At 42.8% G+C, this 72,089-nt stretch overlaps 1 protein-coding gene across 1 annotated transcript; it reads left to right on the forward strand.

The window, feature by feature from the left end:
• Positions 1-24,325: 24,325 nt before the first annotated feature.
• On the forward strand, positions 24,326-28,866 carry LOC123430806 (germin-like protein 4-1). Its single transcript, XM_045114645.1, has 2 exons — positions 24,326-24,544; positions 27,917-28,866. Exons 1-2 carry the CDS (start codon positions 24,412-24,414, stop codon positions 28,591-28,593), a joined length of 810 nt encoding a protein of 269 aa, XP_044970580.1. The 5' UTR covers positions 24,326-24,411; the 3' UTR covers positions 28,594-28,866.
• The last annotated feature ends 43,223 nt before the right edge of the window (positions 28,867-72,089 follow it).

Here is a 72,089-nt window from a genome sequence, read left to right on the forward strand (position 1 = left end):
TAGAGTTTAACTTAATCAAATTACTCGCTAAACTCCCACTCAAAAAGTACATCTCTCTAGTCATTTGAGTGGTTCATGATCCACTTACACTAGCTCAAGTCCGATCATCACGTGAGTTGAGTATAGTTTCAGTGGTAAGCATCCCTATGCTAATCATATCATCTATATGATTCATGATCGACCTTTCGGTCTCATGTGTTCCGAGGCCATGTCTGCACATGCTAGGCTCGTCAAGCTTAACCCGAGTGTTCCGCGTGCGCAACTGTTTTGCACCCGTTGTATGTGAACGTTGAGTCTATCACACCCGATCATCACGTGGTGTCTCGAAACGACGAACTGTAGCAGCGGTGCACAGTCGGGGAGAACACAATTTCGTCTTGAAATTTTAGTGAGAGATCACCTCATAATGCTACCGTCGTTCTAAGCAAAATAAGGTGCATAAAAGGATTAACATCACATGGAATTCATAAGTGACATGATATGGCCATCATCACGTGCTCCTTGATCTCCATCACCAAAGCACCGACACGATCTTCTTGTCACCGGCGCCACACCATGATCTCCATCAACGTGTATCCATCGGGGTTGTCGTGCTACTCATGCTATTACTACTAAAGCTACATCCTAGCAAAATAGTTAACGCATCTGCAAGCACAAACATTAGTATAAAGACAACCCTATGGCTCCTGCCGGTTGCCGTACCATCGACGTGCAATTCGATATTATCTATTACAACATGATCATCTCATACATCCAATATATCACATCACACCGTTGGCCATATCACATCACAAGCATACCCTGCAAAAACAAGTTAGACGTCCTCTAATTTTGTTGTTGCATGTTTTACGTGGTGACCATGGGTATCTAGTAGGATCGCATCTTACTTACGCAAACACCACAACGGAGATATATGAGTTGCTATTTAACCTCATCCAAGGACCACCTCGGTCAAATCCGATTCAACGATAGTTGGAGAAACGGACACCCGCGAGTCATCTTTGAGCAACGGAGTTACTCGTAGCGATGAAACCAGTCTCTCGTAAGCGTACGAGTAATGTCGGTCCGAGCCGCTTCGATCCAACAATACCGCGGAATCAAGAAAAGACTAAGGAGGGCAGCAAAACGCACATCACCGCCCACAAAAACTTTTGTGTTCTACTCGAGAAGACATCTACGCATGAACCTGGCTCATGATGCCACTGTTGGGGAACGTCGCATGGGAAACAAAAATTCCTACGCGCACGAAGACCTATCATGGTGATGTCCATCTATGAGAGGGGATGTGTGATCTACGTAGCCTTGTAGACCGTACAGCAGAAGCGTTAGTGAACGCGGTTGATGTAGTGGAACGTCCTCACGTCCCTCGATCCGCCCCGCGAACCGTCCCGCGATCAGTCCCACGATCTAGTGCCGAACGGACGGCACCTCCGCGTTCAGCACACGTACAACTCGACGATGATCTCGGCCTTCTTGATCCAGCAAGAGAGACGGATAGGTAGAAGATTTCTCCGGCAGCGTGACGGCGCTCCGGAGGTTGGTGGTGATCTTATCTCAGCAGGGCTCCGCCCGAGCTCCGCAGAAACGCGATCTAGAGGAAAAACCGTGGAGGTATGTGGTCGGGCTGCCGTGGAAAAGTCGTCTCAAATCAGCCCTAAAACCTCCGTATATATAGGGGGAAGAGGGGGAGCCTTGCCTTGGGGGTCCAAGGACCCTCAAGGGCTTCGGCCGAGCCAAGGGGGGCAACCCTCCCCTTCCAAACCGAGTCCAACTAGGTTTGGAAGGAGGAGTCCTTCCCCCTTTTCCCACCTCCTCTTTTTTTCTTTTTTCTTTGATTTTCTTCCTATGGCGCATAGGGCCTTCTTGGGCTGTCCCACCAGCCCACTAAGGGCAGGTGCGCCACCCCAAGGCCTATGGGCTTCCCCGGGGTGGGTTGCCCCCCCCGGTGAATTCCCGGAACCCATTCGTCATTCCCGGTACATTCTCGGTAACTCCGAAAACCTTCCGGTAATCAAATGAGGTCATCCTATATATCAATCTTCGTTTCCGGACCATTCCAGAAACCCTCGTGACGTCCGTGATCTCATCCGGGACTCCGAACAACATTCGGTAACCAACCATATAACTCAAATACGCATAAAACAACGTCGAACCTTAAGTGTGCAGACCCTGCGGGTTCGAGAACTATGTAGACATGACCCGAGAGACTCCTCGGTCAATATCCAATAGCGGGACCTAGATGCCCATATTGGATCCTACATATTCTACGAAGATCTTATCGTTTGAACCTCAGTGCCAAGGATTCATATAATCCCGTATGTCATTCCCTTTGTCCTTCGGTATGTTACTTGCCCGAGATTCGATCGTCAGTATCCGCATACCTATTTCAATCTCGTTTACCGACAAGTCTCTTTACTCGTTCCGTAATACAAGATCCCGCAACTTACACTAAGTCACATTGCTTGCAAGGCTTGTGTGTGATGTTGTATTACCGAGTGGGCCCCGAGATACCTCTCCGTCACACGGAGTGACAAATCCCAGTCTCGATCCATACTAACTCAACGAACACCTTCGGAGATACCTGTAGAGCATCTTTGTAGTCACCCAGTTACGTTGCGACGTTTGATACACACAAAGTATTCCTCCGGTGTCAGTGAGTTATATGATCTCATGGTCATAGGAACAAATACTTGACACGCAGAAAACAGTAGCAAGAAAATGACACGATCAACATGCTACGTCTATTAGTTTGGGTCTAGTCCATCACGTGATTCTCTTAATGACGTGATCCAGTTATCAAGCAACAACACCTTGTTTATAATCAGAAGACACTGACTATCTTTGATCAACTGGCTAGCCAAATAGAGGCTTGCTAGGGACAGTGTTTTGTCTATGTATCCACACATGTATATAAGTCTTCATTCAATACAATTATAGCATGGATAATAAACGATTATCTTGATACAGGAATTATAATAATAACTATATTTATTATTGCCTCTAGGGCATAATTCCAACAGGCAACCATCAATGGTTGCATATAGTATGTTACTCTAACCTTTTTTTAATTGTCTGTCACATTAACATATTTGTTAGTTCCAAATACATGATACTCCCTCCTTTTCGGTTTATAGGGCTCACATCTGAAATCTCATCAACCAAGGTGAATTGTGAGTGGATGACACTAGTTTAAACTAGCCAATGAAATATTTCTCACATATGCAATTTCCAAGGCAATAAATGTAGCATCCTTCCTTTCATTGGACTTGCATGATGGATGTAGAAAACGATGCATGCATAGTCACTCATCTCCTTTCTCTAAACTCTGTGAATTAAATATGACGTGAGACTCAAAGCACTTTAACTTACTTAGACTCAAAATGAGCCTAATATAATGGAAATCTAAAAATTTGGAGATGAGCCCTATAAACCGGAAAGGAGGGAGTACTACCTAAGTTAGTCCTACTATGGCCAGCCTAACGAGGCCTAGATCCACCAAATGGCAAGCTGCCCAGTAGCCCGATGCGCCACAAGACCACCTGTTGGAGCCGCCACCCCAATTCTGGGCCCAACAACGAGTGCCCGCCGCCGTCAATGCAAACACAACAGACCGCTGTTGCGATCGATAAATTTGGGCGTCGGTGTCCAAGTTCCTCGCGCTAGGGGCCGCTCCATGACCCGCCGCACCCTTCCTCCCCGCTGCACCCATGAGCAAGGCCATCATAGGATCCACCGCCTACGAGTACTGATTTCGAAATAGTTATTCACAGTCACACCCACAAATCTCACCAAACCCCTCGTCTCAGAAATAGGAAAAGAATGAATATGCAACCATTAACATACCAACCTACGTTTTCCCGTAAGCTGCATATTCAATGGTTGCCTTGTTGTCGTCTCAACATAACTCCTCTCTTGTTGTGATACCCGACAAAATCCCTTGTTCATGTATTCTCTACTCTTATCAATGAAATTGAAAACGGTGTTGTTCTCTTTCGTCAACCTATCATTATTGAGAACAGATCGACTTGACAATTACAAAACGGTAGAAAGTTTTGATTTTCTGTAGCTATGAATAGTTGACAGAAAAATAGTCACATATTTTCTTGAAAAGGACATTTTTATGTGAAGCTAGCGTTTGTGTGTTCTATAGCTTCCACTATTTTTTACACTTGCTTTGAGAAAAATTAGGGGATTGTGATTAACCTCACCTACCATGGTAGTCTTTGGACGAAGTGTCGTTTGGCATGGTAATTGGTTCGAACGAGTCCATCCTATTCACACAATCGCAGTCATCAACATATCCAAAACATATACGCCCTTTGACCACAACCTACTTGTGTGGTGATAGCACTAGGATGAAAAATTCCCGGATTGGTTTGTGTGGAGACAACTTTGATGATCAACTACGACATGCACTTACAATGCATCTTAGCGACCACTAAACTTACTCCAAGAAGTCATAAATCACGTCGGAACACTATCAACCTGACCATGAAGGTCTAATCACAGCATGAAATTGCGATCAAGCAAAAAATATGAAAATCAAGATGTGTATGATACCAACAAAGATGAAGTAATAAGGAAAAGCTGGGTTCCGAAAACTGTAGTAGCCTGGTCGTTCGATACAAAAAAAAGTACATGGGTTCTAGCTATGAAGAGTAAAGTCAGGTCTAATTAATGTTTGAGGTGTTATATTTAAGGAGGAAAGGATATTTTATCCAGGCAAGGGAGGGGTGATCAAATTTATCTCCCAGTCAGTTTCTCCTCTAAATATGGACTAAAAAATTTATCTAGTTATTTTAGCCCGATATTACATGTCCTATGGGTTTACCGTATAATAAGGTTCAGTGGCACCTATACATAACATCTACATAAAGATATGGAGCCACCTACAATTTGGTCCATATCTTGATGCATCACTACATTTGCTTCAAAGTCTTGAAATCTCCGGTTGAGGATACGTCTTCATTCCTTGTGTGCTTGCTTCCATCTTTATGTTTGAGCATGTTCCATTTCTTGTATCTCTTGTCCGTGCTAGATACAAGTATATCTAATTTAGATAACACCATATTCTCACAAGCATTAGAAATAGTATCTACAAATACGAAAATCCAAGTATGCTCCCACGCTCATCTGTTCTCGCTGACAAAAATAAAATAAAAACAAATACTAAAAAATTCAAAAAACTCCATTTTTTGTGTGGTAGATATTTAATATTGTCTAATACTCCATGCATTCCATAATGTTGTGTGTTCACGTTTTTTGAGATTTAAGCTTGACCATAGATTAAACCAATGTGGGCGACGATGGTGGGAGCAAAAATTATATCATTGAAAACTTTTTCGAATATCAATTCAATGCTATAAGTTTTGGTCCCCTTACAGTCAGCCGCGTTGGTTTAATTTTTGGTCAAAGTTTAATCTTGAAAAGCACGGGCGCACTATATTATGAAACGGAGGGAGTATAATTGAGTTGACATGTACAAGTTCTACTGGCTAGTCTCTATGCTTCTGAAACTTGAACATATTATCTAGAAGAGGAACATTAGGAGTTTTAATGGGGATTCGTCCACAATAGCTGTAAAGCATTATAACACGCAAAAGGTGTATTTACGTCTGAATAAACAGTAACACAAAATATAATAGTAAATGCTTTAAGAAAAAATTGACTTTTTTTTGGATGTTCGTGTTACCGTCGCAAGCATGCTTAAATTTTTTCATATGAATTAGAGCAGTGGTGTTTCGTCGATGAAAAAAAAAAATTAGATGTGACATTTTGGGGTAACAATTGATGTTCAATTTTTATTTATTTTTTGCACAGGCTAAAATGCTTAACCTTTTTGCCTAAAAAATTTCAGGTAACATTTGAATGTGACAAGGTAAAGTTCCTTTGTAGCTCGTGTGACAAGAACACATAAATTTTTTGTTAGGATCTTTTTCACATTTCAAAAGTCATTTTTGGTGGGCAGGAGCAGGTGCTCCCAAGAGCCGAATTGCATTTCCCTGTTAACACACATTAATTTTTATCGCCCTGCTGGCTTCTGCATCCAGGACACACGGACAATCTATATGATTATATTACTACATTGATTGATGAAGGAAATCAAAAGGACCATGACAACATGGTCGTCTAGTAGTTCAGACCAAAGAAACCAAAAAGGACGATCAAAGTAGAATCAACATCACTGCATCACGTAGGTAGTCATCTGCAAGTCTGGTGGGCTACTTTTTTTTTTAACCGGGCGAACCCCTTTTCATTATCAAGCATAACGTAAATACAAAGTTCGGACCAACAAAGGAAAACTAGAAAGGAGAGCGAGTTCAAAGCATTTCTGGGAAACCTACCATTGGCATTCGTCATCGAGCAGCCTACCGCAGGGCGAAAACCCAGAAACACCATAAAACGCATCAACCAACCTAACAGATAAGGAAAAGCAAGATACAAGTCTAAATCATCCCAGGATACAATCAGATTCACCAAAGAATCGACCAGTCACCCACGCAGGGGCCTAAACCATTGAAGAGCAAAGACATAACTTGCATCATTCCGTCATCAGTTGCTAGCCCTGGGGGCAGCGCAGATCCGTATCATGCTAGATGCATTGCTCTTCAACATCTTTGCTCCACGCTCCATCGCCTCCCGATCAGCCCCAACCAACAAACCTGCCCAATAAGTAAGATAACCACAAGTACTGTAAACCACATCAAAGGGGGATCTCAGCTTCTTATTTTTGAAAGTAGCACGATTACGGCAATTTCAGATTGCCCAGCAAACTGCAGCCATGCCAAAGGTGTAGAACCTGACCCCATCAGGAAGAAACATAAAACACCACGAAAAATATTGTCAGATATTATTTGGACCGAGGCTAGTGCCAAACATACATCCAATCGTTCTCCACACCACCATGGCAACAGGTCATGTAAAACATAAGTGTTGCGAAGCCTCCAGCAATTTACAGAACGAGCATTGAGGATTTCCAGTCCATTTTTTCTTTTTCATCACATCACACGTAAGAATGGAATCGTGAAAAAGTTGCGAGAGGAAGATCTGAATTCTAAGAGGACTTTTAGACTTCCAGATCCATCTATAATCACATCCTACTATATTTTTTCTAGATATTCGTAAACTGATTTAGTAGAGAATATTTTCCTATTTCCCAGGGTCCAAATAATATGATCCGAGACATCATAGGTAGTCCATCCCACCACAATTTTTTTAAACTCCCCCCTATCGACATAAAAGGGAATGGTGTAACTATCTGCTGAAGAAATCAGCATCCACCCCAGCTCTGAACCGAGGCACTGTGATATTTTCGTGGTTACAGATGTTAAAAAGTTCTGCATACATGTCTTTCAGCGGCGGATTACCGCGAATGGGATCAAGCCAAAGTCTCGCTATGTTGCCAGAGTTTAGTAAGACTCCTCTATCAGCGATATGTTGGGGAACGTTGCATGGGAAACAAAAAAATTCCTACGCACACGAAGACCTATCATGGTGATGTCCATCTACGAGAGGAGATTAGATCTACGTACCCTTGTAGATCGCTAAGCGGGAAGCGTTAAGAAACGCGGTTGATGTAGTGGTACAGCTTCGTGATTCAAATCACCATCGTCCCACGATCCGTTCCGATCTAGCGCCGAACGAACGGCACCTCCGCGTTCAGCACGCGTACAGCTCGATGACGATCCTGGCCTTCTTGATCCAGCAAGAGAGACGGACAAGTAGATGAGTTCTCCGGTAGCGTGACGGCGCTCCGCTCGTGGTGATGATCTACTCCTGCAGGGCTCCGCCCGAGCTCCGCAGAAATCCGATCTAGAGGTAAAACTATGTGGAATAGGTTTGAGTTGCATGTGGCAAAGTTGTGTCTCAAAAACCGTAAAACCACCAGTATATATAGGAGAAGGGGAGAGGATAGCCTTGGGGCACAAGGGCCCCAAGGGTGCGCCGGACGAAGGGAGAGGAGGACTCCTTCTCCAATTCGGTTTGGGGAAGGGGGAGTCCTCCTCTTCCTTCCCACCTCCCTCTTTCTTTTCTTCTTTCCTTTCGTTTTTTCACTTGTGGCGCCATGTCCCTCTTGGGCTGGCTCCACCAGCCCACTAAGGGCTGGTGCGCCACCCTAAAGCTACTGGGCTCACTCCCGGGTGGGTGGGCCCCTCCCGGTGAACACCCGGAACCCATTCGTCACTCCCGGTACACTGCCGAAAATGCCCGAAACTTTCCGGTGACCAAATGAAACCATCCTATATATCAATGTTCGTTTCCGGACCATTCCGGAAACCCTCGTGATGTCTGTGATCTCACCCGGGATTCCGAACAACATTCGGTAACCACACATATAACTAAACTATACTAAAACATCATCGAACCTTAAGTGTGCAGACCCTGCGGGTTTGAGAACTATGTAGACATGACCCGAGACACTCCTCGGTCAATATCCAATAGCGGGACCTGGATGCCCATATTGGATCCTACATATTCTTCGAAGATCTTATCGGTTGAACCTCAGTGTCAAAGATTCATATAATCCCGTATGTCATTCCCTTTGTCCTTCGGTATGTTACTTGCCCGAGATTCGATCGTCGGTATTCGCATCCCTATTTCAATCTCGTTACCGGCAAATCTCTTTACTCGTTACGTAATACAAGATCCCGTGACTTACACTTAGTCACATTGCTTGCAAGGCTTGTGTGTGATGTTGTATTACCGAGTGGGCCCCGAGATACCTCTCCGTCACACGGAGTGACAAATCCCGGTCTTGATCCATACTAACTCAACGGACACCTTCGGAGATACATGTAGAGCACCTTTATTGTCACCCAGTTACGTTGCGACGTTTGATACACACAAGGTATTCCTCTGATGCCAGTGAGTTATATGATCTCAGGGTCATAGGAATAAATACTTGACACGCAGAAAACAATAGCAACAAAATGACACGATCACATGCTACGTTCATAGTTTGGGTCTAGTCCATCACATGATTGTCCTAATGATGTGATCCAGTTATCAAGTGACAACACTTGCATATAGTCAGAAAACCTTGACTACCCTTGATCGACTGGCTAGCCAACTAGAGTCTTGCTAGGGACATTGTTTTGTCTATGTATCCACACATGTATCTATGTTTTCATTCAATACAATTATAGCATGGATAATAAACGATTATCTTGTAACAGGAAATATAATAATAACTATTTTATCATTGCCTCTAGGGCATATTTCCAACAGTCTCCCACTTGCACTAGAGTCAATAATCTAGTCCTCACATCGCCATGCGATTTACATTGTAATAAATCTAACACCCATACAGTTCTGGTGTTGATCATGTTTTGCCCGTGGAAGAGGTTTAGTCAGCGGATCTGCTACATTCAGATCCGTGTGCACTTTGCAAATATTTACGTCCTCTCCTTCGACGTAGTCGCGGATAAGGTTGAAGCGCCGTTTGATGTGTTTGGTCTTCTTGTGAAACCTTGGTTCCTTTGCTAAAGCAATGACAACAGTATTGTCACAGAACAGAGTTATTGGATTTAGTGCGCTCGGCACAACTCCAAGATCCGTCATGAACCGCTTCATCCACATACCCTCCTTAGCTGCCTCCGAGGTAGCCATGTACTCTGCTTCACATGTAGAATCTGCTACGACGCTTTGCTTGGAACTGCACCAGCTTACCGCACCCCAATTTAGAATAAACACGTATCCGGTTTGAGACTTAGAGTCATCCGGATCAGTGTCAAAGCTTGCATCGACGTAACCCTTTACGACGAGCTCTTCGTCACCTCCATAAACGAGAAACATTTCCTTAGTCCTTTTCACCTAATTCAGAATATTCTTGACCGTTGTCCAGTGATCCACTCCTGGGTTACTTTAAAACCTACCTGCCATACTTATGGCCAGGCTGACGTCCGGTCTAGTGCACATCATTGCATACATGATAGAACCTATGGCTGAAGCATAGGGGACGGAACTCATTTGTTCTCTATCTTCCGCAGTTGCTCGGCACTGAGTCTTACTCAATTTTATACCTTGTAACACTGGCAAGAACCCCTTCTTGGACTGTTCCATTTTGAACTTCTTCAAAACTTTATCAAGGTATGTGCTTTGTGGAAGTCCTATCAGGCGTCTCGATCTATCCCTATAGATCTTAATGCCAAGAATATAAGCAGCTTCTCCTAGGTCCTTCATAGAGAAACTTTTATTCAAGTAATCCTTTACGCTCTCAAAAAACTCCACGTTGTTTCCAATCAGCAATATGTCATCCACATATAATATTAGAAACGCCATAGAGCTCCCACTCACTTTCTTGTAAATACAAGATTCTCCAACCACTTGTATAAACCCAAATGCTTTGATCACCTCATCAAAGCGCCTATTCCAACTCCGAGATGATTGCACCAGTCCATAAATGGATCGTTCGAGCTTGCATACTTTGTTAGCATTCTTTGAATCGACAAAACCTTCGGGTTGCATCATATACAACTCTTCCTTAAGAAAACCATTAAGGAACGCTGTTTTGACATCCATCTGCCAGATTTCATAATCGAAAAATGCTGCTATTTCTAACATGATTCAGACGGACTTAAGCATCGCTACCGGTGAGAACGTCTCATCGTAGTCAACTTCTTGAACTTGTGAAAAACCCTTTTCCACAAGTCGAGCTTTATAAACGGTCACATTATCCTCTGCGTCCGTCTTCTCCTTAAAGATCCATTTGTTCTGAATAGCCTTTTGGCCTTCAGGTAATACTTGCAAAGTCCACATTTTGTTTTCATACATAGATCCTATCTCGGACTTCATGGCCTCCAACCATTTGTTGGAATCCGGGCCCACCATTGCTTCTTCATAATTCGCAGGTTCATTGTTGTCTAACAACATGATTGATAAGACAAGATTACTGTACCACTCAGGAGTAGTACGTGATCTTGTGGACCTCTGAGGTCCGAATGGAACTTGATCCAAAGTTTCATGATCATCATCATCAACTTCCTCCTCAACCTGCATCGCTTCGACAGAGGTTTCCCCCTGCCCTGCGCCACCATCTAGAGGGATTAGAGGTTCGACAACCTCATCAAGTTCTATCTTCCTCCCAGTCAATTCTTTCAAGAGAAACTCCTTCACAAGAAAAACTCCGTTCTTAGCAACAAACACTTTGCCCTCGGATTTGAGATAGAAGGTGTACTCAACTATCTCCTTTGGGTAACCTATGAAGACACACTTTTTCGCTTTGGGTTCTAGCTTTTCAGGCTGAAGCTTTTTGACATAAGCATCACATCCCCAAACTTTAAGAAACTACAACTTCGGTCTTTTGCCATACCACAGATCGTATGGTGTCGTCTCAACGGATTTTGATGGTGCCCTATTTAAATTGAATGCAGCTATCTCTAATGCATAACCCCAAAACGATAACGGCAAATCGGTAAGAGAGATCATAGATCACACCATTTCTAACAAAGTACGATTACGACGTTTGGACACACCATTACGCTGTGGTGTTCCAGGCGGTCTCAACTATGAAACAATTCCACATTGTCTTAAGTGAGCACCAAACTCAAAACTCAGATATTCACCCCACGATCAGAACGTAGGAACTTGATCTTCTTGTTACGATGATTTTCAACTTCACTCTGAAATTGCTTGAACTTCTGAAACGTTTCAGACTTGTGATATATCCATACCAACTCAAAACGTCAGTGAAGGTGAGAAAATAACGATATCCGCCGCGCGCCTCCACACTCAATTTACCGCACACATCGGTATGTATGATCTCCAACAAGTCACTTGCACGCTCCATTGTTCCGGAGAACGGAGTCTTAGTCATCTTGCCCATGAGGCATGGTTCGCACGTGTCAAGTGATTCAAAATCAAGTGACTCCAAAAGCCCATCGAAATGGAGTTTCTTCATGCCCTTTACACCAATATGACCTAAGTGGCAGTGCCACAAAACGTGGCGCAATCATTTTTAACTCTACATCTTTTGGTCTCAATATTATGTATATGTGTATCATTGCTATCAAGATTCAATATGAACAATCCTCTCACATTGGGCGCATGACCATATAAGATATTACTCATAGAAATAAAACAACCATTATTCTCTGACTTAAACGAGTAACCTTCTCGCAATAAAAAAGATCCAGATATAATGTTCATGCTTAACACATGCGCTAAATAACAATTATTTAAGTTCATAACTTATCCTGATGGTAACTGAAGTGAGACTGTGCCGACGGCGATTGCATCAACCTTGGAACCATTTCCCACACGCATCGTCACTTCATCCTACGCCAGCCTTCGTTTATTCCGCAGTTCCTGCTTCGAGTTGCAAATATGAGCAACATAACCGGTATCGAATACACATACACTACTGCGAGAGTTGGTTAAGTACACATCAATAACATGTATATCAAATATACCTAATTTTTCCTTGGCTGCCTTCTTATCAGCCAAATACTTGGGGCAGTTGCGCTTCCAGTGACCCAGTCCCTTGCAATAATAACACTCTGTTTCAGGCTTAGGTCCAACCTTTGGTTTCTTCGTCGGATTGGCAACAGGCTTGCCTCTCTTCTTGGAGTTACCCTTCTTGCCTTTGCCATTTCTCTTGAAACCAGTGGTCTTATTGACCATCAACACTTGATGCTCTTTCCGGAGTTCTGACTCTGCGACTTTCAGCATCGCGAATAACTCGCCGAGTGACTTGTTCATCCCTTGCATGTTATAGTTCAACATAAAGCTCTTATAGCTAGGTGGCAGTGATTGAATAATTCTGTTAGTGATAGCCTCTTGCAGAAGTTCAATCCCCAGCTCAGCTAGACGGTTTGAGTACCCAAACATTTTGAGCACATGTTCACTGACAGACGAATTCTCCTTCATCTTGCAAGCATAGAATTTATCGGAGGTCTCATACCTCTCGATCCGGGCGTTATTCTGAAAGATAAACTTCAACTCATGTAACATCTCATATGCTCCATGACGCTCAAAGCGACGTTGAAGTCCCGGCTCTAAGCCATACAAGACTGCATATTGAACTATTGAGTAGTCCTCCTTACATGTTAACCAGGCGTTCAAAACATCTTGGCTAGACGTAGCGGGTGGTTCATCTCCTAGCACAACATTAGGACATAATCCTTCTTCCCAGCTTGCACGAGCAGCTTTAGATTATGAGCCCAGCCACCAAAGTTGCTTCCATCATCTTTCAACTTAGGTTTCTCTAGGAACGTATTAAAATACAGGGTGACTACTCCGTGAGCCATTGATCTACAACACAAGTATTGCAAAGTGGACTTAGACTATGTTTAAGATAATTAGAGTTTAACTAATCAAATTACTAATAAACTCCCACTCAAAACGTACATCTCTCTAGTCATTTGAGTGGTACATGATCCAAATTCACTAACTCAAGTCCGATCATCACGTGAGTTGAGAATAGTTTTAGTGGTAAGCATCTCTATGCTAATCATATCAACTACACGATTCATGCTCGACCTTTCGGTCACATGTGTTCCGAGGCCATGTCTGCACATGCTAGGCTCGTCAAGTTTAACCCGAGTGTTCCGCGTGTGCAATTGTTTTGCACCCGTTGAGTCTATCACACCCGATCATCACGTGGTGTCTCGAAACGACGAACCGTCGATACGGTGGACAGTCGGGGAGAACACAATTTCATCTTGAAATTTTAGTGAGAGATCACCTCATAATGCTACCGTCGTTCTAAGCAAAATAAGGTGCATAAAAGGATTAACATCACATGCAATTCATAAGTGACATGATATGTCCATCATCTTGTGCTTATTGATCTCCATCACCAAAGCACCGGCATGATCTTCTTGTCACCGATGCCACACCATGATCTCCATCATCATGATCTCCATCGTCGTCCCACCATCGAGGTTGGCGTGCTATTTATGCTATTACTACTAAAGCTACGACCTAGCAATATAGTAAACGCATCTGCAAACACAAACGTTAGTTTAAAGACAACCTTATGGCTCATGCCGGTTGCCGTAACATCGACGTTCAAGTTGATATTAACTATTACAACATGATCATCTCATACATCCAATATATCACATCACGTCATTGGCCATATCATATCACAAGCATACCCTGAAAAAATAGGTTAGACGTCCTGTAATTTGTTGTTGCATGTTTTACGTGGCTGCTATGGGTATCTAGTATGATCGCATCTTACTTACGCAAAAACCACAACGGAGATGTGCAAATTTCCATTTAACCTCTCTCCAAGGATCGCCTTGGTCAAAACCAATTCAACTAAAGTTGAAGAAACCGACACCCGCCAGTCATCTTTATGCAACGAGTTGCATGTGAGTCGATGAAATCAGTCTCTCGTAAGCATACGAGTAATGTCGGTCCGGGCCGCTTCAATCCAACAATACTGCCGGATCGAGAAAATACTAAGGATGGCAGAAAATCGAACATCAACGTCCACAAAACCTTTTGTGTTCTACTCGAGATAACATCTACACATGAACCTAGCTCATGATGCCACTGTTGGGGAACGTTGCATGGGAAACAAAAAATTTCCTACGCACACAAAGACCTATCATGGTGATGTCCATCTACGAGAGGATATTAGATCTACGTACCCTTGTAGATCGCTAAGCGGGAAGCATTAAGAAACGTGGTTGATGTAGTGGTACAGCTTCGTGATTCAAATCACCATCGTTCCACGATCCATTCTGATGTAGCGCCGAACGGACGGCACCTCCGCGTTCAGCACACGTACAACTCGATGACGATCTCGACCTTCTTGATCCAGCAAGAGAGACGGAGAAGTAGATGAGTTCTCCGGTAGCGTGACGGTGCTCCGATGGTGGTGATGTTCTACTCCTGCGGGACTCTACTCGAGCTCCGCAGAAATCCGATCTAGAGGCAAAACTATGTGGAATAGGTTTGAGTTGCACGTGGCAAAGTTGTGTCTCAAAACCCCTAAAACTACCAGTATATATAAGAGGAGGGGAGGGGCTAGCTGCTACTGCGACAATAGACCTTTCCTGGCAACGGCGCCAGGAATCCTTCTGCTTCGGGCTACGCCTATAGGGACTTCCTTGGAAAATATGCAAATGATTTCCCGCGGCCTTGGAGACTTGCATTGGTGTTCCCTTGAAGAGGAAAGGGTGGTGTAGCACAGCGGCGGCAAGTATTTCCCTTAGTTTGAGAACCAAGGTATCGATCTAGTGGGAGGATCGCGTCAAGTCACAAGTACCTGCACAAACACAAAGAGCTTGCACCCAACGCTATGAAGGGGTTGTCAATCCCTTATAGATTTTTTGCAATGTGAGAACTGAAAGCAAAAAGTAAACAAAGCAAAGTAAAAGTGAAAGTGGAGACGATAGTTGTGAATAGACCCGGGGGCCGTAGTGTTCACTAGTGGCTTCTCTCATGAAAGCAAGTAGACGGTGGGTGAACGAATTACTGTCGAGCAATTGATAGAACCACGCAAAGTTGTCACGTTATCTATGGCAATGATTATATCTATAGGCATCACGTCCAAAACAAGTAGACCGATACTTTCTGCATCTACAACTATTACTCCACACGTCGACCGCTATCAAGCATGCATCTAGTGTATTAAGTTCAAAAGAATAGAGTAACGCCTTAAGCAAGATGATATCATGTAGATGTACAATATAAAATCTATGATGAAAGCCCATCTTGTTACCCTTGATGGCAACAACACGATGCGTGCCTTGCTGCCCCTTCTCTCACTGGGAAAGGTCACCACACGGTATGAACCCAAAACCAAGCACTTCTCCCATTGCAAGAATCATAGATCTAGTTGGCCAAACCAAAGCCAAGACTCGGAGAGACTTACAAGGATATCAAATCATGCATATAAGAAATCAGCAAAGACTCAAATATAATTCATAGATAATCTCATCACAAATCCACAATTCATCGGATCTCGACAGACACACCGCCAAAGAGGATTACATCGGATAGATCTCCATGAAGATCATGGAGAACTTTGTATTGAAGATCCAAGAGAGAGAAGAAGCCATCTAGCTACTAACTACGAACCCGTAGGTCTGAAGTGAACTACTCACGAGTCATTGGAGAGGCGATGATATTGATGTAGAATCCCTCCAACTCCAAAGTCCCCTCCGGCAGGGCACCGGGAAGGGTCTCCAGATGAGATCTCGCGGAAACGGAAGCTTGCGGCAGCGGAAAAGTGTTTTCGTGGTTGCCCTGATTTTTTCTAGGATTTTAGGGAATATATAGGCGAAAGAGCTAGGGCACGGGAGCTCCAGGGGGGCCACAAGCATGGTAGCCATGGGCTCCCCCCTGGTGGCAGCTACAGGGCTTGTGGGCCCCTTGTGGCTCTCCTGCCTTGGCCCTCAAGTCCCTCGATCTTCTTCTGTTTTGAAAAAAATTATTTCGGGGATTTTATTCCGTTTGGACTCTGTTCCAAAATCAGATCTGAAAAGAGTCAAAAACACAGAAAAACAGGAACTTGCACTTGGCACTGAATTAATAAATTAGTCCCAAAAAAAGTTATAAAAGGTACATAAAACATCCAAAGTTGACAAGATAACAGCGTGAAACCATCAAAATTATAGATACGTTTGAGACGTATCAAGCATCCCCAAGCTTAACTCCTGCCCGTCCTCGAGTAGGGAAGTGATAAAGAATGAATTTTTGATGCTTTCATGCTACCTAGCATAGATGTTCTTTGTAACTCCTCTTATGTGACGTGAATGTTCAGATCCATTAGATTGAAAACAATAGTTTGCTATTGACGTGGAGACAACAATACTTCAAGCAAACTAGCAAGGTAATCATGAACTTTCAAAATAACAAGGCCAAAAGAAAGTTATCCCTACAAAATCATATAGTCTGGCTATGCTCTATCATCCTTGCACAATGAATTTAAATCATGCACAACCTCAGTATTGGCCAAGTAATTGTTTTCACACTTTTACTTTCTCAAACTTTTTCAACTCTCACTTAATACATGAGCGTGAGCCAAGGTTTTAGCACTATAAGTGGAATGGAGTGTGGTGGAGGTTGCAAGGCAAACAAGGAGAAGATGGTCACATTGACTACGCATATCAATGAGCTATGGATATTCTCATCAATAGATATCAACGTGAATGAGTAGGGATTGCCATACAAATGATGCACTAGAGCTAAGAGTATGTGAAAGCTCTTAAAGAAAACTAGTGGGTGTGCATCCAACTTGCTTGCTCACGAAGACCTAAGGCAAATTTGAGGAAGCCTATCATTGGAATATAAAAGCCAAGTTTTATAATGAAAATTTCCCACTAGCTATATGGTGGTGACAAAACGAGAGACTCTCAATCATGAAGATCATGGTGCTTAATAAGCACAAGTGTGGAAGGATAGTAGCATTGTCCCTTCTCTCTTTTTCTCTCATTTTTTTGGTGGGCTCTTTGGCCTCTTTTTTTATTTTTATTTTTATTATTGTTTTTTTTGGTGGGCATCTTTGGCCTCTTTTTGTATATGGGCTTCGCTGGCCTCTTTTATTTCCTCAGATGGGACAATGCTCCATCAATGATGATCATCACACTTACAACTCAAAACTTAGAGCAATGATGACTCTATATGGAATGCCTTCGGTAGGGTACCGTGACAATGATCTAGCATGGCATAGACATTAATGGAAACATCATGCTAGCTATCTTACGATCATGCAATGGCAATGTAGAAGTGGTGGCACATGTCATGGTGGTAGTTGCATGGCAATATATCTTGGAATGGCTTTGAAAAAGCCATAATAGGTAGGTATGGTGGCTGTTTTGAGGGAGGGTAATGGTGGGTTTTGTGCACCAGCGGAAGTTGCACGACACTAAAGAAGATAGTGATGGTGGAAGGTAAAAGTGCATCTAAACCATGGACTCGACATTAGTCATGAAGAACTCATATACTTGTTGCAAATGTTTCAGTAGTAATCGAAACAAATCATTCAACGCATACTCCTAGGGGAAGGGTTGGTAGGTATAAACCATCGCGCGATCCCGACCGCCACACAAAGGATGACAATCAATAGACTAATCATGCTCAGACTTCATCACATAGCGGTTCACCATACGTGCATGCTACGAGAATCACTAACTTCAACACAAGTATTTCTAGATCCACAACACCTTACTAGTATAACTTCAATATTACCACAACCACAACTCAAAACTAATTGAGATGAATCAAACTTCTCTAACTACTCAATGCACATGAAGCTGGAAGTTTTCATATCCCTTTGGATAACTACCCCTTTTGAGACTACTTTCATAGCATAGATCAACTACCAAGCCATGCGCTTCCGTGCTCTAAAAGATATAAGTGAAACACACAGAGCAAAATCAACTAGCTCAAAAGATATAAGTGAAGCACATGTGAGCTAAATTGTCTAACCAAAGGATATAAGTGAAGCTCGAGAAAATCACGGTGAGTGCATGTCTCTCTCTCTAGGTGTGCAACAAGGAAGATTGTGACACAACAAAAATAAAAGACTCCTACGATACAAGACGCTCCAAGCAAAACACATAACATGTGGTGTATAAAAATATAGCCCCAAGTAACGTTACCGATGGATTGAAGACGAAAGAGGGGATGCCTTCCCGGGGCATCCCCAAGCTTAGGCTTTTACAACATCCTTGAATCAACTTGAGGTGCCTTGGGCATCCCCAAGCTTGAGCTCTTGCCACTCTTTATCTTTTTGTCCATAAGAACTTCACCCAAAACTTGAAAACTTCACAACACGAAACTTAAACAGAAACTCGTGATAACATTAGTATAAGAAAGCAAACCACCACTTCATTAGGTACTGTAGCAAACTTAAATTCTGCTTATGTTGATGTTGGGTTACTGTATTTTCAATCTTCCATGGCTAATAACCCCCGATACTATCCATAGTTTCATCAAAATAAGCAAGCAACTCAACAAAAACAGAATCCGTTAACAGCAGACCAGTCTGTAGCAATCTGTATACTTCGTATACTTCTGGTACTTCAAAAATTCTGAAACATTACGACAGTCTGCAGAATTAGCATAGAAATCAGCAGCAAAAAGAATCAACTCAAAAACTCTTACAGAAAAAAAATGAAAATTCTTTTCCTGAGCAGAATGTTTCTGTCTTTTCCAGCATGTCCAAACGATCATCCCCAAGACTAATCATAACGGTTTTACTTGGCAAAAACGCAAAAGAAACACAAAAAACACAATAACAGAATTATGAAAGTGTATAAAACACAAAACAGAAAGAAAAATGATAGATTCGTTGGGTTGCCTCCCAACAAGCGCTATTGTTTAACGCCCTTAGCTAGGCAAAAGGTGATGGAATCACGTAAAGTCATCTTTGGTGCTCAAACCATAAGTAGCGTGATCATTTATCATCTTAAGATCTTCATCTTTATTAGATGACTCACCACTAGCTTTAGGAACAAAAACAGACTTGACGGTCTTTTTGAGAGTGAGATTTGGAGTATTTTGCACAGCGGCAAAAGCGGAACCCAAGTTGGTTATGACATCTTCTAGTTTGCCAATTCTAGAGGAATCATTAACTATAGGTTCCTTCTCCCTTAAATTTTTCAAAACCATTCCCACTTTGGATCCGTACTAAGTAATTTGATTGTTCCAAAGTCAAGGTAGTTCCATTAACCATGAGCGGGGGTGAGCCTACCAAATTCATGATAGCTCTATAGGAGTCAATAGTATGGCTCCCCAAAAAATTCCCGCCTACGATGGTATCAAGAATATACCTATTCCAAGGAGAGATTCCAACATAAAAACTGCGAAGAAGAACGGTAGTGGATTGCTTACGAGTAGATCTACTTTGAGCATTGCAAATCCTGTACCAAGCGTCCTTTAAATTTTCTTCCTCATTCTGCTTGAAATTGAGAACCTCGTTCTCAGGGGTATCGTTTGGAGTGGTGGGTCTAGCCATTAATGGACTATCCCACACACAAACAAGCAGGAAGTAAGCGAGTGAAACGGGCAAAAGAGAGCGACAAAAAGGCAAAAGAAAACGACAAAGGAGAAAGACAAATTAAAACGGCAAATGTGAAGTGGGGGAGAGGAAAACGAGAGGCAACTGGCAAAAAAGGTAAATGCAAGAGATGAGTTTGTGACACCTACTTGGATAGATCTTGACTTGATCTCTCCTCCCCGGCAACGGCGCCATAAATCCTTCTGCTACCGCGACAACAGACCTTCCCTCGCAACGACGCGAGGAATCCTTCTGCCTCGGGCTACGCCTATAGGGACTTCCTTGGCAAATATGCAAGGATTTCCCCGCGGCCTTGGAGCCTTGCGTTGGTGTTCCCTTGAAGAGGAAAGGGTTATGTAGCACAGCGGCGGTAAGTATTTCCCTCAGTTTGAGAACCAAGGTATCGATCCAGTGGGAGGATCGCGTCAAGTCACAAGTACCTGCACAAACACAAAGAGCTTGCACCCAACGCTATGAAGGGGTTTCCCTTATAGATTGTTTGCAAAGTGAGAATTAAAAGCAAAAAGTAAACAAAGCAAAGTAAAAGTGAAAGTGGAGACGATAGTTGTGAATAGACCCGGGGGCCGTAGTGTTCACAAGTGGCTTCTCTCATGAAAGCAAGTAGACAGTGGGTGAACGAATTATTGTCGAGCAATTGATAGAACCGCGCAAAGTCGTGACGTTATCTATGGCAATGATTATATCTATAGGCATCACGTCCAAAACAAGTAGACCGATACTTTCTGCATGTACTACTGTTACTCCACACGTCGACCGCTATCCAGCATGCATCTAGTGTATTAAGTTCAAAAGAACAGAGTAACGCCTTAAGCAAAATGACATGATGTAGACGGACAATCTAAAATCTATGATGAAAGGCCATCTTGTTACCCTTGATGGCAACAACATTATCCGTGCCTTGCTGCCCCTTCTGTCACTGGGAAAGGTCACCACACGGTATGAACCCAAAACCAAGCACTTCTCCCATTGCAAGGATCATAGATCTAGTTGGCCAAACAAAACCCAAGACTCGGAGAGAATTACAAGGATATCAAATCATGAATATAAGAAATCAACAAAGACTCAAATATAATTCATAGATAATCTGATCACAAATCCAGGATTCATCGGATCTCGACAAACACACCGCCATAGAGGATTACATCGGATAGATCTCCATGAAGATCATGAAGAACTTTGTATTGAAGATCCAAGGGAGAGAAGAAGCCATCTAGCTACTAACTACGGACCCGTAGGTCTGAAGTGGACTACTCACGAGTCATTGGAGAGGCCATGATGTTGATGTAGAAGCCCTCAAACTACAAAGTCCCCTCTGGCAGGGCACCGGGAAGGGTCTCCAGATGAGATCTCGCGGAAACAGAAGCTTGCGGCGACGGAAAAGTGTTTTCGTGGATGCCCTGGTTTTTTCTGGGATTTTAGGGAGTATATAGGCGAAAGAGCTAGGGCAGAGGAGCTCCAGGGGGGCCACAAGCTTGGTAGCCGCGTGCTCCCCCCTGGTGGCAGCTACAGGGCTTGTGGGCCCCCTGTGGCTCTCCTATCTTGGCCCTCAAGTCCCCCGATCTTCTTCTCTTCTGGAAAAATTTATTTCGGGGATTTTATTCCGTTTGGACTCCGTTCCAAAATCAGATATGAAAAGAGTCAAAAACACAGAAAAAACAGGAACTCGCACTTGGCACTGAATTAAAAAGTTAGTCACAAAAAAGTTATAAAAGGTACATAAAACATCCAAAGTTGACAAGATAACAGCGTGAAACCATCAAAAATTATAGATATGTTTGAGACGTATCACTAGCCTTGGGGCACAAGGGCTCCAAGGGTGCGTCGACCGAAGGGAGAGGAGGAGTCCTTCTCCAATTCGGTTTGGGGAAGGAGAAGTCCTCCTCTTCCTTCCCACCTCCCTCTTTCCTTTTTTTCCTTTGGTTTTTTCACTTGTGGCACCATAGCCCTCTTGGGCTGGCTCCACCAGACCACTAAGGGCTGGTGCGCCACCCTAAGACTACTGGGCTCACTCCCGGGTGGGTGGGACCCTCCCGGTGAACACCCGGAACCCATTCGTCACTCTCGGTACATTGCCGGAAATGCCCGAAACTTTCCGGTGACCAAATGAAACCATCCTATATATCAATATTTGTTTCCGGACCATTCCGGAAACCCTCGTGACATCCATAATCTCATCCGGGACTCCGAACAACATTTGGTAACCACACATATAACTCAACTATACTAAAACATCATCGAACCTTAAGTGTGCAGACCCTGCGGGTTCGAGAACTATGTAGACATGACCCGAGACACTCCTCGGTCAATATCCAATAGCAGGACCTGGATGCCCATATTGGATCCTACATATTCTCGGAAGATCTTATCGGTTGAACCTCAGTGTCAAAGATTCATATAATCCCGTATGTCATTCCCTCTATCCTTCGGTATGTTACTTGCCCGAGATTCGATCGTCAGTATCCGCATACCTATTTCAGTCTCGTTACCGGAAAGTCTCTTTACTCATTCCGTAATACAAGATCTCGTGACTTACACTTAGTCACATTGTTTGCAAGGCTTGTGTGTGATGTTGTATTACCGAGTGGGCCCCGAGATATATCTCCGTCACACGGAGTGACAAATCTCAGTCTTGATCCATACTAACTCAACGGACACCTTGGGAGATACCTGTAGAGCACCTTTATAGTCACCCAGTTACGTTGCGACGTTTGATACACACAAGGTATTTCTCCAGTGCCAGTGAGTTATATGATCTCATGGTCATAAGAATAAATACTTGACACACAGAAAACAATAGCAACAAAATGACACGATCACATGCTACGTTAATAGTTTGGGTCTAGTCCATCACATGATTCTCCTAATGATGTGATCTAGTTATCAAGTGACAACACTTGCATATAGTAAGAAAACCTTGACTATCCTTGATCAACTGGGTAGCCAACTAGAGGCTTGTTAGGGACATTGGTTTATCTATGTATCCACACATGTATTTATGTTTTCATTCAATACAATTATAGCATGGATAATAAACGATTATCTTGAAACAGAAAATATAATAATAACTATTTTATCATTGCCTATAGGGCATATTTCCAACATGATATAATAAGGTTTCACCTTCATAATGACCTTCCAGATTGACGAATCCATAAATTTGTTCTTCAGCGAAGCCACATCATCTTTTCTAAAGTATTTAGCTTTGATCACCTCTTGCCACAATCCATTCTGGGTTTCAATTTTCCACCACCATTTAGTAAGAAGACTGATGTTCTGCTTGTGGAGGTCTTTCACTCCCAAGCCCCCTTTCTTCTTGGATCTGCAGATACGTTCCCATTTCACCAAATGATATCTCTTGCGCCCCTCATATTCTTGCCAGAAGAACTTTTTCCGGTGTTTATCCAGCTTATAAATCACCATCTTAGGAAGTAAAAAAGATGAACATATAATAGTACACAATACTAATGAGAGAAGATTTCATCAGGATCAGTGAACCCCTCGAGGACGCAGCATTGCCTATCCAGGTCGCACAACATATCAGAAACCTTCCATCCACAAAGGACCAATCCAGGTTTCTAAGATTGGTATAACTGACCGGGACCCCCAAATATTTCAGAGGAAAATGCCCAATCTGGCAATTGAATAAGTCTGCATAAACTTTCAAGGTATCAAGGTGGGCTACTTTTACGATGGCGTCTACCTAGTTGGAGTTTTCGGCCAACACTAATTTCTTCCATCATTGATGGCAGTGTAACATTTGAATAGGACCTGCTAAAGATATCACTCTATTGGCTCATTACGGTTGTATCAACTCGATATAACGAATGAATGAAAATGTCCTTTATCGAGAAAATTACGCTAGTCGACTGCAAGTGCGCCAACAACTAGTAACTGGGAGTTCCATCACCACGACCTCAAGGCGTTCACTCCCCACTATCATACGTACCGTCCTAGAATTCCAGCTTCTGCAAGTTAGCAGTGGATCCATGTTGCAAACCAAAACACACACAAAAAAAAAAAGAACCATCATCTTTGTCAAATTCTTCCACCCAACATGGTGCATGTATTAATTTCCACAATGGATATTTAGTCACGTGGTCACCTGTATAAACAAACAGTTAGTGGGGCTGTGAGGAAAATATCAGCACATCATACGTAAGATAGCAATGTAGAGTAGCTGTATCGTGGATGCCAACTCAAACTACACGGTGATATTAGTGATTGATTATAGTTGTTGCTAGTGTACCATGTTGTTGCTGGAGCATGCAGCTAGCCCACTACTCCCCGTCCCCGGCCACCTTTATGCCTGTATAAATAGGCACCCTGATACGTGCTTCCAGCGTACAATTACCAAGCCCAAAACACTAGCTTAATTACCCTGACAGACATTGTTAGGTCTTGTTAGTGAAGTTAGCTAGGTAAGAAAAACCATGGAGGCTTCCCGTGCCTTGGCTGCACTGCTTGCTGTGGTGGTACTCGTGGTCTGCTCTCCGGCGCCTCGTGTTCTCGCCTCCGACCCAAGCCAGCTCCAGGACTTCTGTGTTGCTGATATAATGAACCCTGGTATATAGATATATTCATCCATCTTCTGATTGACAAACATCATGCTTAATTACTTTGATGCAGCATGTTTGCACTCGTACATATGCATGTGCAAACACGTGGGGCGTATACGTGTTGGTTTTAGTTTAGAGCATATTTATTTCTAAATAGATCGGAAAATTCTTATGTTTAGTCAACAATTACAAGCCTCAATTAATTTCATGATACAAGAGTTTTTAATGGGATTCTTTTGATTTCAGCCACCCGGTATTTTTAAGCCAGCTAGAAATCGTGTAGAAATGTACGTCTCCACTAATTATACATAAAAAATGCTTCTGGAAAAAGTTTTTCAGATAATTGATTTACGACTTTTCAAAATAGTCACGATGTGATGTGCAATACCGAGAAATAGTTTGATGCGTAGGATTTCCAGATCTGTGCTTTTAAGTATATTATTTGTATAGAGTATAGATTTACAATTATATATCCAATGGTCCTAGACAAATGTTATACCCTCCCTTAATTAATGACTCATATACTTATAATACATATTGCCTCTTAAATATTCTTAATGTCATTGCGTACTAATTTTTCATGTGAAATTTTACTAAAGGGCACACAAACAGTTCATGTCATGCCTTTGGAATTGTTGAACATTGTATTAAATTACTACTATGATCTATATATGCACGCATAAAAAGATACAGTGTTTCTTATTATTTGTTTGATTTGACATGTACTACTCAAATACTCCCTCCGTCCGAAAATATTTGTCCGAAAAATGAAAAAAAAATGTATCTAAAACTAAAATACATCTAGATACATTCATTTCTCGGACAAGTATTTCTGGACGGAGGAAGTAGCATGTAAAATTATCAGATCTTTTGTAGCTTTCTTACACATCAACAATATTAAAGATATTACATAAAAAAAAAGAATATTGAGTAGGCTCTTAGAAAATACTACTGTATTAAAGATAAGAGAACTTTTCAAATATAAAAAAGATACGTGCATATCAGGTGAACTGTTTCTTATAATTTTGACATGTTTCCATAAGTTAATTAGGCTAGTTGAAGCACTAGCATCCAATAAAATATACTTCCTCCATTTTAGAATATAAGATGTATTGATTTTTATGCAAGTCAACCATTTGAATGTTTGACCAAGATTATAGAATAGGATGACAATACATGTGCAATACATAATAGATAAAGTATGAAACTACTTTGCATGATAGATCAAATGATATAAATTTCGTATTGTGAATATTGAAATATTTTTCTAAAAACTCTGACAACATGCACTCATTTAACTTTTGAAAAAATAAATACGCCCTATATAAAAGAACAAAATAAAAAAGTAAGCATATCTTAAATAAAAAATTGTACGACCTGGTAAACTTAGTAGTGACACTACAGAAAAATACTTGTAAGCCAAGTATCATAATACTCGATGAAGGCCCTTTTAACCTCGGCTTACACTGTTCGGCTTAGATCATACCGGTAACTAAGTGTAAGCCGAGAGCTTTTCGCGGGCACTCGGCTTAGGGCACGTACAATGATGCTATCTTAGGAGTGCCACATAGGATAAATGATGAGGTGAAGGAGAAAGAAATCGAAAAAAGGCTTTGCCTTCTCTTATTTAAGAGAAGACAAGAGGTGATCTCTTAGCACAATATGTCTCACCATGTTTTTAAAATTAGCTAATTATCTATACCTAATAATAAAGCGGCTATTGCTTCCGTCGGAAAACCCATCGCGATATTTTTGTAAAAAAGCCCCTGTAAATTTTGTTATCCAACCCGCGCTCCATCATTTATCTGCAACGCAAAAGGAAAAAAGGATTCGCTGCAAAAATTATACCTGATCGCATCGCCTCCTCCCGTCGACCCTGGGCCACCCTGGCCTGTGCCCAGGCCGCCGCCACACCACTCGCCGCCGCGGTCGACCCCAACCGCCACCGCTGCCGATCTCAACCCACCCGCCTCCGTGGCCGTACCTCTCCCCGCTCATTGCCCCCGTTGCGGCGCTCGAGCGCATCGCGTCGACCCTGGTCCATCCTGGCATGTGCCCAGGCCGCTGCCACACCACTCGCCGCCGCGACCGACCTCAACCACCACTATTGTCGATCTCAACCCACCCACCTCCGCGGTCGTACCTCTGCCCGCTTGCTGCCCCCGTTTCGGCGCTCGAGCACAACTTCTGGATCAAATCAACGTGACAGCTACAATGACTGGGGATGATGCGTCTGCAAGATGCAGAAAAGTGGCGGCGCGCGGATAAGGCGCGGCGGAGCGAAGTACTTGCAGGTGGAGGCGGGCCTAAATGGCTCACACGGGGAACTTCGAGGTTATGGCGCGGCAACGGCGACTCCTTATGGCCAGATAGAGGCGCCTAACCCTTGCTCCCCTCATCGTATCCCCTCCTTCGGCAGGAACTCATCATCTGGTGAGATCCCCTCCCCATGCCTCCAACCGTGTGGCAAGCAACGACAAGAAATTTTGTTTTGTGGGGATTTGTTTGCTGATGAATGAATGTATTGAATGTAAGATTGTGTTGTTTGTAGAGAGAGAGAATGGAACACCATCTTTAGTTTGTCATCTGATCCCACATTCTCTACCCCATGAGTGAAATAAGATAACAGTCCATTGATCAATTCACGTAGCCTCTTTGTTTTGCTTTGTTTGTCCCGCTCAATTTCTCATCATGGTGGAATTAACAATGAACGGGTTGATTTCTCAACAAAATAGGATAGGACTCGCTACATTAGTTAGTTAGCTTATTATTTTAATAAATCAAAATGATTATAAAAAGATTAAAAGCGTGTGGTATTTTTTTCTCCCGTTGCAACGCACAGGCCCTTTTGCTAGTATAAGATAAGGCTAAGAGACGATCCATTGTATACTCTCTTTTTTGCTATCTCTAAATTATATGCAAGATTTAAGATAAGATTATCTTATCAACCATTATATATATGCCCTTATCAATAAGTTAAGCTCAAAATCACATGACGGCTGCCCGACGAAAACGGAGGTGCCATGTGGCCCTCTGCAAGCCAAGGCCCCCAATCGGCTTCATTTGGTACTAGGCGCAGACCCAGAGGTTTATAAGTTGAGTACCATTGAATTTACGCCTGGGCTTACATCCACATACCGTCAACTTATAATTTTTCTGTAGTGTAATACTCCTTCGTCTCCAAAATTTGTCCTGCATGTATCTAAAAACTAGAACGTAATTAGATACATTCATATCTAAATAAATCTAAGATAAAAATTTCGAAACGGAGGGAATAACTATATTCAACCTTGAGAGTTTTTTTTAACCTTGGGACATGGAAATTGCCTACGCAACATGGTAAGATTTAACTTTGGTGTGCAACTGTGCATACATGCAGTGATTGTGAATGGGTTCGTGTGCAAGAACATGAAGATGGTGACGGCGAACGACTTCTTCTTGCCCGGGCTTAACAAACCGGGGATGCTGAACGCTCAGGGCTCGGCGGTTACGCCGGTGACAGTGCGGCAGCTGCGGGGGCTGAACACGCTGGGCATCTCGATGGCGCGCATCGACTTCGGGCCCAACGGCGGGCAGAACCCGCCGCACACGCACCCCCGCGGCTCCGAGATCCTCACCGTGATCATGGGGCAGCTGCTGGTGGGGTTCGTCACCTCCAACCAGCCGGACGGGAAGAACCTGCTCTTCACCAAGCAGCTGGTGGAGGGCGACGTGTTCGTGTTCCCGCAGGGGCTCATTCATTTCCAGGTGAACAACGGTAAGGTGCCTGCCGTGGCCATCGCCGCGCTCAGCAGCCAGGACGCCGGCGTGATCACCATCGCCAATGCTGTCTTTGGGTCCACGCCACCCATCAGCGACCTCATCCTCGCCAAGGCCTTCATGACCGAGAAGGACACCGTCGACTGGATCCAGGCCAAATTTGCGCCGGCCATGAGCGGCAACAGCAGCATGGGAGGAGGCGGCTACGACATGCCACCCGGCGGCGAGGGTGAAGGCGGCAACAGCACCGGCGGCGGTGGCGGGTACTACCCTGGCATGCGCAAGCGGAAGCCCTAAGCACGGACAAAACGGCCGGCTATCCACGCGCCTATCATAATACGGAGTACTAAGTATAAGTAAACAAAACATGCATCAAGCCAAGTACTTACTACTGGCTTAGTTTACGATGTGTACCACCAGCAAGTGTGTTTGTGGATCGAGGAGGAGTACGTGCGTACGTGCTAGCTCCCGGCCGGTCCTGTAGAATAAACGGTGTGGCCAAAGTGCATATCAATGTACTAGCTAAATGCTGCTAAACTTCAATATGAAATAATAAAATCCTGTTTACTCTAGCCAACTTATGTTTTAATCTTTTATTTTCCGGCTCCTGTCCCACCCCCTTATGCGCACCATGGCGTCGACTACCAGGCAGCCATGATCATCAAACAAAATTAAAGGATATATATATATAGGATGCATATATCTTGGATAAGTTGTGCAATGATAACAGATAACCAATAGTACGGCAGCAAAACAGACCTCGACAACAAAAGGTTTAGTATCAACCAGACATCTAGTGATCTTCTTCCCTCATGGTTTGTGCTGGTGATGGGAGTAGATTTGCTTCGGCGATAGTCGATGATGGACGAGACGTCGTTGAAGATGGGCGGGTGTGGCTGGAGGCCGGCCATCTTCCGACGAAGGTAGTGGACAATGAGCTCCACATCCGTCGGGGCAAAGTGGTAGCCCGGAGGCAGGTTCAGCACCGACCGTTGCTTGTCTTCTATGCTTTGCTTTATTATTACACGGCCGTTTGCACGCACCCGGCCCACCTCCATCGACGGCGAGCCGCGGTTTTAGGTCGAGAGATGCAAAGTCACATCAGAGAGGATTCCGTACCTAGGAAGTAATTGGACAATGCTTTATGTACCGCTCGGCCCGCCTGCAAAGCCCACGCCCGTAGACTCCTCTGTTAGGGATTAGGTCGTGTTTAGAGGCCGAATACGGCCATCAAGATTTGCTGGTGGATCATTGTACGCGTTGTGTAAAATAAATAGTGGCCGAAGTGCATAAGTGTACTAGCTAAATGTTGTTCAATTCCTTCCACATTTTTTATCCATCTATACTATCACTATCATTAGTCTCTACCTAATAATAAAGCAGATGGTGCTTCTAGTCATACGTCATGGTGTTTTTACAAAAACGTTCTGTCTTTTATAGTAATTAACTTGCAGTCCTTCTGTTAGTCAGATCGAAACGTTTTTTTTCGTTTTACGCAAAACCCCGTGTATTTTTTGGTAAACAACCCGCGGTCCAAATCACCCTCGCTGCGCTCCGCCCTGCTCCCCGCGTGCCGCCGGCCACCTGCTGCCTCCCACCTGCTGCCCCGACCACCTCCTGCGTTGCCCCGCGTGTCGCCGGGCACCTCTTGCCCTGACCCGCCCCACGACCTTGCGCTAGCCCGGTATCCGAGAACCTGCCGGATCTCGCTGGATCCGGTTGGAAGTAGTGCTCAGGGGGTGGATCTGGAAGGAAGGCGGCCGGAGCTTGGAGCACGACGGTTCTCGGACGCAACATGGCGACGGGTACCTGTGAGAGAGGAGAGATATATACGAGCAGGAGAGGAAAGGGAGCATGGGAGGAAGGAGATGGGATGTTGGATGGAGAGAGAATGGAGGTGTCCACCATTCTAGCGGACCTCACGTCAATTATGAGGGCCGGTAACCGCCGCTACCGCCGCCGCCAGCAACAGAAGCTGTAGCAGGCGCGACCGAGAAGCGTGGGCATCGCCAACCCGGAGACCCTACTCGCGTTCCCCGAGCATGACGAGGCGCCAGCGGCGGAGGACGAGGCCAGCGTGTAGTACAAGGTGAGCCGTCGGGACGCGATTTCAATTTCTTGCAGCTTGTTGATGTGCTCCTCCCCCATCTGCCTCCACTAAGTGGGCATTGGAGGTCTTCCTCTCCAGCTACCCTCCACCAGCACCATCGTTGCCATGTTCTTCTTTTGTAAGATGAGAGTGTTGTGCCGGAACTGTCCAATGTCGCCTCCAACTACTTCGTCGGAAGACCATCTGCAATCCTACGTTGCTCCACACACCGCCGGAAATCCGGGTGCCGATTCTCCATGAGGTATTGCATATTGAAGCCACAAGGAGAATTGGAATTATGCTATTTGTTTTTCTGGAAACGTGCAATTAATGAAGCAAACACAAACTTAACCTTAATTTGCTACTTCCTGATCTTTAATTAATTTTTCATTGATTGGTTCATTTGTTGTGTTTAGTTAGTCTATCCACAAGCTAGAGAGACTAAGAATAAAAAGAACAATGTCTAAGGTAACGATTCACTTTGTACAGGTTGCCACGATATCATATTTGGTTTGGTTACAACCACAAGTATTTCAAGGGTACAATCAAGTTGATAAGCACCAGCTTAAGTTCAGCAAAACATTTATGGTGTGATCTCAAATCTGCACACGATTTTCTGAAACCACATTACATAATATGAACTATGAAACTACACCCAGCCAATGTAGATTTCTTAATTCAGAGAAAACTAATTTCTCATTGATTGATTCATCATACTTACATGCCCTGTACTAAGAGACTAACATTGTTCTTCGATCTAACTGATTCACTTTAGTTACATTTTCCGGTAGCTTCAGCTTTGTACATCAGCATAAAAAGGTGTTTGCCGTTTAGACGAATTAACTGTTGGATACTCCATAAAAGAGGTACGCCCATAAAAGAGGTACGCCCATCGCATGATTTGAAAGAATAAGGTGTATGCTATACTTGAACAGATTTTCTTTTGGGAGACCATTTAGCATGGTCTGCTCGTTAGCCTTCTCTCTTGAACTATATGCAGAAGTGAGATAGAATTTGCTGCTTTGTGCTCTCACGCACCTGATTTCGTGTCATGAACTCTAAAGTTGCATATATTTAGTACCTCTACACAAGCAGGCACAAACGTCCCTTTTGATTTATTTATTTTGAATTAGGCCGCGTAAGTAGCAGGCAACAGTTACAATCGATGGTGATGCAGATTGAAGTACACACAAGATTGCACCTTTAGTAGCATGAGTATCAACTGTCAAGTATGTTTAATCTCATTTATTCATAAGCTTAATATGGTGTATGGTGATGCAAAGTTGAAGTACACTGGATGTCCACAATCACAAAAGTTTAATATCTTACAAAAACTGCAAATTTTATTTCAGATAATTGTTGGATTGATTTTCACAAAATTTGCCGCACACGCGGCCTAACTTTGATCTCGAGGCACGATTCTGCTGGTTGGACGAGCTACTAACAAAGACACACCTCTATTCTGAATTTTTACTGAATATTAGGTATTGTGCACATAGTCATAATTGTTCTATAACTTATCTATTGCATCCTAATATAAGCTGGCCTTTAATTCCACATTCCAGCACACATCACAATACCAATACCATTTTGCGCATGAAGCTATTTTCACCGCGTTCATGGAGTTCTCCTGTGCTCGCCTTGATTCCTTGGCCATTATTGTCTCCAGTTGCATGTTGATCTTTTCCAAGCAAAGCTATTTCATAATTTCTTTCAGAGGAGAGGCTATACTCATCAACTAGAAAATAAAATCAATATGTACTATAAGAGAAACTAAAATGACATTGGTTGGTCTCTTAAGATGAAAGTATGTATTACAGTCTGATCTATTTATGGAATAGTTATCCGAAGTAACAATTGCTAATTATTTACCTTCTAAACTAAGAGTAGCCAACTCATGACTACAACAAAATGTATTATTAGTTCACAAAATTACGCATTAAAAGAAAACAATGATGCCAGGTTCAAGAGATTTCTTTTCTTTTCTCTCTTTACAACACACGAACAAATTTCCTATAATTATTAAAAGGTGCAGTTTGGGTCTTCAAGTACTAGTAAAAATCTCCATTTTGCTGCGTGTTAGTTGATCTTCGCGGACTGGTAAAAACATACAATCTATGCAGACTGACTTGCCGGGTTGGTGCTACATTTTGTCTAAAGATCGGATTTGACTTTATTTGCGTCCCTCATAAACTACTGATTGGCTACTTGGACGTGGAAAATAAAAGAAACAAACGTCATGATTAGACAATGCACCACTATTCCCTGTGATATCCAAAACATTTTTCAATTGTAATAGAAAGGTTAAAACTTTCAAAATTCTTTAATTATTTTAAAATAAACAATTTTTTTTGTGAAAGATGTTAGGATGGCTTCTGTACCTCCATGTGTCATACATCGAAAAACGATAACATTATAAACTTATTATCGATATCTATCAAGATTGGAATAAGAAACGACGTGTATTGTAACACGGAGCGGGTTTTATGATATTTTTAGTCCGTTGCAACGCATGGGCATTTGTACTAGAAAACTTGGATGGTGCAGCAGACGAAGTTGCACATCTCACTGGTAGAGGGGTACCAGATTGGGGTGGAGGTGCCATCAGTGAAAATTGCACTTCCACGGATAGTAGAGAAGTTACACATTGACTGTCAAATAGTTTCACATCGAATGCTAGGTAGTTGCATCAATGAGGACTAAATTGTATACAGAAAAGTTTATCAAAACATACTCATGCAAGATCTAGTTTGGAAGAGCAAAACGCCATGATTCCAACAATGAAAGCGGATCAACTTTGATGTTCGATTCAAAAGTTATATTTTTTAAATGATACACAAACTAAATTTGTTCATACATGTTCGAATGTGTGACAACCGCTCACAAGTAGGGAAAAATTGCACATAGACAATAAGGTAGTTCCACATCCACTAAGCCAATTGCACCAAACGAGGACTAAATTGCATACATAAAAAATCATCAAATCATACTTATACGGGATCTAGTTTCCAATTGCCATTCACAAAGATTCTAATGGTGAAAATGGATCTTCATGTTGATATTTGATTCATTAGTTATATTTTTTTGAAATTCTAAAATCCAAATTATATGCGTTCACACATGTTCACATTGTTACTTTTGCAATCATTCTTTTTTTTTCATATGACACTTTTTCCTAATATTAGAATTTTCCTAATATGAATCAAGGGGACAAACTATTTAGTCAATTTTGTTCCCATTGTCTATCATCTTAACCTCGTAGGCTACCCTGAGCCATTTTTGCTTACTCTCCGCTTTTGTGTGTTTTGCCCTGTACAACCTATTCTTCTCAATCACTTCTACACGGTAAGCTCCTGCTTCATAAAGGATTTGGTCCAACTATTTGAACATTGCATGAGTATATATCTTGCTAGCATGTTGCTCAATATATGTATTAAGCCTCTGCACGACGCCACCCTGTGGAAATATAAGACCATTTATTTTAAATAGCATCCTTGCAGAAAGGTGTAGTTTCATGTTGAGGGACAACGAATTGAATCCTATATGTTACGAGAAATCTAACTTCTTACAATCATGGTTCGTTTCTCTTGGTAGGTCTCGTCTGCATTCCGGTTAAAATGCAACCACATGTATTGCTTCACAAACATATGCATGGGACATGCATGTGTTATATATGTCTTCGGCATACTCTTGCCAGTCTCCACTTCTTTCTGTCCTTGTCATCTTGGCACAAAACACTCTCTTGATATATGGCTTGGCCCATTTCTTCCTACTTTCGTAAAGTTGTGTCATGTACGGATGTGATCTTAAGTTGTACTCTCTCAAACTCATCTATTGGGAGCATGTAGTTGACAACCTTATGGAACTCTGCCAGGAACTTATTCAATTTTGTGTATTGGTGTGATACGTCTCCAACGTATCTATAATTTTTGATGGTTCCATGCTATTATCTTGTCAACCTTTGGATGTTTTGTATGCCTTATATATCTTTTTTGGGACAAACTTATTAACTCAGTGCCAAGTGCCAGTTCCTGTTTTTCTGTGTTTTTAACCCTTTTCAGAGGAGGATTTTAAATGGTGCCCAAACGGAATAAAACTTCCAAAAAGATTTTTTTCGGAGCAGAAGATACGCACCTGACTTGAGAACCAAGGCACGGGCCAGCAGGGGACCCCACAAGCCCCCTAGGCGCGGCCAGGGGGCGCGCCTAGCAGGCTTGTGGGCCCCATGTGGCACGTCTGCCCTACCTCTTCCGCCTATAAATTCAGAAAAATTCCAAAACTCACGGGGAGATCCACGAAAATACTTTTCCGCCGCCGCAAGCTTCTGTCTCCGCAAGATCCCATCTGGGGCACGTTCTGGTGCCCTGTCGGAGGGGGGATTCAGATACGAAGGGCTTATTCATCACAACCATGACCTCTCCGATGATGCGTGAGTAGTTCACCATAGACTTTCGGGTCAATAGCTAGTAGCTAGATGGCTTCTTCTCTCTCTTGGCTCTTCAATACAAAGTTCTCCATGATCTTCATGGAGATCTATCCGATGTAATCTTCCTTTGCGGTGTGTTTGTCAGGATACGATGAATTGTGGATTTATGATCAGATTATCTATGAATCTTATTTGAGTTTCTTCTGATCTCCCTTATTCATGATTTCATATCCTTGTAATTCTCTTCGAGTTGTGGGTTTTGTTTGGACAACTTGATCTATGATTCTTGCAATGGGAGAAGTGCTTGGTTTTGGGTTCATACCGTGCGGTGACCTCACCCAGTGACAGAAGGGGTAGCGAGGCACGCATCGTGTTGTTGCCATCAAGGGTAAAAAGATGGGGTTTTCATCATTGGTTTGAGTTTACCCCTCTACATCATATCATCTTGCTTAAGGCGTTACTCTGTTCGTCATGAACTCAATGCACTAGATGCATGCTGGATAGCGGTCGATGTGTGGAGTAATAGTAGTAGATGCAGAAAGTATCGGTCTACTTGTCTCGGACGTGATGCCTATATGTATGATCATTGCCTTAGATATCGTCATGACTTTGCGCGGTTCTATCAATTGCTCGACAGTAATTTGTTCATCCACTGTATTATTTGCTATTTTGAGAGAAGCCTCTAGTGAACACTATGGCCCCCGGGTCTTCTTCACACCGTATTTTCAGCCTTACAATTTTACTTCGTTGCACTTTCCGCCTTCAGATCTCACTTTGCAATCAATCTTGAAGGGATTGACAACCCCTTTATAGCGTTGGGTGCAAGCTCTTTTGTGTTTGCACAGGTACTCTGGACTTGGCGCGATTCTCCTACTGGATTGATACCTTGGTTCTCAAACTGAGGGAAATACTTATTGCTCCTGTGCTGCACCACCCTTTCCTCTTCAAGGGAAAAACCGACGCCAGCTCAAGAGGCAACAGAAGGATTTCTGTCGCCGTAGCAGAAGAATTTCTGGCGCCGTTGCCGGGGAGGATCAAGTCAAGAACTCATCCAAGTAGGTGTCGCAAACTCATCTCTTGCATTTACTTTTTTTGCCTCTCGTTTTCTTCTCCCCCACTTCTGAAAAACAAAAATTTACAAAAATATTTGCCTTTTTCGTTTGCGTTTTTCGTTTGCCCTTTTCTCTCACTTGCTTTCTGTTCGCTTGTGTGCTTGCTTGCTTGCTGAAGTCACCATGACTGAAAACACCAAACTTTGTGACTTCTCGAATACTAATAACAATGATTTTATTAGTACTCCGATTGCTCTCGCTACTAGTGCAGAATCATACGAAATCAATGCTGCTTTGCTGAATCTTGTTATGAAAGAGCAATTCTCCGGCCTTCCTAGTGAAGATGCCGCATCCCATCTTATTACCTTCATTGAGCTTTGCGATATGCAAAAGAATAAAGATGTGGATAATGATGTGATTAAATTGAAGCTTTTTTCCTTTCTAGTTGCGAGATCGAGCAAAAACTTGGTTTTCGTCTTTGCCCAAAAATAGTATTGATTCTTGGAATAAGTGCAAAGATGCTTACATATCCAAGTATTTTTCCGCCGGTTAAGTTTATCTCTCTCCGTAATGATATTATGAATTTTAAGCAACTTGATCATGAACATGTTGCACAGTCTTGGGAGAGAATGAAATTGATGATTAGAAATTGTCCCGCTCATGGCTTGAGTCTTTGGATGATTATACAAATCTTCTACGCTGGCTTGAATTTCGCTTCTAGAAATATCTTGGACTCCGCCTCAGGTGGAACGTTCATGGAAATCACGTTAGGAGAAGCCACAAAACTCCTAGACAATATCATGACGAACTACTCACAGTGGCACACCGAAAGGTCACATACTAGTAAGAAAGTACACGGCATAGAAGAAATTAACTCGTTGAGTGCTAAGATGGAGGAGTTAATGAATTTGGTTGCTAGTAGCAGTGCTCCTTTAGATCCTAATGACATGCCCTTGTCTTCCTTGATTGAGAGTAGCAACGCTAGCTTGGACGTTAATTTTGTTGGTAGGAATAGTTCTGGCAACAACAATGCTTTTAGAGGAAACTATGTTCCTATGCCTTTTCCTAGTAACCCCTCTAATAACTTCGGCAACTCCTACAACAATACTCATGTCAATTACAATAGATTACCCTCTGATTTAGAGAGTAATATCAAAGAGTTTATTAACTCGCAAAAGATTTTCAATGCGTCCATAGAGGAAAAACTACTCAAAATTGACGATTTGGCTAGGAGCGTTGATAGAATGTCTAGTGATATTGATGCTTTGAAAGTTAGATGTGCTCCTCCCAAGATCAATATGTATGATACTTTGAAAGCTATGTGTGTTTCCATGAGTGGGAGCAAAGAAAGAACCGCCCAAATTCGTGCTAGACATGAATGGCTTAAAAGGGCATGTTCTCGTGATAAGAATCACGAAGATCTTAAAGTGCTTGGTGTGACTTTCATTGAATCTTTGTTTTCTTGTGTCAAACCTAATGATGATGGGGCTGGATATGAATCCACTTTGGTTGAAAAACGCCTCAATGATTCGGAGTCCATCTATCTTGATGCTAAAAGCATTGAAAGTGGAGTAGAAGATATTAAAACCTTGAGTAGTAATGAAACTACTACTTTGGATTTCAGGGAATTCAATTATGATAGTTGCTCCTTGATTGAATGCATTTCCTTGATGCAATCCATGCTAAACTCTCCACACGCTTATAGCCAAAACAAGGCCTTTACCGATCATATCGTCGATGCTATGATAAAATATCTTGAAGAGAAACTTGAACTAGAAGTTTCTATCCCTAAAAAGCTTCATGATGAGTGGGAACCTACTATCAAAATCAAAATCAAAAACTATGAATGCAATGCTTTGTGTGATTTGGGTGCTAGTGTTTCCGCGATTCCAAAGTCTTTATGTGATGTTCTGGGTTTTAATGAGATTGAGGAGTGTTCTCTTAATTTTCATCGTGCGGATTCTACTGTCAAGAAACCCATGGGAAGGATCAATGATGTTCTTATTATTGCAAATAGGAACTATGTACTCGTGGATTTCATTGTGCTTGACATTGATTGCAATGCTACATGCCCTATCATTCTTGGTAGACCTTTCCTAAGGACTATCGATGCTATCATCGATATGAAGGAAGGGAATATTAGATTTCAATTTCCTTTAAAGAAGGGCATGGAACATTTTCCTAGAAATAAAATAAGATTGCCTTACGAATCTATGATGAGGGCTATTTATGGTTTGAGCACCAAAGACGACGATACGTGATTCTATCACCTTATGCATAGCTAAGGGCGTTAAACAATAGCGCTTGTTGGGAGGAAACCCAATGAATTTATTTATTTATTTCTGTTTTGTTGCATCCACACCATCATAATTCTGTTATGATTGTGTCGTTTGTGTTTCTTTTTGTGTTTGAGCCAAGCAAAACCTTTATGACTAGTCTTGGTGATGGTTGTTTGACCCTGCTGGAAAAAGACAGAAACTTTTCGCTCACGAGATTATTTTTCATTTTTATTCATTAAGAGCATTTGAGTTGATTCATTTTGCTGCTGGTTGATATGACTTTTTCCCAGGCAGTCATAATTTTTCAGAAATTTTGAGGTACCAGAAGTATACGAAGTATACAGATTACTACAGAGTGGTCTGTTTTTGACAGATTCTGTTTTTGTTGAGTTGGTTGCTTGTTTTGATGAAACTATGGATAGTATCGGGGGGTACTAGCCATGGAAAAGTGATAATACAGTAATCTAACACCAATATGAATAGAAATCAAGTTTGCTATAATACCTAAAAGAGGTGGTAGTTTGTTTTCTTGTGCTAATGATATCACGAGTTTCTGTTTAAGTTTTGTGTTGTGAAGTTTTCAAGTTTTGGGTGATGTTCTTGTTGGGTAACGTAGCATAAATTCAAAAATTTTCCTACGCATGTTCAGATCTTCCTATGGAGAGACCAGCAACGAGAGAGGGGTAAGAGCATCTTCATACCTTTGAAGATCGCTAAGCGGAAGCGTTTGCTAGAACGCGGTTGATGGAGTCGTGCTCGCGGTGATTCCGATCTAGTGCCGAACAACGACACCTCCGCGTTCAACACACGTGCAACCCGGTGACGTCTCCCGCACCTTGATCCAGCAAGGAGGAGGGAAAGGTAGGGGAAGAAGACCAGCAACACGACGGCGTGGTGTTGGTGGAGAGACGAGGTCTCCCGGCAGGGCTTCGCCAAGCGCCGGCAGAGAGGAGGAGGGAGAAGTGCAGGGCTGCGCCGAGGGAGAGGGAAAACTGTGTCCTCCAAAGGCCAAAAGTGCCCACTATATATAGGGGAAGGGGAGAGGGGGTGGCACCCCTAGGGTTCCCACCCTAGGGGGTGCGGCAGCCCTCCCAGATGGGGTTTGTGGCGGCCAGATGGGGAGGAGGGGGTGGCGCACCCCTCTGGTGGGCCTAAGGCCCACCTAAGTTAGGGTTCCCCCCCTCTTTTTATTTCCCCTGCGCCATGGGCTGAGTGGGGAGGCGCACCAGCCCAACTAGGGGCTGGTTCCCACCCCCACTTAGCCCATCTTACCTCTTGGGGTCGCAGCCCCCCTTCGGTGGTCCCCCCGGGACCACCTCCGGTGGTCCCGGTGGTCCCGGTACGTTACCGGTGATGCCCGAAACACTTCCGGTGTCCGAAACCATCCGTCCTATATATCAATCTTTACCTCCGGACCATTCCGGAGCTCCTCATGACGTCCGGGATCTCATCCGGGACTCCGAACAACTTTCGGTAATCTCGTATAACAATTCCCTATAACCCTAGCGTCATCGAACCTTAAGTGTGTAGACCCTACGGGTTCGGGAGACAGGCAGACATGACCGAGACACCTCTCTGGCCAATAACCATCAGCGGGGTCTGGATACCCATGGTGGCTCCCACTAGCTCCACGATGATCTCATCGGATGAACCACGATGTCAAGGATTCAATCAATCCCGTATACGATTCCCTTTGTCTGTCGGTATAGAACTTGCCCGAGATTCGATCGTCGGTATACCTATACCTTGTTCAATCTCGTTACCGGTAAGTCTCTTTACTCGTTCCGTAGCACGTCATCGTGTGACTAACTCCTTAGTCACATTGAGCTCATGATGATGTTCTACCGAGTGGGCCCAGAGATACCTCTCCGTCACACGGAGTGACAAATCCCGATCTCGATTCGTGCCAACCCAACAGACACTTTCGGAGGTACCCGTAGTGAACCTTTATAGTCACCCAGTTATGTTGTGACGTTTGATACACCCAAAGCACTCCTACGGTATCCGGGAGTTGCACAATCTCACGGTCGAAGGAAAAGATACTTGACATTAGAAAAGCATTAGCATACGAACAATACGATCTAGTGCTAGGCTTAGGATTGGGTTTTGTCCACCACATCATTCTCCCAATGATGTGATCCCGTTATCAATGACATCCAATGTCCATGATCAGGAAACCATGATCATCTATTGACTAACGAGCTAGCTAACTAGAGGCTTGCTAGGGACACATTGTGATCTATTCATTCACACATGTATTATTGTTTCCTGTTAATACAATTATAGCATGAACGATAGACGATTATCATGAACAAGGAAATATGATAATAACCATTTTATTATTGCCTCTAGGGCATATTTCCAACAGTCTCCCACTTGCACTAGAGTCAATAATCTAGTTACATTGTGATGTATCGAACACCCATAGCATCATGGTGTTGATCATGTTTTGCTCGTGGAAGAGGTTTAGTCAACGGGTCTGCAATATTCAGATCCGTGTGTACTTTACAAATATCTATCACTCCAGTTTGGACATGGTCCTGGATGGAGTTGTAGCGGCGCTTGATGTGCTTCGTCTTCCGGTGAAACCTGGGCTCCTTGGCTATGGCAATGGCTCCAGTGTTGTCACAGAAGAGTGTCATAGGACCCGACGCGCTTGGAACCACTCCAAGGTCGGTGATGAGCTCCTTCATCCAAATTCCTTCATGAGCCGCTTCTGAAGCAGCTATGTATTCCGCTTCACATGTAGATGCTGCCACGACTTCTTGCTTGCTGCTGCACCAGCTCACTGCCCCACCATTCAACACATATACGTATCCGGTTTGTGACTTAGAGTCATCCGGATCTGTGTCGAAGCTAGCGTCGACGTAACCCTTTACGACGAGCTCTTCGTCACCTCCATAAACGAGAAACATTTCCTTAGTCCTTTTCAGGTACTTAAGGATATTCTTGACCGCTGTCCAGTGTTCTGCACCGGGATTACTTTGGTACCTCCCTACCAAGCTTATCGCAAGGTTTATATCAGGTCTGGTACACAGCATGGCATACATTAGAGAGCCCACGGCTGAAGCGTAGGGGACAGAACTCATCTTCTCTCTTTCTGTTGCCGTGGTCGGTGACTGAGTCTTACTCAATCTCATACCTTGCAAAACTGGCAAGAACCCTTTCTTTGAGTTTTCCATATTGAACTTCTTCAGTATCTTGTCAAGGTATGTACTTTGCGAAAGACCTATGAGGCGTCTCGATCTATCTCTATAGATCTTGATGCCTAATATGTATGCAGCTTCTCCAAGGTCCTTCATTGAAAAACTCTTGTTCAAATAGGCCTTTATGCTCTCCAACATCTCTATATCATTCCCCATCAACAATATGTCATCCACATATAGTACGAGCAAAGCTACAGAGCTCCCACTCACTTTCTTGTACAGACAGGCTTCTCCGTAAACCTGTATGAACCCAAACGCCTTAATCACCTCATTAAAGCGAATGTTCCAACTCCGAGATGCTTGCACCAGCCCATAGATGGAGCGCTGGAGCTTGCATACTTTGTTAGCACCTTTAGGATCGACAAAACCTTCTGGTTGCATCATATACAACTCTTCCTTAAGATTCCCGTTAAGGAACGCTGTTTTGACGTCCATTTGCCAAATTTCATAATCATAAAAGGCGGCAATTGCTAACATGATTCGGACTGATTTCAGCTTCGCTACGGGAGAGAAAGTCTCTTCGTAGTCAACTCCTTGAATTTGTCGAAAACCCTTTGCGACAAGTCGAGCTTTGTAAACGGTTACATTACCGTTTGCATCAGTCTTCTTCTTGAAGATCCATTTATTTTCTATGGCTCGCCGTTCATCGGGCAAGTCCACCAAAGTCCATACTTTGTTCTCATACATGGATCCTATCTCGGATTTCATGGCCTCAAGCCATTTGTTGGAATCCGGGCCCGTCATCGCTTCTTCATAGTTCGAAGGTTCACCGTTGTCTAACAACATGATTTCCATCACAGGGTTGCCGTACCACTCTGGTGCGGAGCGTACCCTTGTGGACCTTCGTGGTTCAGTAGTAACTTGATCCGAAGCTTCATGATCATCATCATTAACTTCCTCTTCAGTCGGTGTAGGCACCACAAGAGCAACTTCTTGCGCTGCGCTACTTTCCTGTTCGAGAGGGGGTGTAATTACCTCATCAAGTTCTACCTTCCTCCCACTTACTTCTTTCGAGAGAAACTCTTTCTCTAGAAAGGATCCGTTCTTGGCAACAAAGGTTTTACCTTCGGATCTAAGATAGAAGGTATACCCAATAGTTTCCTTAGGGTATCCTATGAATACGCATTTCTCCGCTTTGGGTTCGAGCTTTTCTGGTTGAAGTTTCTTCACATAAGCATCGCAGCCCCAAACTTTAAGAAACGACAACTTAGGTTTCTTGCCAAACCACAGTTCATACGGTGTCGTCTCAACGGATTTAGACGGTGCCCTATTTAAAGTGAATGCTGCAGTTTCTAATGCGTAACCCCAAAATGATAGCGGTAAGTCGGTGAGAGACATCATAGATCGTACCATATCTAATAAGGTGCGATTACGACGTTCAGACACTCCGTTGCGCTGCGGTGTGCCAGGCGGCGTCAGTTGTGAAACGATTCCACACTTCCTTAGGTGTGTGCCAAATTCGTGACTCAAATATTCTCCTCCACGATCAGATCGTAGACATTTAATTTTTCTGTCACGTTGATTCTCAACCTCACTCTGAAATTCCTTGAACTTTTCAAACGTCTCAGATTTGTGCTTCATCAAGTAAATATACCCATACCTACTCAAATCATCGGTGAGAGTGAGAACATAACGATAACCACGGCGAGCTTCAACGTTCATTGGACCACACACATCAGTATGTATTATTTCCAATAAGTCGGTGGCTCTCTCCATTATTCCTGAGAATGGAGTCTTAGTCATCTTGCCCATGAGGCACGGTTCGCATGTGTCAAATGATTCAAAGTCAAGAGACTCTAGCAGTCCATCAGTATGGAGCTTCTTCATGCGCTTAACGCCGATATGACCAAGGCGGCAGTGCCACAAGTATGTGGGACTATCATTATCAACTTTGCATCTTTTGGTACTCACACTATGAATATGTGTAACATCACGATCGAGATTCATCAAGAATAAACCATTCACCAGCGGAGCATGACCATAAAACATATCACTCATATAAATAGAACAACCATTATTCTCTGACTTAAATGAGTAGCCGTCTCGCATTAAGCAAGACCCTGATACAATGTTCATGCTTAAAGCTGGTACTAGATAACAATTATTGAGGTTCAGAACTAATCCCGACGGTAGATGTAGAGGTAGCGTGCCGACGGCGATCACATCGACTTTTGGACCATTCCCGACGCGCATCGAAACCTCGTCCTTGGCCAGTCTCCGCTTATTCCGCAGTTCCTGCTTTGAGTTGCAAATGTGAGCAACAACACCGGTATCAAATACCCAGGAGCTACTACGAGCGCTGGTAAGGTACACATCAATAACATGTATATCACATATACCTTTAACGTTGCCGGCCTTCTTGTCCGCTAAGTATTTGGGGCAGTTCCGCTTCCAGTGACATTTTCCCTTGCAGTAGAAGCACTCAGTCTCAGGCTTGGGTCCATTCTTTTTCTTCTTCCCGGCATGTGGCTTACCGGGCACGGCAACAGCTTTGCCGTCTTTCTTGAAGTTCTTCTTACCCCTGCCTTTCTTGAAACTAGTGGTCTTGTTGACCATCAACACTTGATGCTCCTTCTTGATTTCTACTTCTGCAGACTTGAGCATCGAGTACAACTCGGGAATGGTTTTCTCCATCCCTTGGATGTTGTAGTTAAGCACAAAGCCTTTGTAGCTTGGTGGGAGAGACTGGAGGATTCTGTCAATGATAGCATCATCCGGAAGTTCGACTCCAAGTGAAGTCAGACGACCGTGTAACCCAGACATTTTGAGTATGTGCTCACTGACAGAACTGTTCTCCTCCATCTTACAGCTGAAGAACTTGTCGGAGACTTCATATCTCTCGACACGGGCATGAGCTTGAAAAACTAGCTTCAGCTCTTGGAACATCTCATATGCCCCGTGTTGCTCAAAACGTCTTTGGAGCCCCGTTTCTAAACTGTATAACATGCCACACCTGACCAGAGAGTAGTCATCACTCCGCGCTTGCCAAACGTTTAGAACGTCCTGGGCTGCTGCGGGAGCGGGAGGGTCACCTAGCGGCGCATTAAGGACATAAGCCTTTTTAGCTGCTTCAAGGATGAGCTTCAGGTTGCGAACCCAGTCCGCATAGTTGCTACCATCATCTTTCAGCTTGTTTTTCTCTAGGAATGCGTTGAAGTTGAGGTTGACGTTGGACATCTACAATATTTATAAAGACAACTTTTAGACTAAGTTCATGACAATTAAGTTCATTTAATAAAATTAAGTATGAACTCCCACTTAAATCGACATCCCTCTAGTCATCTAAGTGATACATGATCCATGTTGACTAACCCGTGTCCGATCATCACGTGAGACGGACTAGTCACCATGGTGAGCAACTTCATGCTGATCGTATTCAACCATACGACTCATGTTCGACCTTTCGGTCTCTTGTATTCGAGGTCATGTCTGTACATGCTAAGCTCGTCGAGTCAACCTAAGTGTTTTGCATGTGTAAATCTAGCTTACACCCGTTGTATGCGAACGTTAGAATCTATCACACCCGATCATCACGTGGTGCTTCGAGACAACGAACCTTCGCAACGGTGCACACTTAGGGGAATACGTTCTCGAAATTTTAGGAGGGATCATCTTATTATGCTACCGTCGTTTTAAGCAATAAGATGTAAAACATGATAAACATCACAATGCAATCATATAGTGACATGATATGGCCATTATCATCTTTGCTCATTCGATCTCCATCTTCAGGCATCGCATGATCATCATCGTCACCGGCGTGACACCATGATCTCCATCATCATGATCTCCATCATCGTTTCTCCGTGAAGTCGTCACGCCAACTACTACTATCACTACTACTATGGCTAACCGTTAGCAATGAAGTAAAAGTAGCAAGCACATGGCGTTGCATCTCATACAATAAATTAAGACAACTCCTATGGCTCCTGCCGGTTGTCATACTCATCGACATGCAAGTCGTGAAACCTATTACAATAACATGATCATATCATACATCATACATGCAACATCACAACTTTGGCCATATCACATCACATGTCAAACCCTGCAAAAACAAGTTAGACGTCCTCTAATTGTTGTTGCAAGTTTTACGTGGCTGATTTGGGTTTCTAGCAAGAACGCCTTTTTGCCTACGTGACAGCCACAACGATGATATGCCAAAGCTATTTACCCTTCATAAGGACCCTTTTCATCAAATCCAATCCGACTAGAGTAGGAGAGACAGACACCCGCTAGCCACCTTTATGCACGATGTGCATGTCTGTCGGTGGAACCAGTCTCACGTAAGCGTACGTGTAAGGTCGGTCCGGGCCGCTTCATCCCACAATACCACCGGAAAATAATAAGACTAGTAACGGCAAGCAAATTGACAAACCATCGCCCACAACTTTTGTGTTCTACTCGTGCATAGAATCTACGCATAGAAAACCTGGCTCGGATGCCACTGTTGGGTAACGTAGCATAAATTCAAAAATTTTCCTACGCATGTTCAGATCTTCCTATGGAGAGACCAGCAACGAGAGAGGGGTAAGAGCATCTTCATACCTTTGAAGATCGCTAAGCGGAAGCGTTTGCTAGAACGCGGTTGATGGAGTCGTGCTCGCGGTGATTCCGATCTAGTGCCGAACAACGACACCTCCGCGTTCAACACACGTGCAGCCCGGTGACGTCTCCCGCACCTTGATCCAGCAAGGAGGAGGGAAAGGTAGGGGAAGAAGACCAGCAACACGACGGCGTGGTGTTGGTGGAGAGACGAGGTCTCCCGGCAGGGCTTCGCCAAGCGCCGGCAGAGAGGAGGAGGGAGAAGTGCAGGGCTGCGCCGAGGGAGAGGGAAAACTGTGTCCTCCAAAGGCCAAAAGTGCCCACTATATATAGGGGAAGGGGAGAGGGGGTGGCACCCCTAGGGTTCCCACCCTAGGGGGTGCGGCAGCCCTCCCAGATGGGGTTTGTGGCGGCCAGATGGGGAGGAGGGGGTGGCGCACCCCTCTGGTGGGCCTAAGGCCCACCTAAGTTAGGGTTCCCCCCCTCTTTTTATTTCCCCTGCGCCATGGGCTGAGTGGGGAGGCGCACCAGCCCAACTAGGGGCTGGTTCCCACCCCCACTTAGCCCATCTTACCTCTTGGGGTCGCAGCCCCCCTTCGGTGGTCCCCCCGGGATCACCTCCGGTGGTCCCGGTGGTCCCGGTACGTTACCGGTGATGCCCGAAACACTTCCGGTGTCCGAAACCATCCGTCCTATATATCAATCTTTACCTCCGGACCATTCCGGAGCTCCTCATGACGTCCGGGATCTCATCCGGGACTCCGAACAACTTTCGGTAATCTCGTATAACAATTCCCTATAACCCTAGCGTCATCGAACCTTAAGTGTGTAGACCCTACGGGTTCGGGAGACAGGCAGACATGACCGAGACACCTCTCTGGCCAATAACCATCAGCGGGGTCTGGATACCCATGGTGGCTCCCACTAGCTCCACGATGATCTCATCGGATGAACCACGATGTCAAGGATTCAATCAATCCCGTATACGATTCCCTTTGTCTGTCGGTATAGAACTTGCCCGAGATTCGATCGTCGGTATACCTATACCTTGTTCAATCTCGTTACCGGTAAGTCTCTTTACTCGTTCCGTAGCACGTCATCGTGTGACTAACTCCTTAGTCACATTGAGCTCATGATGATGTTCTACCGAGTGGGCCCAGAGATACCTCTCCGTCACACGGAGTGACAAATCCCGATCTCGATTCGTGCCAACCCAACAGACACTTTCGGAGGTACCCGTAGTGAACCTTTATAGTCACCCAGTTATGTTGTGACGTTTGATACACCCAAAGCACTCCTACGGTATCCAGGAGTTGCACAATCTCATGGTCGAAGGAAAAGATACTTGACATTAGAAAAGCATTAGCATACGAACAATACGATCTAGTGCTAGGCTTAGGATTGGGTCTTGTCCACCACATCATTCTCCCAATGATGTGATCCCGTTATCAATGACATCCAATGTCCATGATCAGGAAACCATGATCATCTATTGACTAACGAGCTAGCTAACTAGAGGCTTGCTAGGGACACATTGTGATCTATTCATTCACACATGTATTACTGTTTCCTGTTAATACAATTATAGCATGAACGATAGACGATTATCATGAACAAGGAAATATGATAATAACCACTTTATTATTGCCTCTAGGGCATATTTCCAACAGTTCTCATGGACAAAGGGATAAAGAGTGGAAAGAGCTCAAGCTTGGGGATGCCCAAGGCATCCCAAGGCAAATTCAAGGACACCAAAAAGCCTAAGCTTGGGGATGCCCCGGGAAGGCATCCCCTCTTTCGTCTTTAATCCATCGGTAACATTACTTGGAGCTATATTTTTATTCACCAAATGATATGTGCTTTGCTTGGAGCGTCTTGTATCATAGGAGTCTTTTCTTTTTGTTGTGTCACAATCATCCTTGCTTCACACCTTTTGAGAGAGACACGCACTCATCGTGAATTTGCTAGAATGCTCATCATTCTTCACTTATATCTTTTGAGCTAGGCCATTTTGCTCTTTGTGCTTCACTTAGATCTTTTAGAGCACGGCGGTGCGTGACTTGGTAGTTGGTTTGTGCTATGAAAGTAGTCCCAAAGGTGATAGGTACCCAAAGAGGATACAAAAAACTTCCATCTTCATGTGCATTGAGTAGAAATAGAAGTTTGATTCCTCTCAATTAGTTTTGAGACGAGGATTTGGTAATATTAAGAGTTATGTTAGTAGGGTGTTATGAATCTAGAAATACTTGTGTTGAAGTTAGTGATTCCCGTAACATGCACGTATGGTGAACCGCTATGTTAGGAAGTCGGAGCATAATTGATCTATTGATTGTCATCCTTTGTGTTGCGGTCTGGATCGCGCGATGGTATAGATGCACTTTCACCTACCGCCATTGCTAGCCTCTCTAGTACCGTGCAATTTTCGCCGGTGCACAAACCCACCATATGCCTTCCTCAAAACAGCCACCATACCTACCTACTATGGCATTTTCATAGCCATTCCGAGATATATTGCCATGCAACTCCCACCGTTCCGTCTCATGACTTGTGCCGTCACTCTCATATTGCCATTGCATGATCGTAAGATAGCTAGCGAGATGTTTCAACATCATATGCCAAGCTAGATCGTTGCACATCCCGGTACACTGCCGGAGGCATTTCCTATAGAGTCATCATCGTTCTAAGCTTTGAGCTGTGAGTAAATAAAAGTGTGATGATCATCATTATTAGAGCATTGTCCCATGTGAGGAAATAAAAAAAAGAGGCCAAAGAGCCCAAATAAAAAAAAGAGAGAAAAGATAAAAAAGAGGCCAAAGAGCCCAAACAAATAAAAAAAGAGAGAAAAAGAGAGAAGGGACAATGCTACTATCTTTTTCCACACTTGTGCTTCATAATAGCACCATGTTCTTCATGATTGAGAGCCTCTTGTTTTGTCACCACCATATGCTAGTGGAATTTTCATTATATAACTTGGCTTGTATATTCCAAGGATGGGCTTCCTCAAATTGCCCTAGGTCTTCGTGAGCAAGCAAGTTGGATGCACACCCACTAGTTCTCCTTTTGAGATTTCACATACTTATAGCTCTAGTGCATCCTTTGTATGGCAATCCCTACTCATTCACATTGATATCTATTAATGGGCATCTCCATAGCCCTTTAATACGCCGAGTCAATGTGACCATCTTCTCCTTTTTGTCTCACAACCACCACCACACTCTATTCCACCTATAGTGCTATATCCATGGCTCACGCTCATGTATTGCGTGATAGTTGAAAAAGGTTTGAAGAAAGTAAGAGTGCGAAAACAATTACTTGGCCAATACCGGGGTTGTGCATGATTTAAATTAGTTGTGTGAGGATGATGGAGCATAGCCTGACTATATGATTTTGTAGGGATCACTTTCTCTGGCCTTGTTATTTCGAAAGTTCGTGATTACCTTGCTAGTTTTCTTGAAGTATTATTGTTTTCATGTCGATAGAAAACTATTGTTTTGAATCTTACGGATCTGAACATTCATGACACATGAAAGAAGTTACAAAGGACAACTATGCTAGGTAGCATTCCACATCAAAAATTCAGTCTTTATCACTTCCCTACTCGAGGACGAGCAGGAGTTAAGCTTGGGGATGCTTGATACGTCTCCAACGTATCTATAATTTTTTATGGTTCCATGCTATTATCTTGTCAAACTTTGGATGTTTTGTATGCCTTTTATATCTTTTTTGGGACTAACTTATTAACTCAGTGCCAAGTGCCAGTTCCTGTTTTTTCCATGTTTTTGACCCTTTTCAGAGGAGGATTTTAAACGGTGTCCAAACGGAATAAAACTTCCGAAAAGATTTTGTCCGGAACAGAAGATACGCACCGGACTTGAGAACCAAGGCAGGGGCCTGATACGTCCATTTTGCATCATGCTTTCATGTTGATATTTATCGCTTTATGGACTGCTATTATACTTTGTGGTACCATACTTATGCCTTTTCTCTCTTATTTTGCAAGGTTTATTTGAAGAGGGAGAATACCGGCAGCTGGAATTCTGGACTAGAAATGGAGCAAGTGTGAGTCCTCTATTCTGCACAACTCCAAATGCCGTGAAAATTAACGTGGATTTTTTTGGGAATATATAAAAAATATTGGGCGAAAGAAGTGCCAGAGGGGAGTTGCCAGGGGAGTCACCATCGTCATCACCAACACCCCTCTCGTCCGAGGGGAGTCATCTCCATCAGCATCTTCATCAGCACCATCTCCTCTCCATACCCTAGTTCATCTCTTGTAACCAATCTCCGTCTCGCTACTCCGATTGGTACTTGTAAGGTTGCTAGTTGTGTTGATTACTCTTTGTAGTTGATGCTAGTTGGATTACTTGGTGGAAGAGTTTATGTTCCGATCCTTGATGCTACTCATTACACCTCTGATCATGATTACGATTATGCTTTGTGAGTAGTTACTTTCGTTCCTGAGGACATGGGATAAGTCATGCTGATAATAGTCATGTGAATTTGGTATTTGTTCGGTATTTTGATATGATGTATGTTGTCTTTTCCTCTAGTGGTGTTATGTGAACGTCGACGACATAACATTTCACCATATTTGGGCCTAGAGGAAGGCATTGGGGAGTAGTAAGTATATGATGGGTTGCTAGAGTGACAGAAGCTTAAACCCCAGTCTATGCGTTGCTTCGTAAGGGGCTGATTTGGATCCACTAGTTTAATGCTATGGTTAGACGTTGTATTAATTCTTCTTTCGTAGTTGCGTATGCTTGCGAGAGGGGTTAATCATAAGTGGGATGCTTGTCCAAGTAAGGGCAGTACCCAAGCGCCGGTCCACCCACATATCAAACTAGCAAAGTAACGAACGCGAATCATATGAACATGATGAAACTAGTATGACAGAAATTCCAGTGTGTCCTCGGGAGCGTTTTTCCTCTTTTGTTCAGGCTTGTCCCTTGCTACAAAAGGGATTGGGCCACTTTGCTGCACGGTTGCTACTACTTGTTACTTGTTACTTTTCGCTTGCTAGGTTTCACCTCACTACACCATCACTTGTTACCGCTACTTTCAGTGCTTGCAGTTATTACCCTGCTGAAAACCGTTTATCAGAGCCTTCTGCTCCTAGTTGGGTTCGACACTCTTAATTATCGAAAGGACTACGATTGATCCCCTATACTTGTGGGTCATCAAGACTCTTTTCTGGCGCCGTTGTCGGGAGTGAAGCGCCTTTGGTAAGTGGAATTTGGTAAGGAAACATTTATATACTGTGCTGAAATTTATTGTCACTTGTCACTATGGAAACTGTTCCTTTGAGAAATTTGTTCGGGTTATCTTCACCGCGAACGGAAGCACGAGGAGTTGCTCCTCAACCTGAGGTACCTACTGAAAATATATTTTATGAAATTCCTTCGGGTATGCTTGAGAAACTGTTGGCTAATCCTTTTACAGGAGATGGATCATCACATCCAGACTTGCATCTAATCTATGTAGATGAAGTTTGTGGTTTATTTAAGCTTGCAGGTTTGCTCGAGGATGAGGTAAAGAAGAAAGTCTTTCCTTTATCTTTGAAGGATAAGGCGTTGACATGGTATAGGCTATGTGATGATAGTGGATCATGGGACTACAATCGGTTGAAATTGGAATTTCATCAAAAGTTTTATCCTATGCATTTAGTATATCGTGATCGGAATTATATTTATAACTTTTGGCCTCGTGATAGGGAAAGCATAGCTCAAGCTTGGGGGAGGCTTAAATAAATGCTATATTCATGCCCCAATCATGAGCTCTCGAGAGAAATTATCACTCAAAACTTTTATGCTCGGCTTTCTCATGAAGATAGTACCATGCTTGACACTTCTTGTACCGGTTATTTTATGAAAAAGGATATTGACCACAAGTGGAATTTATTGGAAAGAATCAAACGTAACTATGAAGATTGGGAGCTTGAAGGAGGTAAGGAGTCAGGTATGAATTTCCAGTTTGATTGCGTTAAATCTTTTGTTGAAACAAACACTTCTAGAGATTTTAGCGCTAAGTATGGACTTGACTCTGAGATAGTAGCTTCTCTATGTGAATCTTTTGCTGCTCATGTTGATCTTCCCAAAGAGAAGTGGTATAAGTATCATCTTCCTGTAGAAGTCAACATAGTTAAACCCAATCTAGTTGAAGAGAAAGTCATTGCTTTTAGTGATCCTATTGTTCCTTGTGCCTACGCTGAGAAACCACCTTACCCTGCTAGGAAAAAGGATTATTCTAAAGCTCCAACTGTCATACGTAAGGGTTACATTAGACCACTTGCACCCCCTGAGGAAATTAGAGTTGAACCTAGTGTTGCTATTATCAAAGATCTCTTGGCCGAAGACATAGACGGGTGCTACTGCGACAACAGACCTTCCCTGGTACGGCGCCAGAAGTCCAGCTGCTACGGCTACGCCTTTAGGGACTTCCTTGGCAAATATGCAAAGGATTTCCCCGCGGCCTTGGAGCTTTGCGTTGGTGTTCCCTTGAAGAAGAAAGGGTGATGTAGCACAGCGGCGGTAAGTATTTCCCTCAGTTTTGAGAACCAAGGTATCGAACTAGTGGAAAATCTCGTCAAGTCACAAGTACCTGCACAAACACAAAGAGCTTGCACCCAATGCTATGAAGGGGTTGTCAATCCCTTATAGATTGTTTGCAAAGTGAGAACTGAAAGCAACAAAGTAAACAAGCAAAGTAAAAGTGAAAGTGGAAACGATAGTTGTGAATAGACCCGGGGGCCATAGTGTTCACTAGTGGCTTCTCTCATGAAAGCAAGTATACGGTGGGTGAACGAATTGTTGTCGAGCAATTGATAGAACCGCGCAAAGTCGTGACGTTATCTAAGGCAATGATTATATCTATAGGCATCACGTCCAAAACAAGTAGATCGATACTTTCTGCATCTACTACTATTACTCCACACGTCGACCGCTATCCAGCATGCATCTAGTGTATTAAGTCCAAAAGAACAGAATAACGCCTTAAGCAAGATGACATGATGTAGATGGACAATCTCATATCTACGATAAAAGCCCATCTTGTTACCCTTGATGGCAACAAAACGGTGCGTGCCTTGCTGCCCCTTCTGTCACTGGGAAGGGTCACCACACGGTATGAACCCAAAACCAAGCACTTCTCCCATTGCAAGAATCGTAGATCTAGTTGTCCAAACAAAACCCAAGACTCGGAGAGACTTACAAGGATATCAAATCATGCATATAAGAAATCAGCAAAGACTCAAATATAATTCATAGATAATCTGATCACAAATCCACAATTCATCGGATCTCGACAAACACACCGCCAAAGAGGATTACATCGGATAGATCTCCATGAAGACCATGGAGAACTTTGTATTGAAGATCCAAGAGAGAGAATAAGCCATCTAGCTACTAACTACGGACCCGTGGGTCTGAAGTGGACTACTCACGAGTCATTGGAGAGGCGGTGATGTTGATGTAGAAGCCCTCCAACTCCAAAGTCCCCTCCAGCAGGGCACCGGGAAGGGTCTCCAGATGAGATCTCGCGGAAACGGAAGCTTGCGGCGACGGAAAAGTGTTTTCGTGGATGCCCTTATTGTTTCTGGATTTTTAGGGAATTTATAGGCCAAAGACCTAGGGCAGGGGAGCGCCAGGGGGGCCACAAGCTTGGTTGTCGCGGCCTCCCCCTGGCCGCGGCAACAGGGCTTGTGGGCCCCCTGTGGGCCCACTGCCTTGGCCCTCAAGCCTCCTGATCTTCTTCCGTTCTTGAAAAATTTATTTCGGGGATTTTATTCCATTTGGACTCCGTTCCAAAGTCAGATATGAAAAGAGTTAAAAACACAGAAAACAGGAACTGTCACTTGGCACTGAGTTAATAAGTTAGTCCCAAAAAAGAAAGAAAAGGTAAACAAAACATCCAAAGTTGACAAGATAACAACGTCAAACCATCAAAAATTATAGATACGTTCGAGACGTATCAAGCATCCCCAAGCTTAACTCATGCTCGTCCTCGAGTAGGGAAGTGATAAAGAATGAATTTTTGATGCTTTCATGCTACCTAGCATAGATGTCCTTTGTAACTCCTCTTATGTGACATGAATGTTCAGATCCATTAGATTCAAAACAATAGTTTGCTATTGACGTGGAGACAATAATAATTCAAGCAAACTAGCAAGGTAATCATGAACTTTCAAAATAACAAAGGCCAAAAGAAAGTTATCCCTACAAAATCATATAGTCTGGCTATGCTCTATCATCATTGCACAACGAATTTAAATCATGCACAACCCCGGTATTGGCCAAGTAATTGTTTTCACACCTTTACTTTCGCAAACTTTTTTGACTCTCACGCAATACATGAGCGTGGGCCATGGTTTTAGCACTATAAGTGGTGTGGAGTGTGGTGGAGGTTGCAAAGACAAACAAGGAGAAGATGGTCACATTGACTAGGCATATCAATGAGCTATGGAGATGCTCATCAATAGATATCAACGTGAATGAGTAGGGATTGCCATACAAATGATGCACTAGAGCTAAGAGTATGTGAAAGCTCTTAAAGAAAACTAGTGGGTGTGCATCCAACTTGCTTGCTCACGAAGACCTAAGGCAATTTTGAGGAAGCCTATCATTGGAATATACAAGCCAAGTTATATAATGAGAATTTCCCACTAGCTATATGGTGGTGACAAAACGAGAGACTCTCAAACATGAAGATCATAGTGCTTAATATGCACAAGTGTGTAAAGGTGGTAGCATTGTCCCTTCTCTCTTTTTCTCTCATTTTTTGGTGGGCTATTTGGCCTCTTTTTTTTGGTGGGCATCTTTGGCCTCTTTTTTTTGTAAATGGGCTTCGCTGGCCTCTTTTATTTCCTCACATGGGATAATGCTCCATCAATGATGATCATCAGACTTACAACTCAAAACTTAGAGCAATGATGACTCTATATGGAATGCCTTCGGTAGTGTACCGTGACAATGATCTAGCATGGCATAGACATCAATGGAAACATCATGCTAGCTATCTTATGATCATGCAATGGCAATGTAGAAGTGGTGGCACATGTCATGGTGGTAGTTGCATGGCAATATATCTCGGAATGGCTTTGAAAAAGCCATAGTAGGTAGGTATGGTGGCTGTTTTGAGGGAGGCTATATGGTGGGTTTTGTGCACCGGCGGAAGTTGCACGGCACTAAAGAAGATGGTGATGGTGGAAGGTAAAAGTGCATCTAAACCATGGACTCAACATTAGTCATGAAGAACTCATATACTTGTTGCAAAAGTTTTAGTAGTAATCGAAACAAAGCATTCAACGCATACTCCTAGGGGAAAGGTTGGTAGGTATAAACCATCGCGCGATCCCGACCGCCACACAAAGGATGACAATCAGTAGACTAATCATGCTCAGACTTCATCACATAGCGGTTCACCATACGTGCATGCTACGGGAATCACTAACTTCAACACAAGTATTTCTAGATCCATCACACCTTACTAGTATAACTTCAATATTACCATAACCACAACTCAAAACTAATTGAGATGAATCAAACTTCTCTAACTATTCAATGCACATGAAGGTGGAAGTTTTCATATCCCTTTGGATAACTACCCCTTTTGAGACTACTTTCATAGCATAGATCAACTACCAAGCCACGCACCGCCGTGCTCTAAAAGATATAAGTGAAGCACATAGAGAAAAAAGCAACTAGCTCAAAAGATATAAGTGAAGCACATGTGAGCTGAATTGTCTAACCAAAGGATATAAGTGGAGCTCGACAAAATCACAATGAGTGCATGTCTCTCTCTCTAGGTGTGCAGCAAGGATGATTGTAACACAACAAAAATAAAAGACTTCTACGATACAAGACGCTCCAAGCAAAACACATAACATGTTGTGAATAAAAATATAGCCCCAAGTAACGTTACCGATGGATTGAAGACGAAAGAGGGGATGCCTTCCCGGGGCATCCCCAAGCTTAGGCTTTTACGGCATCCTTGAATCAACTTGGGGTGCCTTGGGCATCCCCAAGCTTGAGCTCTTGCCACTACTTATCTTTTTGTCCATAATAACTTCACCCAAAACTTGAAAGCTTCACAACACGAAACTTAAACAGAAACTCGTGATAACATTAGTATAAGAAAGCAAACCACCACTTCCTTAGGTACTGTAGCAAACTTAAATTCTACTTATGTTGATGTTGGGTTACTGTATTTTCAATCTTCCATGGGTAATACCCCCCGATACTATCCATAGTTTCATCAAAATAAGCAACCAACTCAACAAAAACAGAATCTGTTAACAGCAGACCAGTCTGTAGCAATCTGTATACTTCGTATAATTATGGTACTTAAAAAATTATGAAATATTACGATAGTCTGAATAATTTGCATAGCAATCAGCAGCAAAAATAATCAACTCAAAAGCTCTTACAGAAAAAAAAGAAAATTCTATTTGTGAGCAGAAAGTTTCTGTCTTTTCCAGCATGACCAAACGATCATACCCAAGACTAATAATAATGGTTTTGCTTGGCACAAACGCAAAAAGAAACACAAAAAACACAATCATAACAGAATTATGAAAGTGTGGAAAACACAAAACAGAAAGAAAAAGGATAGATTCGTTGGGTTGTCTCCCAACAAGCGCTATTGTTTAACGCCCTTAGCTAGGCATAACGTGATGGAATCACGTATAGTCATCTTTGGTGCTCAAACCATAAGTAGCCCTCATCATAGATTCATAAGGAAATCTTATTTTCTTTCTAGGAAAATGCTCCATGCCCTTATTTAGGGGAAATTTAAATCTAATATTCCCTTCCTTCATATTGATGATAGCACCAATAGTCCTTAGGAAAGGTCTACCAAGAATAATGGGACCTGAAGGATTGCAATCTATGTCAAGTACAATGAAATCCACGGGTACATAGTTCTTATTTGCAACAATAAGAACATCATCGATCCTTCTCATGGGTTTCTTGACAGTAGAATCCGCAAGATGCAAATTAAGAGAACACTCTTCAATCTCATGAAAACCAAGAATATCACATAAAGACTTTGGAATCGCGGAAACACTAGCACCCAAATCACACAAAGCATTGCATTCATAGTTTTTGATCTTGATTTTGATAGTAGGTTCCCACTCATCATGAAGTTTTCTAGGTATAGAGACTTCTAATTCAAGCTTCTCTTCAAGAGATTTCATCATAGCATCTACGATATGAGCGGTAAAGGCTTTGCTTTGGCTATAAGCATGTGGAGAGTTTGCAATGGATTGCATCAAGGAAATGCATTCAAACAAGGAGCAACTATCATAATTGAATTCCTTGAAATCCAAAGTGGGAGTTTCATTACTACCCAAAATTTTGATTTCTTCTACTCCACTCTCCACACCTTTATCATCAAGATAGGTGGGCTCCGAATCATTGGGGCGTTTTTCAACCAAAGTGGATTCATATCCAGCCCCTTCATCAATAGGTTTGACACGCGAAAACAAAGATTCAAGAGGAGTCACACCAAGGACTTTAAGATTTTCGTGATTTGCATCACTAGAACGCACCCTTTTAAACCATTCATGCCTAGCGCGAATTTGGGCGGTTCTTTCTTTGCTCTTGTTCATGGAGACACGCATAGCTTTTAAAGTTTCATCCAAGTTGACCTTGGGATGAGCACATCTAACTTTCAATGCATCAATATCACAAGACATCCTATCAACGCTCTTAGCCAAATCGTCAATTTTGAGTAGTTTTTCCTCTATGGACGCATTGAAAATCTTTTGAGAGTTGATGAATTGTTTGATATTACTCTCTAAATCAGAGGGTAATTTGTTATGATTTCATAAGTGTTGTTATAGGAATTGCCATAATTGTTAGAGGAGTTACTAGGAAAAATCCTAGGAACATAGTTTCCTCTAAAAGCATTGTTGTTGCCAAAGTTGTTCATACCAACAAAATTAACGTCCAAACTAGCGTTGCTACTCTTAATCAAGGAAGATAGTGGCATGTCATTAGTATCTAAAGGAGCATTTCTACTAGCAACCAAATTCATCAACTCGTCCATCTGAGCACTAAGCGAGTTAATTTCTTCTATAGCGTGTACCTTTTTGCTAGCACGTGACCTTTCAGTGTGCCACTGAGAGTAGTTGGTCATGATATTGTCTAGGAATTTTGTAGCGTCTCCTAACGTGATTTTCATGAACGTTCCACCTGAGGCGGCGTCCAAGATATTGCGAGAAGCAAAATTCAAACCAACGTAAAGGATTTGTATAATCATCCACAAACTCAAGCCATGAGCGGGACAATTTCTAATCATTAACTTCATCCTCTCCCAAGATTGTGCAACGTGTTCATGATCAAGTTGCTTGAAATTCATGATATCGTTACATAAGGAGGTAATCTTAGCTCACGGAAAATACTTGGATATGTAAGCATCTTTGCACTTATCCCAAGAATCGATACTATTTTTAGGCAAAGAAGAAAACCAAGTTTTTGCGCGATCTCGCAACGAGAAAGGAAAAAGCTTCAACTTAATCACGTCATTATCCACATCTCTTTTCTTTTGCATATCGCAAAGCTTAATGAAGGTATTGAGATGGGATGCGGCATCTTCACTAGGAAGGCCAGAGAATTGCTCTTTCATAACAAGATTCAACAAGGCAACGTTGATTTCATATGATTCCGCACTAGTGGCGGGAGCAATCGGAGTACTAATAAAATCATTATTATTGGTACTCGAGAAGTCGCAAAGTTTGGTGTTTTCAGCCATGATGACTTCAACAAACAAACAAGCACACAAGCAAGCAAGAAAACCGGCAAAGGAAAACGACAAAGGGCAAAAGAAAATGGCAAAAAGGCAAATGAAAACGGCAAAGGAGAAAGGCAAATGAAAACGGCAAATGTGAAGTGGGGGAGAGGAAAACGAGAGGCAACTGGCAAAAAAGGTAAATGCAAGAGATGAGTTTGTGACACCTACTTGGATAGATCTCCTCCCCGCGCCAGAAATCAGCACGTTGACGAGAGACTATTCTTGACTTGATCTTCCCCGGCAACGGCGCTAGAAATTCTTCTGATACTGTGACAACAGACCTTCCCTGGTACAGCGCCAGGAGTCATGCTGCTATGGCTACGCCTTTAGGGACTTCCTTGGCAAATATGCAAAGGATTTCCCCACGGCCTTGGAGCCTTACGTTAGTGTTCCCTTGAAGAGGAAAGGGTGATGTAGCACAGCGGCGGTAAGTATTTCCCTCAGTTTTGAGAACCAAGGTATCGAACTAGTGGAAGATCTCGTCAAGTCACAAGTACCTGCACAAACACAAAGAGCTTGCACCCAACGCTATGAAGGGGTTGTCAATCCCTTATAGATTGTTTGCAAAGTGAGAACTGAAAGCAACAAAGTAAACAAGCAAAGTAAAAGTGAAAGTGGAAACGATAGCTGTGAATAGACCCGGGGGCCGTAGTGTTCACTAGTGGCTTCTCTCATGAAAGAAAGTAGACGGTGGGTGAACGAATTACTGTCGAGCAATTGATAGAACCGCGCAAAGTCGTGACGTTATCTAAGGCAATGATTATATCTATAGGCATCACGTCCAAAACAAGTAGACCGATACTTTCTGCATCTACTACTATTACTCCACACGTTGACTGCTATCCAGCATGCATCTAGTGTATTAAGTCCAAAAGAACAGAGTAACGCCTTAAGCAAGATGACATGATGTAGATGGACAATCTCATATCTACGATAAAAGCCCGTCTTGTTACCCTTGATGGCAACAATATGATGCGTGCCTTGCTGCCCCTTATGTCACTGGGAAAGGTCACCACACGGTGTGAACCCAAAACCAAGCACTTCTCCTATTGTAAGAATCATAGATCTAGTTGGCCAAACAAAACCCAAGACTCGGAGAGACTTACAAGGATATCAAATCATGCATATAAGAAATCAGCAAGGACTCAAATATAATTCATAGATAATCCGATCACAAATCCACAATTCATCGGATCTCGACAAACACACCGCCAAAGAGGATTACATCGGATAGATCTCCATGAAGATCATGGAGAACTTTGTATTGAAGATCCAAGAGAGAGAAGAAGCCATCTAGCTACTAACTACGGACCCGTAGGTCTGAAGTGGACTACTCACGAGTCATTGGAGAGGCGATGATGTTGATGTAGAAGCCCTCCAACTCCAAAGTCCCCTCCGGCAGGGCACCAGGAAGGGTCTCGAGATGAGATCTCGCGGAAACGGAAGCTTGCGGCGGCGGAAAAGTGTTTTCGTGGATGCCCTTATTTTTTCTGGATTTTTAGGGACTTTATAGGCCAAAGAACTAGGGCAGGGGAGCGCCAGGGGGGCCACAAGGTTGGTTGCCGCGGCCTCCCCGTTGGTCGCGGCAACACGGCTTGTGGGACCCCTATGGGCGCACTGCCTTGGCCCTCAAGCCTCCTAATCTTCTTCCGTTCTGGAAAAATTTATTTCGGGGATTTTATTCCATTTGGACTCCGTTCCAAAATCATATCTGAAAAGAGTCAAAAACACAAAAAAAACTGGAACTGGCATTTGACACTGAATTAATAAATTAGTCCCAAAAAAAGATATAAAAGGTAAACAAAACATCCAAAGTTGACAAGATAACATCGTGAAACCATCAAAAATTATAGATACGTTTGAGACGTACCAACGGGCATGTTATCAAATTCTGTGAGGACTCCGCTAGAATTGCTAAACCTCACGCGAAAGACAAATGCGGACCTGTAGTTGGCCTGCCCGTTGTTTCTGTCAAGATAGGAGATCACTGTTATCATGGTTTATGTGATATGGGTGCTAGTGTTAGTGCAATACCCCGGTCCCTATATGATGAAATCAAAGATGAGATTGCACCTGCTGAGTTAGAACCCATTGATGTCACTATTATGCTAGCTAATAGAGACACTATCGGCCCTCTGGGACTTGTGAGAGACGTAGAAGTCATGTGTGGTAAGACGAAGTATCCTACTGATTTCCTCGTCCTTGCTACAGCACAAGATAGCTTTTGTCCCATCATATTTGGTAGACCCTTTCTCAACATTGTCAATGCTCATATTGATTGCATTAAATAGACTGTCACTGTTAGTTTCGAGGGTGTGTCTCATGAATTTAACTTCTCCAAGTTTGGAAGACAACCCCATGAAAAAGAGTCGTCTGGTAGGGATGAAATCATTGCTCTTGCCTCTATTGCCGTACCTCCTACGGATCCTTTAGAGCAATATCTGCTTGAGCATGAAAATGATATGCATATGGATGAAAGAGATGAGATAGCTAAAACTGTTTTAGAACAATATCCTATTCTCAAGAATACTCTGCCTGTTGAACTGCTTGGGGATCCTCCCCCACCAAAGGGTGATCCTGTGTTCGAGCTAAAACAGTTACCAGATACTCTTAAGTATGCCTATCTTGATGAGAAGGAGATATATCATGTTATTATTAGTGCTCACCTCTCGAATTACGAAGAAAAGAAGTTATTAAAAACTTTGAGGAAGCATTGTGCTGCTATTGGATATACTCTTGATGATCTTAAGGGTATTAGTCCCACTCTATGTCAGCACAAGATTAAAACCGATCCTGATTCTAAGCCAGTTGCTGATCATCAACGGAGATTAAATCTGAGGATGAAAGAGGTCGTGAGAAAAGAAATATTAAAGCTTCTGGAAGCAGGTTTCATTTACCCTGTTGCTCATAGTGATTGGGTAAGTCCAGTACATTGCGTACCTAAGAAGGGAGGTATCGCCATCGTTCCTAATGATAAGAATGAACTAATCCCAGAAAGGATTATTACTGGCTATAGGATGGTGATAGACTTCCGGAAACTGAACAAGGCAACCAGGAAAGACCATTATCCTTTTTCGTTTATCGACCAAATGCTAGAAAGGCTATCTAAACACACACACTTCTGCTTTCTAGACGGTTATTCAGGTTTCTCGCAAATACTTGTTGCACAATCTGATCAGGAGAAAACCACTTTCACCTGCCCCTTCGGTACCTTTGCTTATAGACGTATGCCTTTTGGCTTATGCAATGCACCTGCCACCTTTCAAAGGTGTATGATGGCTATATTCTCTGACTTTTGTGAAAAGATTGTTGAGGTTTTCATGGATGATTTCTCCGTTTACGGTTCTTCCTTTGACGATTGCCTCAGCAATCTTGATCGGGTCTTACAAAGATGCAACGATACCAACCTTGTCTTGAACTGGGAGAAGTGCCACTTCATGGTTAATGAAGGCATCGGCTTAGGACACAAAATCTCTGAGAAAGGCATTGAAGTTGATAAGGCTAAGGTTGATGCAATTGAGAAAATGCCTTGCCCCACAGATATCAGAGGTATACGAAGTTTCCTAGGTCATGCTAGTTTCTATAGAAGGTTCATTAAAGACTTCTCTAAGATTTCTAGGCCTCTTACCAACCTCTTGCATAAGGATGTTCCTTTTGTTTTTGATGAGGATTGTGAGGAAGCTTTCGAAATACTTAAGAAGGCCTTGATAACCGCACCTATTGTTCAACCACCTGATTGGAACTTGCCCTTTGAAATCATGTGCGATGCTAGTGATTACGATGTTGGTGCTGTTCTAGGACAAAGAGTTGACAAGAAGTTGAATGTTATTCACTACGCTAGTAAAACTCTAGACAGTGCCCAGAGAAACTATGCCACTACGGGGAAGGAGTTTTTAGCAGTCGTGTTTGCATGTGAAAAGTTCATATCTTATATAGTTTACTCCAAAGTCACTATTCACTCTGATCATGCTGCTATTAAGTACCTTATGGAGAAGAAGGACGCTAGGCCTAGGCTAATCAGATGGGTTCTCCTGCTACAGGAATTTGATCTGCACGTTGTTGACCGAAAGGGTGCTGATAACCCTGTAGCAGATAACTTGTCCAGGTTAGAGAATTTCCTTGATGACCCACGACCTATTGATGACAGCTTTCCTGATGAGCAATTGAATGTCATCCGCACTTCACATAGTGCACCGTGGTATGCTGATTACGCAAACTATATCGTAGCCAAATACATACCACCCAGTTTCACCTACCAGCAAAAGAACAAATTCTTCTTTGATTTGAGACACCACTTTTGGGATGATCCTCACCTTTATAAGGAAGGAGTAGATGGTGTTATTAGACGTTGTGTGCCTGAACATGAACAGGGACAAATCCTGCAGAAGTGTCATTCCGAGGCCTACGGAGGACACCATGCTGGAGACAGAACTGCTCATAACGTATTGCAATCAGGTTTCTATTGGCCCACTCTTTTAAGGATGCCCGTAAGTTTGTCTTGTTTTGTGACGAATGCCAAAGAATAGGGAACATCAGTAAGCGTCAGGAAATGCCTATGAACTATTCACTTGTCATTGAACCATTTGATGTCTGGGGCTTTTATTATATGGGACCTTTCCCGAGTTCCAATGGGTATACTCACATCTTAGTTGCTGTGGATTACGTCACTAAGTGGGTAGCAGCTATCCCTACTAGAAACACTGATCACCACACCTCTATTAAGATGCTTAAAGAAGTCATATTCCCAAGATTTGGAGTCCCTAGATATCTGATGACTGATGGCGGTTCACACTTCATTCATGGTGTTTTCCGCAAGATGCTCGCTAAATATGATGTCAACCATAGAGTTGCATCTCCTTATCATCCTCAGTCTAGTGGTCAAGTGGAGTTGAGTAATAGGGAGATCAAGTTGATCTTACAAAAGACTGTCAATAGATCTCGAAACAATTGGTCTAGCAAACTTGACGATGCACTATGGGCTTATAGGACTGCTTATAAGAATCCCATGGGCATGTCGCCGTATAAAATGGTTTACGGTAAAGCCTGTCATTTACCTCTTGAGCTAGAACACAAAGCTTATTGGGCAATCAAAGAGCTCAACTTCGATTTCAAACTTGTCGGTGAGAAGCGGTTGTTTGATATCAGCTCATTAGATGAATGGAGGGCCCAAGCATATGAGAATGCCAAGTTGTTCAAGGAAAAGGTTAACAGATGGCACGATAAAAGAATACAAAAACGAGAGTTCAATGTAGGTGATTATGTCCTGCTATATAATTCTCGCTTAAGATTCTTCGCAGGCAAGCTTCTCTCTAAATGGGAAGGTCCCTACGTTGTTGAGGAAGTATATCGTTCCGGTGCCATCAAAATCAAGACAGACAGAAGGTAATTTTCCTAGAGTGGTAAATGGGCAAAGAATCAAGCATTATATCTCTGGTACTCCCATAAATGTTGAGACCAATATCATCAATATCATAACTCCAGAGGAGTACATAACGGATGTTTATGAGCCTGTTTCAGACCCTGAAAACGAAGAGGTATGTGTTTCGGTAAGTAATTGGACTCCGAAACATTTCCAGTAGGAAATTTTCTCTGTTTTGGAATTTATGGAAAAATACAAAAATAAAAAACAGTCCGGAGAGCGCACGAGGCGGGCACAAGCTTAGTTGCCGCGACCTCCCCCCTGGCCGCGGCAACAGGGCTTGTGGGCACCTAGTGTGCCTCCCGGACTCCGTTTTCTTGCGGAGCACTCCTTCTGGTCCAGAAAAAATCATTATATATACGCCCAAGGGTTTTGATCTCCGTATCGCGCAATTTTCCTCTGTTTTCGTTTCGAGCCTGTTGTCTGTCGCAGATTTAGAGCAAAGATGTCTCAGGAATATGTTGGAATCTCCCTCAAGTTCATGAAGAAGTAGATGTTGATCTGAAAAGAGTAGAAGTCACTGAAGCCAGGGACAAAGCTAAGGAGAAAACCCAAGTTAGGGAGGAAGTTCAACCTATGTTCAACATTGAAGACGTTGAAGGAGTGGATTTTCTCCAACCCTTCCTCCCCGTGCTGTCTCCATCCTTGATTGAACTCTTGAGGTTTTGTGAAACAACTCGTGCTCACAATATTTCCCTTTCTCGTGAACTTGTTTTGCTGGAAAATCATGTCGCAGATCTCCAAGGTATGAATCAAAGATTGATAGCTCTCTTGGAATCAAAGGCAAAGACTCCACCGCCATCACCACCAAAGGAAGACAACTAAGCATTGGTATGGGAAACTCCCTTGGCTTATGCCAAGTTTGGGGTAGTTTCCCTGGTATCGTATCACCTTTATATCTTTTGCTTTTACCTTTGTTTTAGTTCTTTCTTTTTCAGTTTTACTTTCTTCTCTAAGTGGAATAAGTCTTTAGTTTTTGGTTTGAGTCTTTTGCCTTGTGTCTCCCCCGATGTATTCAAGCTTGCGAGCTATATAATAAAGAGTATCTTAGTCAAGGGCTTTGCTTTGTGCCGTGATCAAAAGTATGAAAAGAACGATAGCATGAAAGATCATGAGATGATCTTATGGAAAGTGATAGCTTCACATATAACAAGTATGATGATTGAAACTTGTTGAGAATAGACCAACATAGACCCTAGTCATTGTTGCAATTAATAAGAAGTAATAAGGAAAGAGAGGTTCACATATAAATATACCATCTTAGACACTTTTTGCAATTGTGAGCACTCACCAAACTATTACATGCTTAGAAGTAGATGTTGGACAAGGAAGACAACATAATGAATTGTGTTTGCTTGATTCCAAACAATGTTATATGATTAGAGATCCCTTAGCATGTGACGATTGCTTCCACCTCATGTTAGCCGAAACTCCCGCACCAAGTAGAGATACTACTTGTGCATCCATAAACCTTCAAACCAGTCTTGCCATGAGTGTCCACCATACCTACCTATGGATTGAATAAGATCCCTCAAGTAAGTTGTCATCGGTGCAAGCAATAAAAATTGCTCTCTAATATGTATGATCTATTAGTGTGTGGAAAATAAGCTTTATACGAACCTGTGATGAGGAAGACATAAAAGCGACAGACTGCATAATAAAGTTCTTTATCATAGGGGGCAATATAAAGTGACGTTCCTCCGCACTAAGAGGACACGCATCCAAACCTCAAAAGCGCATGACAACCTTTGCTTCCCTCTGCGAAGGGCCTATCTTGTACCTTTACTTTTTGCCCTTGAAAGAGTCATGGTGATCTTTACCAATTCCTTATTTCGCCTTTATCTCGGCTACCCTCATATGCTAGGGAAAGATCTATATTCATATATCAACTTGGAGATGAGTACTTGTGCTTTATTGTTGTTGACTTTACCCTTGAGGTAAATGGTTGGGAGGCAAAACTATAAGCCCCTATCCTTCTCTATGTCCAACTGAAACTTTGATACCATGAGTACCACGTGAGTTGTAACAATTGTGGAAAACAAAAGAGATGATTGAGTATGTTGATTTGCCTTACAAGCTCTTATTTGACTCTTTCTGATGATATGATAAGTTGAAATTGCTTCAATGACTATGGACTATTGTTGGCTACTTCTCGGTAAGGTTTTTGCTTCATACTTTGCTTTGTGAAGGAATTGTTACTTTCCCATAAGAATCTTTTTGATGTATTATTGTTCTATGTGTGATCATGATGCCCTCATGTCCGTATTATGTTTTATCGACACCTTCATCCCTAAGCATGTGGACATGTTTATCGATCTTGGTTTTCGCTTGAGGACAAGCGATGTCTAAGCTTGGGGGAGTTGATACATCCATTTTGCATCATGCTTTCATGTTGATATTTATCGCTTTATGAACTGTTATTATACTTTGTGGTACCATACTTATGTGTTTTCTCTCTTATTTTGCAAGTTTTATTTGAAGAGGGAGAATACCGGCAGCTGGAATTCTGGACTGGAAAAGGAGCAAGTCTGAGTCCTCTATTCTGTGCAACTCCAAATGCCCTGAAAATCAACGTGGATTTTTTTTGGAATATATAAAAATACTGGGCGAAAGAAATGCCAGAGGGGAGCTGCCAGGGGCCCACAAGCCTGGTGGTCGCGGCCTACCCCTGGTCGCGGCAACACGGCTTGTGGGCACCCTGGTGGCCCACTGCCCCCCCCCCTCTTTTGCTATGTGAAGTGTTTCGTCTGGAAAAAAATCAGGGTGGAACTTTTTCGTGGATTCTTCGCCGCCACGAGGCGGAACTTGAGCAGAACCAATCTAGAGCTCCGGAAGGATGATCCTGCCGGGGAAACTTCCCTCCCGGAGGGTGAAATCATCGCCATCGTCATCACCAACACTCCTCTCATTGGAGGGGAATCATCTCCATCAACATCTTCATCAGCACCATCTCCTCTCCAAACCCTAGTTCATCTCTTGTAACCAATCTCCATCTCGCGACTCCGATTGGTACTTGTAAGGTTGCTAGTAGTGTTGATTACTCTTTGTAGTTGATGCTAGTTGGATTACTTGGTGGAAGAGTTTATGTTCAGATCCTTGATGCTACTCATTACACCTCTGATCATGATTATGATTATGCTTTGTGAGTAGTTACTTTTGTTCCTGAGGACATGGGATAAGTCATGCTGATAATAGTCATGTGAATTTGGTATTCCTTCGGTATTTTGATATGTTGTATGTTGTCTTTTCCTCTAGTGGTGTTATGTGAGCGTCGACTACATAACACTTCACCATATTTGGGCCTAGAGGAAGGCATTGGGGAGTAGTAAGTAGATGATGGGTTGCTAGAGTGACAAAATCTTAAACCCCAGTCTATGCGTTGCTTCGTAAGGGGCTGATTTGGATCCACTAGTTTAATGCTATGGTTAGACGTTGTCTTAATTCTTCTTTCGTAGTTGCGGATGCTTGCGAGAGGGGTTAATCATAAGTGGGATGCTTGTCCAAGTAAGGGCAGTACCGAAGCGCCGGTCCACCCACATATCAAACTATCAAAGTAACGAACGTGAATCATATGAACATGATGAAACTAGCATGACAGAAATTCCAGTGTCCTCGGGAGCATTTTTCCTCTTATAAGACTTTGTTTAGGCTTGTCCCTTGCTACAAAAGGGATTGGGCCACTTTGCTGCACCGTTGCTACTACTTGTTACTTATTACTTTTCGCTTGCTACGTTTCACCTCACTACACCATCACTTCTTACCGCTACTTTCATTGCTTGCAGTTATTACCCTGCTGAAAACCGTTTATCAAAGCCTTCTGCTCCTCGTTGGGTTCAACATGCTTACTTACCGAAAGGACTACGATTGATCCCCTATACTTGTGGGTCATCAGGGCCAGCAAGGGACCCCACAAGCCCCCTAGGCTCGGCCAGGGGGGCTCGCGCCTAGCAGTCTTGTGGGACCCTATGGCACGTCTGCCCTACCTCTTCCGCCTATAAATTCAGAAAAATTCCAAAACTGACGGGGAGATCCACGAAAATACTTTTCCGCCGCCGCAACTTCTGTCTCCGCAAGATCCCATCTGGGGCATGTTCTGGTGCCCTGCCGGAGGGGGGTTCGGATACGGAGGGCTTCTTCATCAACACCATGACCTCTCCGATGATGCGTGAGTAGTTCACAATAGACCTTCGGGTCCATAGCTAGTAGCTAGATGGCTTCTTCTCTATCTTGGATCTTCAATACAAAGTTCTCCATGATCTTCATGGAGATCTATCCGATGTAATCTTCCTTTGCGGTGTGTTTGTCAAGATCCGATGAATTGTGGATTTATGATCAGATTATCTATGAATCTTATTTAATTTCTTCTGATCTCTCTTATGCATGATTTCATATCCTTGTAATTCTCTTCGAGTTGTGGGTTTTGTTTGGCCAACTTGATATATGATTCTTGCAATGGGAGAAGTGCTTGGTTTTGGATTTATACCGTGCGGTGACCTCACCCAGTGACAGAAGGGGTAGCGAGGCACGCATCGTGTTGTTGCCATCAAGGGTAAAAAGATGGGGTTTTCATCATTGGTTTGAGTTTATTCCTGTACATCATGTCATCTTGCTTAAGGTGTTACTCTGTTCGTCATGAACTCTATACACTAGATGCATGCTGGATAGCGGTCGATGTGTGGAGTAATAGTAGTAGATGCAGAAAGTACCGGTCTACTTGTCTCGGACGTGATGCCTATATGTATGATCATTGCCTTAGATATCGTCATGACTTTGCGCGGTTCTATCAATTGCTCGACAGTAATTTGTTCACCCACCGTATTATTTGCTATTTTGAGAGAAGCCTCTAGTGAACACTATGGCCCCCGGGTCTACTTCACACCATATTTTCAGCCTTACAGTTTTACTTCGTTGCACTTTCCGCCTTCAGATCTCACTTTGCAATCAATGTTCAAGGGATTGACAACCCCTTTATATCGTTGGGTGCAAGCTCTTTTGTGTTTGCGCAGGTACTCTGGACTTGGCGCGATTCTCCTACTGGATTGATACCTTGGTTCTCAAACTGAGGGAAATACCTATTGCTCCTGTGTTGCACCATCTTTTCCTCTTCAAGGGAAAAACCGATGCAAGCTCAAGAGGCAACAGAAGGATTTCTATCGCCGTAGCAAGGTGTCCGAGGCACTCTTGGGCTTTGTTCAAGACGTGCCATTTGCACCATTGGTGGGCTGTGTTTGGCATCATATTCTTTATGGACAGCTCCATCATTTGATTATGATCAGAAACAATATAAATAACTAATTTATTCAGATGTGTGTCGATGGTCCAACGGGGAAACACCCAAATTAAAACTGATATTCACCTGTCAGAATTCTTTTTGGTGCTTCACGCCCATCATTCTTATTAATTCGGTGAAGATCCATTCAAACCTCTCTACCTGTTCGTCTCTAACCAACACTCCAGCCAAGATGATGCTCTAAAAGTGCTAGTTCACGCCTAGGAATAGTCCAAATGGCATGTTGTTGCCGGTCATGTAAGTGGTGTCGAAGGTGATATAACATCTCCAAAGTACTTCTACTGCAGTCCGCTCGCCCCATTGGTCCACATGAGGTTCTTTATCCATCTCACGGTATCTTCCTGCACCCCAAACATGAAGTCTGGATTATTTGCTTCTATGTGTGTGAAGACGTCAATTGTCTTCTTAACTTCATCCTTTGCTTGAAATCTGTTAATTTGACTACACAGGTTCCTAAACGTATGCTTAGGGATGTCGACTTCACTTATGTTCACGTTGTTCTCCCTCAGCTTTCGTACCAAGTTATTTGTGTACAAATCTAGTATATGTTTGTGGGGTGGCTAATTTGATTACACAGGTTCCTAACCGTACACTTAGGTATGGGTGTGTGTCATCCTGTACTCAGTGATATACCAGTTGTTGTCATTTGTCTGCAGCAAGCGAATCATCGCTGGGCATCCACACCGGCTTGACCCTATGTTTTCAGCACTAGGTTTCCCCTGCTTAAACAAAACAAAAGTATTTGTTTGTAATTAAATGAAATGTTTTAAATCCGGAACAATAGTAACAAATGACAAATGCTTTTGAAAATTATGTACATTTTTGAATAAACACGCACATAACTTGAAAGAGGATCATTTTTTAAGATTCACTAGCATATTTTGAAAATAGAAACCTTTTATAAAAACATGAACAATTTTTGAATTTAGGATTTTCATCATTTATGCCACTGATTGTGTCTCACTACTCAGTTTTCCCACTAGAAATTTGAACTGCTCAAAAATGACATCGCTTCATTAGGCTCATGGTGAAAAATGCCACTAGCCACCATTACTGTGAGCTCATATCTCGTTTGTGATGTGATAATGACCAAAACACCTATAGACCAACATGTCAGCTCTCCATCTATCTCATTACAATGAAGTGTCGTTTCCACTTGATACCAACAACGTTCTTATATTTGCTAAAATTATCTAGTTGCTTACTCCTAACAGGTGGGGTCCACACTTATCATTGTGAGATAGAGAGACCCACCATGTGGGTGTAGGTCCACACTTATCTTGCTTTATTAGTACGTATAGATATAGATGTATAGATTGGAAGAGCATATATCGTAAAAAAATTCTTCCTTCGGCCTTCCAGAATTGAAGACTAGTTATGAAAAACAATGAATATATCATGTCGCAATTTTAGCAGCATATCAATATGTGTTGTAATGCAACCTTTCAAATATGTATTTGCAATCTTAAAAGTTCACCATTTTAACTAGTTATACTATTTTTTACTTCATTATAACTAATTTTGATATTAAATATATTTTACTATTATTGGCACAACATTCAATGTATTATCTTAAATATTATATCAAGTGCACTACTATACCTAATTAAAAACAAATTAATCATATTTATATATACTTATATACATATTAGTTATCCATGATTATTATTTTTATTACAAATATATGATGTTGTACTCAAAATAAATGTAGCATTGTAAAAATATATACTATTAGCTGAATTTAGATTGCTTAAGAGTTATTTTGTTACAATAGTTTTCAACATAATGAAATGTAAGAAAAATAGAAGTATCACATAACTCCAAATTAATTAATGCTTTTTAATGTATTATAGTCTATATATATGTGTCATTTTTCGTACTTTCCCTCAATATCCAAAAAGAATTTGGACTGTTTTGAAGCATATAGATTTAATAAATAACTTGTAAGAGGTTTCTTTTTTGTGTGTGTGGAAAACTTGGAAGAGGTTTCTAGAGCACAAGATTACATTGTTTAGGTGCAACAAAATAGAGATTGTAGAATGGAAAATCCTCTTCTAGGCCCGGGTTCAGCTGCTCCCGCTCACGAAAAAACTCAAAAGAAATACTAGAAAATTTCAAAAAAAATCCAAAAAAACATTGTGTGGTAGATAATTTGATGCGTGAGGCCCGCTCCAAATTTCATCTTATTTGAACATCTGAGCAGCTCTGAGAAAAAATTACAAATCGGGTCAGAAAAATTCATGAACAACCAACCTTTTTCGCAGACCCAGATTTGTCTTTTTTGCTGAGATCTTCTCACATGTCCAAATAAGAAGAAATTTGGAGCGGACCTCACGCTTCAAATTATCTACCACACGAAAAATGATTTTTTTTTTATTTTTCTAGTATTTCTTTTGATTTTTTTTGTGAGCGGGGGTGCAGATGAGCCCGGGAGCATAAACGCCCCTCTCTTGTAGAATGCATTTATTTAGACACGAAAACATCATTGTGTGCCTCGGTATCAAATGTGATAAATAGGACACGTGAGTGGCACAAACACAGGTGGATGCGCCCACAACTAAGAACGCAATATGGGGCACGCAACAAAGAGGGGGTCGCCGTGGCTAGTGTGAGATGCCAACTGTGAGGTACTCGCATGGAGGTAGGGGTACCCGGTTCTATAGGAGAGGGGAGGGCACCAATGGGAAACCCATTGGGAAGG

Source organism: Hordeum vulgare, chromosome 2H, assembly GCF_904849725.1.
Source record: "Hordeum vulgare subsp. vulgare chromosome 2H, MorexV3_pseudomolecules_assembly, whole genome shotgun sequence".
NCBI lineage: Eukaryota > Viridiplantae > Streptophyta > Magnoliopsida > Poales > Poaceae > Hordeum > Hordeum vulgare.

Coding starts and splice junctions, on each gene's coding strand:
- LOC123430806 (XM_045114645.1), top strand. CDS start 24,412: ATGGAGGCTTCCCGTGCCTTGGCTGCACTGCTTGCTGTGGTGGTACTC. Junction 24,545..27,916: donor TGCTGATATAATGAACCCTG/GTATATAGATAT, acceptor GCATACATGCAG/TGATTGTGAATGGGTTCGTG.